The sequence below is a fragment of the Mustela erminea genome, chromosome 10 (assembly GCF_009829155.1).
Source record: "Mustela erminea isolate mMusErm1 chromosome 10, mMusErm1.Pri, whole genome shotgun sequence".
Taxonomy (NCBI): Eukaryota; Metazoa; Chordata; class Mammalia; order Carnivora; family Mustelidae; genus Mustela; species Mustela erminea.
The window spans coordinates 2,810,803-2,882,891 of NC_045623.1; the positions used below are offsets into that span (position 1 = coordinate 2,810,803).

Here is a 72,089-nt window from a genome sequence, read left to right on the forward strand (position 1 = left end):
TTCTCAGCTATAATTTGTTCAAATAAATCTTGTTCTCCTCTTTCTCATTCCTCATTTTCTGGGACCTCTATTATCTAGGTGTTATTTTGCTTTATGGAATTGTAAAGTTCTCTAAATCTCCATTGATGATCCCAAATTTTTCTTTCTTCTTCTCAGCTTCCTTGTTTTCCATCTTTTTATCATCTATATCATGGACTCACTCTTCTGCCTTGTTTATCCTTGTTTTTATAGCCTCCATTTGGGACTACATCTTAGTAAGAGTATTTTTAATTTTAAACTGACTAGATCTTGATACTTTTATTTCTATGGTGAGGGATTTTCTAGTGTTTTCCATGCTTTTTCAAAGCAAGCTAGTATCTTTACAATAGTTGTTTTGAATTCTAGTTCAGACATCTTTCTTATGTCTGTATTGATTTAATCTGTGATAGTTATTACCACCTCCTGTTCTTTCCTTTGGGGTGAATTTCTCCATCTCACCAGTTTGTCCAGAATAGAATAGAAGAAAGAAAGAGAAAAAAACAATAACAACAATGACAAAAGAAAAAAAATCAGAAATAAAAATAGAACAAAACAAGAAAAAAATAGACAAGTAACAAAATAGAACAAAACAAAAACCTAGATTCTGTGTGTTTTGGACTGTTTGTTGAAAGAAACTGGATCCAAAAATAAGAAAGAATGGATCAGGGGGTTCTCACCAGACTTCTTTTGTTCTATCCCTGCCAGGAATATGGTTGCATGACTATGTAGTGGTTCGCAGTGGTTCTGGCAAAACAGAACAGAAAGCCAACATCTAGACTCTCTGTTTTCAGCCTGCTTCTCCACTCTTGTGTCTGGGAACTCTGCTGCACTCAGGCACCTCCATTCTTCCTGTGACCCTGGGTATCCTGAGACTATCCTGTCTTACCTGGGATTCTGCCACACTTTGCTACCTGAGCACCTTTCAGCCAGGGATGTGCCCCACTGTAGCAAAATATCATAAAAGTTCTGATTCTGTGTTCTGCTTCTTATATGCTGCTCTGTGGTAGCTTCCTTAAACAGACTCCATCTCCTCCACCATATCCTCAGATATATCACCCCAGATTCAAATCTCCTACCTTCCAAAAAATGGTTGCTTTTCTATTTGTAGAATGCAGCCTTTCTTTTCTCATATCTCCAATTGATTTCACAGGTGTTCAGAATTATTTGATAACTATCTAGCTGCATTCGAGGGGCTAGACAAACTTAGGGTGCCCTACTCCTCTGCCATTTTACATAAATCAATTAATTTCAGTTTAGTCTGATTTGTTCAAATAAAATGAAAGAGAGATATCTTTTTAAAGTGCTTTTTATAAAAATCAGAGTTAGAAGACTTTGATTCTAATTGCTATTTGGTATGGATCATTTTGGTGACAGACTCATCTGCAGAATTTGAACACTGACCTAGATATTCTCTAGTGTGCATTCTGGTCTGATATTATGGAGAAGGAAAACTTGGATATGAATCTCCTACAGTGATATTCTTTCTAAAGGTAAAATCCTGTAGATGTTTCTACTACTCTTCATTCATTTCTTCATTCACCTGCCAACATCATGAACTGTATGCATTTTCTTTCCAGGGTGGGGATTTTCTTTATTGTTTTTCCTTTGTCAAGATATTTCAGCATAAATACTTGCTTTCCGACTTTCATTGGAAAACAACTCCTAGTGTCTTTGGAAGAGGGACCTGTGGTTAGTAATTTCTGTTTACTAATCTTGGTTTGATTAGCTTAATAGCCCCTTGGGTTTGGGTAATACTTATGTTGCTATTAATGATTGAGCTAAGCCTTCCTTCATCCTGAATGTGACTGGATGGGACAACGATTATGTTGTTTAAATTCTTACTTCATTGGACTCATTATTCCTTTTGCATGGTGTATAACTGCCTTTTGGTCATATAGTTTTCCAATGATATAAGAAAAACATGTAATTTTGGCCATGGGGAAGTAAGTCTTCTGGGGTCTTTGAAAAACAAGCATAAAAAAGACAAACTATGACATGCTCAACTGTTTATTTTGAATATTTATGTATTTCAGTTTTTTGATTTTAATAAATCCAGATTAACTTAGAACTCCATTAGAAGGATAGTAGAAGAAGATGCACTGAGCTCTGATATTAACATATTTGGTTTGGCTTCCAGAACCGTGATTTTTGGCAAAGAAAAATGTGAAAATCTACAAAGATCCTAAATTTAACATCTAAAAAGACAGTCCTTATTTGAACTACAACTACCCAAAATATTGAGTATTCTAAATTTAGTTCTAAGTGACATTGATTTTGCCCACTGACAATTTCCTAACCAAAGGTTTAAACATACTCAAAGAAGAAATGAAACTATCACCAGAGGAAAGAAATACTGTAACCCATTTAAAGTAAAATGGTAAGAAAACTCTTTGCAGGTATAATGTGAAGTTTCTTGATCCAAAATTATGTCTTAGCTCAGGTTCCTACCCTTTTAATAATTTTTCTATTGGTTTCTCACTCAAAATAATAATAATTTTGTGACTGAATAAATCCCAACTTCTTTGAATTACCCATTGAATGAACTGATATTTCTGGGTTAATATTACTAACTGTTATATTGGATGACATAAATTCATCTCCAAACTCAACTATGTCTCTGGATTCCATACGGCTGGAAACAAGAATTCCACTATCACGCTGAGACTCTCCAGATCCTGATGCAGCTTGCCCATGATTTTCACTCTGTCCCTGAAGAGACACTGATTGTCTGGAGTTATTGACAGAGTGTCCATGACTAGATCCTTGTCTCCTTCTACTACCAGTGTCTGAGTGTCCATGGCCAGACTCAGACTGCCCATGATTGTTTCTCTGCCCTTCATGAGACTCAGAGCGTCTAGAGCTGTCTTGTACATGGCCATGTCCGGTTCCTGAGCCAGATCCAAACTGACTCTGTGAATCTTCAGTGTGCCCTTCACTGTCACTGTCCTGACTGACGCTGGACTCTCGGTGTCTCAGTGACCTGAATTCAGATGACGATTGTCCATGCCCAGACTGTGATTGCCTAGAGCCATGTGTCCAAGTGGGTGGTTGCTGGTGGTGGGATCCTGACTGAGAGTGCCCACCATCAGCTGCCTGACCCTCATGGGATCCTGCATGTCTAGAGCTGTCACGTGCCTGCTCATGGCGGGATCCTTGTCTCCCCCTGGTACTGGGTTGAGGCTGTCCGTGGGCAGAGTCAAACTGTTCTTGGGAGGGCATCGGGTAGAAGTAAGACCCTGAGTGGTCAGGACTGCCATGCACACTGCTGTATTTTCCCACTTGACTGGACCTGGACCATTCCTGGACTGACCCTGACTGAATATCTGAGTCTTCTGATAGTCCTTCACTGTCACTGGCCTGACTGATACTGGATCCCTGGTGTCTGGTATTACCAGATCTGGAAGAGATTTGTCCATGTCCAGTTTCCCAGTGTCTGGAGCTCTCCCATGACTGCTCCTGGGGGTGCCCTTGTCTTTCCCTGGTGATGGATCCTGAGTCTCTGTGGGCAGAGTCAGGCTGCCCTTGGATGGCTGTCGGCCCTCGATGGGACCCTGAGTGTCTGGATATGTCTCCTGACTGCTCATGGTGGTGCCCTTGTCTTTCCCTCGTGATGGATCCTGAGTCTCTGTGGGCAGAGTCAGACTGCCCTTGGATGGCTGTCTGTCCTTGATGGGTCCCTGAGTGTCTGACTATGTCTCCTGACTGCTCACGGGGGCGCCCTTGTCTTTCCCTCGTGATGGATCCTGAGTCTCTGTGGGCAGAGTCAGAGTGCCTGTGGATGGCTGTCGGCCCTTGATGGGACCCTGAGTGTCTGGCTATGTCCCCTGACTGCTCATGGTGGCGTCCTTGTCTTTCCCTGGTGATGGATCCTGAGTCTCTGTGGGCAGAGTCAGACTGCCTGTGGATGGCTGTCTGTCCTGAATGTGACCCTGTGTGTCTGGATATGTCTCCTGACTGCTCATGGTGGTGCCCTTGTCTTTTGCTGGTGATGGATCCTGAGTCTCTGTGGGCAGAGTCAGACTGCCTATGGATGGCTGTCTGTCCTCGATAGGTCCCTGGGTGTCTGGATATGTCTCCTGACTGCTCATGGTGATGTCCTTGTCTTTCCCTCGTGATGGATCCTGAGTCTCTGTGGGCAGAGTCAGACTGCCCTTGGATGGCTGTCTGTCCTTGATGGGTCCCTGAGTGTCTGGTTATGTCCCCTGACTGCTCATGGGGGCGCCCTTGTCTTTCCCTGGTAATGGATCCTGAGTCTCTGTGGACAGAGTCAGACTGCCTGTGGATGGCTGTCTGTCCTTGATGGGTCCCTGAGTGTCTGGCTATGTCTCCTGAGTGCTCATGGAGGCGCCCTTGTCTTTCCCTGGTAATGGATCCTGAGTCTCTGTGGGCAGATTCAGAATGCCTGTGGATGGCTGTCTGTCCTTGATGGGTCCCTGAGTGTCTGGCTATGTCCCCTGACTGCTCATGGTGGCGTCCTTGTCTTTCCCTGGTGATGGATCCTGAGTCTCTGTGGACAGAGTCAGACTGCCTGTGGATGGCTGTCTGTCCTTGATGGGTCCCTGAGTGTCTGGCTATGTCCCCTGACTGCTCATGGGGGCGTCCTTGTCTTTCCCTGGTAATGGATCCTGAGTCTCTGTGGGCAGAGTCAGACTGCCTGTGGATGGCTGTCTGTCCTTGATGGGTCCCTGAGTGTCTGGCTATGTTCCCTGAGTGCTCATGGGGGCGCCCTTGTCTTTCCCTGGTAATGGATTCTGAGTCTCTGTGGACAGAGTCAGACTGCCTGTGGATGGCTGTCTGTCCTTGATGGGTCCCTGATTGTCTGGCTATGTCCCCTGACTGCTCATGGTGGTGTCCTTGTCTTTCCCTGGTGATGGATCCTGAGTCTCTGTGGGCAGAGTCAGACTGCCTGTGGATGGCTGTCTGTCCTGAATGGGACCCTGGGTATCTGGCTATGTCCCCTGAGTGCTCACGGGGGCGCCCTTGTCTTTCCCTGGTAATGGATCCTGAGTCTCTGTGGGCAGAGTCAGACTGCCTGTGGATGGCTGTCTGTCCTTGATGGGTCTCTGAGTGTCTGGCTATGTCTCCTGACTGCTCATGGTGGCGTCCTTGTCTTTCCCTGGTGATGGATCCTGAGTCTCTGTGGACAGAGTCAGACTGCCTTTGGATGGCTGTCTGCCCTTGATGGGTCCCTGAGTGTCTGGCTATGTCCCCTGACTGCTCATGGTGGTGTCCTTGTCTTTCCCTGGTGATGGATCCTGAGTCTCTGTGGACAGAGTCAGACTGCCTTTGGATGGCTGTCTGTCCTTGATGGGTCCCTGAGTGTCTGGCTATGTCCCCTGACTGCTCATGGTGGCGTCCTTGTCTTTCCCTGGTGATGGATCCTGAGTCTCTGTGGACAGAGTCAGACTGCCTGTGGATGGCTGTCTGTCCTTGATGGGTCCCTGAGTGTCTGGCTATGTCCCCTGACTGCTCATGGGGGCGTCCTTGTCTTTCCCTGGTAATGGATCCTGAGTCTCTGTGGGCAGAGTCAGACTGCCTGTGGATGGCTGTCTGTCCTTGATGGGTCCCTGAGTGTCTGGCTATGTCTCCTGACTGCTCATGGTGGTGTCCTTGTCTTTCCCTTGTGATGGATCCTGAGTCTCTGTGGGCAGAGTCAGACTGCCTGTGGATGGGTGTCTGTCCTTGATGGGTTCCTGAGTGTCTGGCTATGTCCCCTGACTGCTCATGGTGGTGTCCTTGTCTTTCCCTTGTGATGGATCCTGAGTCTCTGTGGGCAGAATCAGACTGCCTGTGGATGGCTGTCTGCCCTTGATGGGTCCCTGAGTGTCTGGCTATGTCCCCTGACTGCTCATGGTGGCGTCCTTGTCTTTCCCTTGTGATGGATCCTGAGTCTCTGTGGGCAGAGTCAGACTGCCTGTGGATGGCTGTCTGTCCTTGATGGGTTCCTGAGTGTCTGGCTATGTCCCCTGACTGCTCATGGTGGTGTCCTTGTCTTTCCCTTGTGATGGATCCTGAGTCTCTGTGGGCAGAGTCAGACTGCCTGTGGATGGCTGTCTGCCCTTGATGGGTCCCTGAGTGTCTGGCTATGTCCCCTGACTGCTCATGGTGGTGTCCTTGTCTTTCCCTTGTGATGGATCCTGAGTCTCGGTGGGTTGAGTCAGAGTGCCTGTGGATGGCTGTCTGTCCTGAATGGGACCCTGGGTGTCTGGCTATGTCTCCTGACTGCTCATGGTGGCGTCCTTGTCTTTCCCTGGTGATGGATCCTGAGTCTCTGTGGGCAGTGTCAGACTGCCTGTGGATGGCTGTCTGTCCTGAATGGGACCCTGGGTGTCTGGCTATGTCCCCTGAGTGCTCACGGGGGCGCCCTTGTCTTTCCCTGGTAATGGATCCTGAGTCTCTGTGGACAGAGTCAGACTGCCTGTGGATGGCTGTCTGTCCTTGATGGGTCCCTGAGTGTCTGGCTATGTCGCCAGACTGCTCACGGGGGCGCCCTTGTCTTTCCCTGGTAATGGATCTTGAGTCTCTGTGGGCAGAGTCAGACTGCCTGTGGATGGCTGTTTGTCCCTGATGGGACCCTGGGTGTCTGGATGTGTCCTCTGAGTGCTCACGGGGGCGCCCCTGTCTTTCCCTGGTGGTGGACTCTGAGTCTCGATGAGCAAAGTCTGACTGCCCATGGATGGCTGTCTTCTCTTGATGGCTCCCTGAGTGTCTTGGTATGTGTTCTGATTGGTCTTGGGGGTGCCCTTGCCTTTCCCTGGTGGTGGATCCTGAGTCTCGGTGGGTTGAGTCAGACTGCCTATGGGTGCCTGTCTGCCCTTGATACGAATCTGACTGTCTGGATCTGTTAGCTGACTGCCCATGGGTAGACCCACGTTGGTTTCTGGAGCTGGACCCAGAATTTTCATAGGTCATTGCGAATTCTGTACCTGAATCTTCTGAATGTCCTTCGCTGCTGCTGGCCAGACTCATGCTGGGTCCCTGATGTCTGCTGCCGCTGGATCCAGAGTATAGCTGTCCATGTTCAGTGCCTGAATGTCTGGACCTGTCTACAGACTGCTCATGCTGTGATTCTGGTCTTCCTCTTTTGCGTGATGTTGACTGTCCATGGTAGGAGTCACTGTGTCCCCGAGAGGATGGCTCTCCACCATGAGACCCTGACTGTCTAGAGGTATCTATAGAGTGTCCATAACTAGATCCTTGTCTCCTACTACCAGTGTCTGAGTGTCCATGGCCAGACTCAGACTGCCCATGATTGTTTCTCTGCCCTTGATGAGACTCAGAACGTCTAGAGCTGTCTTGTACATGGCCATGTCGGGTTTCTGAGCCATATCCAAACTGACTCTGCGAATCTTCAGTGTGCTCTTCGCTGTCACTGTCCTGACTGACGCTGGACTCTCGGTGTCTCAGTGACCTGAATTCAGATGACGATTGTCCATGCCCAGACTGTGATTGCCTAGAGCCATGTGTCCAAGTGGGTGGTTGCTGGTGGTGGGATCCTGACTGAGAGTGCCCACCATCAGCTGCCTGACCCTCATGGGATCCTGCATGTCTAGAGCTGTCACGTGCCTGCTCATGGCGGGATCCTTGTCTCCCCCTGGTACTGGGTTGAGGCTGTCCGTGGGCAGAGTCAAACTGTTCTTGGGAGGGCATCGGGTAGAAGTAAGACCCTGAGTGGTCAGGACTGCCATGCACACTGCCATATTTTCCCCCTTGACTGGACCTGGACCATTCCTGGACTGACCCTGACTGAATATCTGAGTCTTCTGATTGTCCTTCACTGTCACTGGCCTGACTGATACTGGATCCCTGGTGTCTGGTATTACCAGATCCGGAAGAGATTTGTCCATGTCTAGTTTCCCAGTGTCTGGAGCTCTCCCATGACTGCTCCTGGGGGTGCCCTTGTCTTTCCCTGGTGATGGATCCTGAGTCTCTGTGGGCAGAGTCAGGCTGTCCTTGGATGGCTGTCTGTCCTTGATGGGTCCCTGAGTGTCTGGCTATGTCCCCTGACTGCTCTTGGTGGTGTCCTTGTCTTTCCCTTGTGATGGATCCTGAGTCTCTGTGGGCAGAGTCAGACTGCCCTTGGATGGCTGTCTGTCCTCGATGGGTCCCTGAGTGTCTGGCTATGTCCCCTGACTGCTCTTGGTGGTGTCCTTGTCTTTCCCTTGTGATGGATCCTGAGTCTCTGTGGGCAGAGTCAGAGTGCCTGTGGATGGCTGTCTGTCCTGAATGGGACCCTGGGTGTCTGGCTATGTCTCCTGACTGCTCATGGTGGCGTCCTTGTCTTTCCCTGGTGATGGATCCTGAGTCTCTGTGGGCAGAGTCAGACTGCCTGTGGATGGCTGTCTGTCCTTGATGGGTTCCTGAGTGTCTGGCTATGTCCCCTGACTGCTCATGGTGGTGTCCTTGTCTTTCCATTGTGATGGATCCTGAGTCTCTGTGGACAGAGTCAGACTGCCTGTGGATGGCTGTCTGCCCTTGATGGGTCCCTGAGTGTCTGGCTATGTCCCCTGACTGCTCATGGTGGTGTCCTTGTCTTTCCCTTGTGATGGATCCTGAGTCTCTGTGGGCAGAGTCAGACTGCCTGTGGATGGCTGTCTGTCCTGAATGGGACCCTGGGTGTCTGGCTATGTCCCCTGAGTGCTCACGGGGGTGCTCTTTTCTTTCCCTGGTAATGGATCCTGAATCTCTGTGGGCAGAGTCAGACTGCCTGTGGATGGCTGTCTGTCCTTGATGGGTCCCTGAGTGTCTGGATATGTCTCCTGACTGCTCTTGGTGGTGTCCTTGTCTTTCCCTTGTGATGGATCCTGAGTCTCTGTGGGCAGAGTCAGACTGCCTGTGGATGGCTGTCTGTCCTTGATGGGTCCCTGAGTGTCTGGCTATGTCCCCTGACTGCTCATGGTGGTGTCCTTGTCTTTCCCTTGTGATGGATCCTGAGTCTCTGTGGGCAGAGTCAGACTGCCTGTGGATGGCTGTCTGCCCTTGATGGGTCCCTGAGTGTCTGGCTATGTCCCCTGACTGCTCATGGTGGTGTCCTTGTCTTTCCCTTGTGATGGATCCTGAGTCTCGGTGGGCAGTGTCAGACTGCCTGTGGATGGCTGTCTGTCCTGAATGGGACCCTGGGTGTCTGGCTATGTCCCCTGAGTGCTCACGGGGGCGCCCTTGTCTTTCCCTGGTAATGGATCCTGAATCTCCGTGGGCAGAGTCAGACTGCCTGTGGATGGCTGTCTGTCCTTGATGGGTCCCTGAGTGTCTGGCTATGTCTCCTGACTGCTCATGGTGGCGTCCTTGTCTTTCCCTGGTGATGGATCCTGAGTCTCTGTGGACAGAGTCAGACTGCCTGTGGATGGCTGTCTGTCCTTGATGGGTCCCTGAGTGTCTGGCTATGTCGCCAGACTGCTCACGGGGGCGCCCTTGTCTTTCCCTGGTAATGGATCTTGAGTCTCTGTGGGCAGAGTCAGACTGCCTGTGGATGGCTGTTTGTCCCTGATGGGACCCTGGGTGTCTGGATGTGTCCTCTGAGTGCTCACGGGGGCGCCCCTGTCTTTCCCTGGTGGTGGACTCTGAGTCTCGATGAGCAAAGTCTGACTGCCCATGGATGGCTGTCTTCTCTTGATGGCTCCCTGAGTGTCTTGGTATGTGTTCTGATTGGTCTTGGGGGTGCCCTTGCCTTTCCCTGGTGGTGGATCCTGAGTCTCGGTGGGTTGAGTCAGACTGCCTATGGGTGCCTGTCTGCCCTTGATACGAATCTGACTGTCTGGATCTGTTAGCTGACTGCCCATGGGTAGACCCACGTTGGTTTCTGGAGCTGGACCCAGAATTTTCATAGGTCATTGCGAATTCTGTACCTGAATCTTCTGAATGTCCTTCGCTGCTGCTGGCCAGACTCATGCTGGGTCCCTGATGTCTGCTGCCGCTGGATCCAGAGTATAGCTGTCCATGTTCAGTGCCTGAATGTCTGGACCTGTCTACAGACTGCTCATGCTGTGATTCTGGTCTTCCTCTTTTGCGTGATGTTGACTGTCCATGGTAGGAGTCACTGTGTCCCCGAGAGGATGGCTCTCCACCATGAGACCCTGACTGTCTAGAGGTATCTATAGAGTGTCCATAACTAGATCCTTGTCTCCTACTACCAGTGTCTGAGTGTCCATGGCCAGACTCAGACTGCCCATGATTGTTTCTCTGCCCTTGATGAGACTCAGAGCGTCTAGAGCTGTCTTGTACATGGCCATGTCGGGTTTCTGAGCCATATCCAAACTGACTCTGCGAATCTTCAGTGTGCCCTTCGCTGTCACTGTCCTGACTGATGCTGGACTCTCGGTGTCTCAGTGACCTGAATTCAGATGACGATTGTCCATGCCCAGACTGTGATTGCCTAGAGCCATGTGTCCAAGTGGATGGTTGCTGGTGGTGGGATCCTGACTGAGAGTGCCCACCATCAGCTGCCTGACCCTCATGGGATCCTGCATGTCTAGAGCTGTCACGTGCCTGCTCATGGCGGGATCCTTGTCTCCCCCTGGTACTGGGTTGAGGCTGTCCGTGGGCAGAGTCAAACTGTTCTTGGGAGGGCATCGGGTAGAAGTAAGACCCTGAGTGGTCAGGACTGCCATGCACACTGCCGTATTTTCCCCCTTGACTGGACCTGGACCATTCCTGGACTGACCCTGACTGAATATCTGAGTCTTCTGATTGTCCTTCACTGTCACTGGCCTGACTGATACTGGATTCCTGGTGTCTGGTGTTATCAGATCCGGAAGAGATTTGTCCATGTCCAGTTTCCCAGTGTCTGGAGCTATCCTGTGACTGCTCTGGATGGCACCCTTGTCTTTCTCTGGTGGTCGGTCCTGAATCTTGGTGGATAGAGTTAGGCTCCCTGTGTATATTCCTCTGCCCTTGATGGGAGCCTGTTTGCCTGGACCTGTCAGGTGACCTGCTATGGTTAGACCAATGTTTATTCTTTAATGTGGACTCAGTTCTTTTGTGGGTCATGGAGGATTCTCTACCCGAATCTTCTGAATGTCCTTCAGTGTCACTGTCCTGACTTAAACTGGATTCCTGATACCTGCTTGCCTTAAATCTGGAGGAATATTGTCCATATTCATTACCTGAGTATTTGGATATGTCTGCTGACTGCTCATGCTGGGATTCTTGTCTTCCTGTTGTTCTTGGTTTTGACTGCCTATGGAAGGAGTTACAGTGTCCTTGAGAGGATGTGTCTTCATCAGGAGACCTTGATTTTTTCGAGGTGTGTGTAGAGTGTCCATGAGTAGATCCTTGTCTTCTTCTGGTATGAGAGCCTGACCGTCTATGGGTAGACTTAGGCTGTCTGTGGTTGTCGCTCTGCCACTGATGAGACTCAGAGTTTCTAGATCTATCTCCACCATGGCCATGGGCAGATCCTTGTTGGTTTCCTGAGCCAGATCCAAACTGTCTTTCCAAATCTTCTGAGTGTCCTTCATTATCACTGTCCTGACTAATCCTGGACCCTGGGTTTTTCACTGGCCTGATTTCAGATGATGATTTTCCATGCTCAGAGTGTGATTGTCTAGACCTGTGTGCCTGATTGGATGATTGGTGATGGGGAGACCCCGACTCAGAGTGTCCACTGTCAGCTGTCTCACCCTTATGGGATCGTGCATGTCTTGAGCTGTCTAGTGTCTGTTCATGTCCCTTTCCTTGTCTTCCTTTTGGGTTATTGGCTATTGTTTTCTTCCCCTTTCTATGACTTTTTCCTGATTGACTGGATTTTCTAATTCCTTCTTCTTTCTCTTCTTCTACTTCATCTTCCCTTATGTCATTTTCTTCATCTTGTGTGTGGTATGCATACTTTTTTTGGTTTTGCTCTGATGCTTGGAAGTTCTGTCCTCTGGTCATATCATAGTATGCTTGAGCCAGTTTGAATACCATCAGAAAAAACTCTGAGAAGTCTATTTTCTTGTCATGGTCTAAATCAAGAATATGCATGAAGATGTCAGCAGTGTCTGGGTCATCTGGATTCTGTACAGACAGAAGACAGAGGGAGGTTACATGAGAATGACTTAAATGGTCAGTTAAACAACTCAAAAACAGTTTGGTGAATGTGATTTTTGGTAAGTAAATGTCAGACAGTATGTGGGTTTTTTCATTAATAATGTTCAGCTTATGATGAGTTAGGAGGAAACTAGCTATTGTATTAAAATAATATATCTTTAATGCTGGTTTGTTGACACTAAAATGATGGGTCATGTGCCTCTTTTTTTCTTTATATGTCAATATGCTATGAAATCTATCAGTGAGTTGTCTCTTAAATGTATCTTAATATATTTAAATATATCTTCATAACATTCTAGAGGTTAGGAAACATAATATGATGAACGAATTATTTGGTGTTAATTTTTTTGTCATTAAATATTTACATTTTTTCACAGAATATGTATATGGTGGGTTTGTGTAATGTGCACATCCAAGTGTGTGCATAGGGTATTAAAGGTATAAGAAGAGAAAACAATCTGAGGGTTTTGAAGGGGCAGGGGGTGGGAGGTTGGGGGAACCAGGTGATGGGTATTAGAGAGGGCACGGATTGCATGGAGCACTGGGTGTGGTGCAAAAACAATGATTACTGTTACGCTGAAAAGAAAAAAAAAAGAACCAAGATGCCCTTCAACGGATGAATGGATAAGGAAGATGTGGTCCATATACACTATGAAGTATTATGCCTCCATCAGAAAGGATGAATACCCAACTTTTGTAGCAATATGGACGGGATTGGAAGAGATTATGCTGAGTGAAATAAGTCAAGTAGAGTCAAGTATCATATGGTTTCACTTATTTGTGGAGCATAACAAGTAACATGGAGGACAAGGGGAGATGGAGAGGAGAAGGGAGTTGAGGGAAATTGGAAGGGGAGGTGAACCATGAGAGACTATGGACTCTGAAAAACAATCTGAGGGTTTTGAAGGGGCGGAGTTGGGAGGTTGGGGGAGCCAGGTGGTGGGTATTAGAGAGGGCACGGATTGCATGGGTGTGCACTGGGTGTGGTGCAAAACAATGAATACTGTTATGCTGAAAAGAAATAAAAAAAATTAATGCTAAAAAAAAGAAACATTAAAAAAAAAAGAAGAAGAGAAAAACAGGTATTTGTTTGAAATAAGATTGAGTCTGTTTCTATTCCAAAAGCAATAATTTGCAAAATTTCACGGTTATTATTTGTTATATTGCTGCTGCAGAATAAGCATGATGCACCCTTAGGTTCCAGGAAACATGCCTTACCTTCAGGATTGGCCGAAACTCCATTTCCAGGAGCTCCTTCAGTTCTTTTCTGCTCAGTGTGTCAGTTTCCTTGTCTGTTGTTGAATAGTCATGGAATAGATTGATGATGGCAATGATATTTTCCAGTAGAGTAGACATCTTTTGGAAGTAAAAGTAAACCTGAAAAGAAGCAATAAAATTGTACTTCTTGCATATCTTTTCTTTTTCTAGGTCGTATTGATTATTATAATGAATTTTCACATTAAAAATAAAAGGTTTATTTATTTATTTTAGAGATAGAGAGAGTATGAGTTCATGGTAGGGAGGGGCAGAAGAAGAGGGAGAATCTTACACAGACTCCATGTTGAGCATGGAACCAGATGCTGGGCTCAATCTCATGACCTGAGGTCACTACCTGAGCTGAAACCAGGAGTTGAATACTTAACCTTCTGTGCCACCCAAGTGCCCAATTTCCACATTCAACACAAGAACCTGTATGTTCCTCTATGTAATCCACATTTAAAATAGAAGATTGCCTTGAAAAGTTTCTCTCTACCATCTAAATAGTGAAAATCAACACAGAGTTCATTTGAATTATTAAAATAGAATTTCTTGGCCTTAAACCCATTCACAGCAGTATTTAGGTGCTGCTGGTAAGATTATCATTCTTACTGGTCTGACCATTGTCCATGACAGGATTTTATGTTTCTATTTTTATTTAAAAAACAATTTAAATTTGAGTATGGTTAACACACAATACTAGTTTTAGGTATATAACACAGTGACTCAACCTCTTGATATGTTACATATAGCATAATTCTGAAAAGGCCCACTGGTCAAAACCAGGAAAATTTATTCATATAAATTTGCTGCAAATGAATTCATCAGAAGTTTATTTGCTAAATGATCAGTGTGTTGGGAGACAATTTTCTGAAAGCTAATTTGCTGAATGGCTTAGACATTCAATGAATGTTCATACAATTTTGTTTTTCAACATTTTATGAAGTATGCAGCATTTTTTAAAATTTTGTTATGTTAGCATACATTATGTCATTAGTTTTTGATGTAGTGTTATTTTGATGTAGTGTTCCTAGTTTTTTTTAGTATAAGAAGTATAAGAAGGAGGAGGGAATATAAGGAGGGAATACATGCCCTCCTTAATACCCATCACCGGGCCCACCCCCCACCCCAAAACCCTTAGTTTTTTTTCTCAGAGTCCACAGTTTCTTATGGTTCTGATTTCCCCTCTTCAGTTTTCCCTTCCTTCTCCTAATGCAGTATTTTTAATTGGATGGGATGGGTTTTCAATATTAGCTTCTCAATGTTTAAAAAACTTTTCAAAATTGTAGATAGTATGAATAATTTTCTGACTGGAATTCTTTTTGCCAGTAAAACCATATAAGGAATGTTCAATTTATTTAATTGGTGAAAAAAGAAATTATTAAGTGTGCTAATAAATCTAAATAAGGATTTAGTCTATAAACCTATTATAATCACTGCTTTATGAGTTATAAAACCAGGCAAGAGTAAAATGATATAGGAAACAGTAATGTGAAAGACATGACTGTCACAGAGCTATAGCACATATGGGCCTTGGATTGTTATTTTAAGAGGAAAATAGGGTTTGATTAATTATTGAGATTATTAAATCTATATTGTGAAAAGTTTGGGGTAACCACTAAGAGAATAGACTTTATAACTTCTAAACCATTAGAGAGGAAAAGAGGAATTAAAAAAAAATTCAATTAACACAACAGGATGCAGGAAAGAAGAAAATAAGAAGCAGAGAAAAGGCAGAGTAAACAGAAAGTATAAAATATAACAGTAGGATTAGATATAATTTTATAATGAATTACGCTATATGTATGAATTGAACAGATGGGCTGGCTAAAAGACAGATGATAAAGTTTGAATAAAAAAAATACAGTTGTATGCTTTTGTAAAAAAGACATCTAAGATTTAAGATTTTTTTTTTAAGGCACGGTAGAGGCACTGTCATTTACATTGATATTCCAGACCTTGGACTTAATCTGTAAATGCACTGTCTGCAAAATTTTAGTCTCAAGGATTCCACTTTCTGACCTTCTCTTATATCCTGATTTCAATTATTCTTTGGACTCACTTGTCTATTTACTTCACATGTTCTCATTTTCCTTTTTATTTTGGTTAGACATTTGGTTAATCTCCATTGTTGCTCTTGGCAAGCATCCTCTCTACGTTGGCCCACTTGCTTTCTTTTTTTCTTTTCATTCATTTATTTTCTTTCCTTTTCTTTCTCTCTTTCTTTCTTCTGAAGATGTAATTGGCTTTATTTTATCGCCCATAAAATTTACTTTTTTAAAAATTTAAAATCAACTAGCCAAGATTTAGTACATCATAGGTTTTTAAAATTTTTTTATTTATTTTCAGCATAACAGTATTCATTATTTTTTCACCACACCCAATGCTCCATGCAATCTGTGCCCTCTATAATACCCACCACCTGGTACCCCGATCTCCCACCCCCGCCACTTCAAACCCCTCAGATTGTTTTTCAGAGTCCATAGTCTCTCATGGTTCACCTCCCCTTCCAATTTCCCCCAACTCCCTTCTTCTCCTCTCTAACTCCCCATGTCCTCCATGCTATTTGTTATGCTCCACAAATAACTGAAACCATATGATAATTGACTCTCTCTGCTTGACTTATTTCACTCAGCATAATCTCTTCCAGTCCCGTCCATATTGCTACAAAAGTTGGGTATTCATCTTTTCTGATGGAGGCATAATACTCCATAGTGTATATGGACCACATTTTCCCTATCCATTCGTCCATTGAAGGGCATCTTGGTTCTTTCCACAGTTTGGCAACCGTGGCCATTGCTGCTATAAACATTGGGGTACAGATAGCCCTTCTTTTCACTACATCTGTATCTTTGGGGTAAATACCCAGGAGTGCAATGGCAGGGTCATAGGGAAGTTTTATTTTTAATTTCTTGAGGAATCTCCACACTGTTCTCCAAAGAGGTTGCACCAACTTGCATTCCCACCAACAGTGTAAGAGGGTTCCCCTTTCTCCACATCCCCTCCAACACATGTTGTTTCCTGTCTTGCTAATTTTGGCCATTCTAATTGGTGTAAGGTGATATCTCAATGTGGTTTTAATTTGAATCTCCCTGAAGGCTAGTGATGATGAAAATTTTTTCATGTGTCTGATAGTAATTTGCATGTCTTCATTGGAGAAGTGTCTGTTCATATCTGCTGCCCATTTTTTTTAATTTTTAATTTTTTATAAACATATATATATATTTTAAAATTACAAAGTGGGATTTATTAAATTTTTTTTTAAATTAATTTTTTATTTTTTATAAACATATATTTTTATCCCCAGGGGTACAGGTCTGTGAATCACCAGGTTTACACACTTTACAGCACTCACCAAAGCACATACCCTCCCCAATGTCCATAATCCCACCCCCTTCTCCCAAACCCCCTCCCCCCAGCAACCCTCATTTTTTGATATGATTGTCTTTTTGTGTGTGTTGAGTCTGAGGAGTTCTTTATAGATCCTGGATATCAATCTTTTGTCTGTACTGTCATTTGCAAATATCTTCTCCCATTCTTTGTTTTCTTGACTGTTTCCTTGGCTGTGCAGAAGCTTTTGATTTTGATAAAGTCCCGAAAGTTTATTTTCACTTTTGTTTTCTTTGCCTTTGGAGACATATCTTGAAAGAAGTTGCTGTGGCTGATATCGAAGAGATTCCTGCCTATGTTCTCTAGGATTCTGATGGATTCGTGTCTCACATTGACGTCTTTTATCCATTTGGAGTTTATCTTTGTGTACGGTGTAAGAGAATGGTCGAGTTTCATTCTTCTACATAGAGCTGCCCAGTTTTCCCAGCACCATTTGTTGAAGAGACTGTCTTTTTTCCACTGTATATTTTTTCCCGTTTTGTTGAAGATTAATTGACCATTAATTGACCATTAATTGAGGGTCCATATCTGGGCTCTCTACTCTGTTCCACTGGTCTATGTGTCTGTTTTATGCCAGTACCATGCTGTCTTGGTGATCACAGCTTTATAGTGAAGCTTGAAATCAGGTAACGTGATGCCCCAAGTTTTATTTTTGTTTTTCAACATTTCCTTAGTGATTCAGGGTCTCTTCTGATTCCATACAAATTTTAGGATTATTTGCTCCAGCTCTTTGAAGAATACCGGTGGAATTTTGATTGGAATGGCATTAAAAGTATAGATTGCTCTAGGTAGTATAGACATTTTAACAATGTTTATTCTTCCGATCCAAGGGCATGGAATGGTCTTCTATCTTTTTGTGTCTTCTTCAATTTCTTTCATGAGTGTTCTGTAGTTCCTCGAGTACAGATCCTTTACCTCTTTGGTTAGGTTTATTCCTAGGTATCTTATGGTTCTTGGTACTATAGTAAATGGAATCGATTCTCTAATTTCCCTTTCTGTATTTTCATTGTTAGTGTATAAGAAAGCCACTGATTTCTGTACATTGACTTTGTATCCTGCCACATTGCCGAATTGCTGTATGAGTTCTAGTAGTTTGGGGGTGGAGTCTTTTGGGTTTTCCATATAAAGAATCATGTCATCTGTGAGTAGAGAGAGTTTGACTTCTTCATTGCCAATTTGGATACCTTTTATTTCTCTTTGTTTTCTGATTGCTGTTGCTAGGACTTTTAATACTATGTGAACAAGAGTGGTGAGAGTGGGCATCCTTGTCTTGTTCCTGATCTCAATGGGAAGGCTGCAAGCTTATTCCCATTGAGGATGATATTTGCTGTGGGTCTTTCATAGATAGATTTGATGAAGTTCAGGAATGTTCCCTCTATCCCTATACTTTGAAGCGTTTTAATCAGGAATGGATGCTGGATTTTGTCAAATGCTTTTTCTGCATCAATTGAGAGGACCATGTGGTTCTTCTCTCTTCTCATATTAATTTGTTCTATCACATTGATTGATTTGAGAATGTTGAACCATCCTTGTAGCCCCGGGATGAATCCCACCTGGTCATGGTGGATAATCTTTTGAATTTGCTGTTGAATCCTGTTGGCTAGGATCTTGTTGAGAATCTTAGCATCTATATTCATCAGTGATATTGGTCTGAAATTCTCCTTTTTGGTACGGTCTTTGCCTGGTTAGGGGGATCAGGGTAATGCTGGCTTCATAAAAAGAGTCTGGAAGTTTTCCTTCTGCTTCAGTTTTTTGAAACAGCTTCAGGAGAATAGGTGTTATTTCTTCTTTGAAAGTTGGGTAGAATTCCCCAGGGAATCTGTCAGGTCCTGGGCTCTTGTTTTTTGGGAGGATTTTGATCACTGCTTCAATCTCGTTTCTAGATATCGGTCTATTCAGGTTTTCAATTTCTTCCTGGTTCAATTTTGGGAGTTTACAGGTTTCCAGGAATGCATCCATTTCATCTAGGTTTCTAATTCTATTGGCATATAACTCTTGATAATATATAATGTTCAATGATTCATTAGTTCAGTGTAACACCCAGCTCTTTCTTATAGTCACTGGCAGGACCACTAACAGCTATTTCTTTTCTCTTATCTCAGAAGATCTTGATTTTTATTTTGCTGAGAACTTGGAAACCAATGAAAAGGATTTCTTCATTTTTCTCAGTTATCTGCTCTCCCAGACTAGTGCATTTGTGTGTGTGTGTGTGTGTGTGTGTGTGTATAATCACTGCTGTCATGTGGATATACAGTCTGTGCTCCTACCTCTGTTTCAGCAATGGAAACACTCTTTCTTGCTTATTCAAACACTGCTTTTACAGTTGTCCTTCTCTACTGGTTATATCCATATATTCACACTGATGTGTCTCTTTTTAAACTTCTTCCCTCTCTCCCCATCCCACATCTCCCTTTAGGTACAATATGATTTATCTTTTCTCTTTTATAGAAATACCCCTTCAAAAGCTATGATTATAGTTTTTTTCTTCACTTCCTATTTTCTTTTACTCAGATTGTCTTTCTCTCTTAAAAAATCCATGAAAACTCTCATGAAGATAAAAATTGTCCTTTAGCTTGGCAAATTCAAATATCTGTTTTCATGTAACACATTGCTTATCATATCAGCAGCATTTGATGCAGTTGGCTACATAGTCCTTCAGAGGACTTATACTGTCTTGTTTCTTTCCCAAGCTTACTTCCTGCTTTCTCCTAGTTTCCTTTTCCAGTCCCCAGTGTTGATTCACTCCTTAGCTTCCCCTCTGTTTATACTCCTTTGGGGGAATCTCATCTAGCTCTATAACTTTAAATCGTAAATATAGGTTGACAGTGAACAATACACAAGTTTATATGTCAAACCACAGACTCTTCCCTAGGCTTCAGATATGTATGTCTAAAGGCCTATACAATATTTCTTCTTGGCTAATAGAGATCTCAAACCTATTATGTTCAAAACAGAAGTCTTAATTTCCAACTACTTTAAAATGTGGAGGGCCAAGACTAGCCAAGACAATATTGAAGAAGACAAAGTTTGAGTGTATACTAGATGTAAAAGTGTATTATAAAGGCAGACAGGATGGCATTGGCACATGGCTAAATAGATGGATCAGGGAAAGGTTCAAAATCACACCTATCACATTATGCATATTTGATATATGATGAGGATATTATGCAAGGCAGTAGGAAAAGAATAGTCTGTGAAGAAATGGTGTTAGGTTAATTGAGGTGTCATTTAGTAAAACAAATCAGTTCCTAGGTAGATATTACACAGAAAAGATAAAAGAAAATAACATAAGAGAATATCTTCAAGACCTTGAGAATAGAGAAATACTTTTTTTTTATTGTGTTATGTTATTCACCATAAAATACATCATTAGTTTCTGATGCAGTGTTCCAAAATTCATTGTTTATGTACAACACCCAGTGCTCCATGCAATATGTGCCCTCCTTAATATTCACCACCAGGGTCACCCATTCCCCCACCACCTCCCCTCGAAAACCCTCAGATTGTTTCTCAGAGTCCATCTCCCCCCTCAATTGGAAAGAGAGTGGGGCAGGTAAGCAAGATGGTAGAGAGAAATACTTTTTAAATATAATTCAAAAAGTGTTAATCATAAAGCAGAAGATTGATAAATTTGACTTCATTGAAAGTAAGGATGGCTATCTATTCAAAGACCCTATTAAAAGAGAGAAAGGAATACCACTAAGTAGGAGGATATGTGCAAAACATTTGACTAATAAAGGGTTCTACCTGATTATAAAATTAACTCTTGTAAATTAATACAAAATATACAGACAATCCAATAGATAAATGGGTAGAAACCACAGGAACTTTATAGAAAAGGGTATCCAAGTGGCTAATAAACATATCAAAAGTTCTCAAGTTTATTAATCATCAAGGAAATGTAAATTAAAATTACAGTGTGAGACCACATTACACCCACCAAAATGACTAAAAAGACAAAAGGAAAAAAGAAACTTTATAATATCAAATATTGGTGAGGATGTGGAGAAACTGGATCTTTCATATACCACTAGAAGGAGCATAAACTGGCAGAAGTACTTTCAAAATTTGTTTGGCAGTGTCTAAGACCAAGAAATTTACTTCTTGGGAATATTTTCAATAGAAATACATGTAATCAAGTATATGCACCCCAAAATCATATACAAAAATGTTCATAGCCCCAAGAAATTTACTTCTTGGGAATATTTTCAATAGAAATACATGTAATCAAGTATATGCACCCCAAAATCATATACAAAAATGTTCATACCTCCCTAAATGGAAACAACTCAAGTATATACTGATAGAAAAACAAATAATTAAAAAATTTTTTTTCCTATAATAGTGAGTGGTAGAATGAAGGATAGCCTGGACTAGGGTGGTAGTGGTGGACAGGGAGACAGATGGATCAGGCATCTTGCCCAGAGTTGAGTGGGCAAGATGATGGATCAGTGTGGCTTAGGGAAAACAGGGATCATGGATAACCTCTAGATTTTGGCTTGAGCAAAGAGTTACTTCTCACTACTCTTACTCCCATCATTTCTCACCTAAACTTCAGTCTATCTCCCTGCTTCCACTCTTGCCTTCCTATTATCTTATTTTTCCATAAAGCAGCCAGGAATGATTTTTTTTTTTTTTTACAGTGAGGACTCAAAAAGATTTATTAGTTGAGGGGCACCTGGTGGCTCAGTTGATTAACCCACTGCCTTCAGCTCAGGCCATGATCCCAGGTCCTGGGATGAAGCCCTGAAATTGGGCTCCCAGCTCCATGGGGAGTCTGCTTCTTCCTCTGACCTTCTCCCCTCTCATGCTCTCTCTCACTGTCAATCTCTCAAATAAATAAATAAATAAATAAATAAATAAAATCTTTAAAAAGATTTATTAGTTGAATGAAAAAAAATGAACACATTGGTCTACTTTCGTTGACATAATAGCTCTTTGAATATAGGGACTCACATTCTCCATACTTTAAGGTGGAATCCTCTAGATTCTTCACAAGCTTGTCACTTAACATAGGCATCTGGTGCCGGATGATCTTTTAAAAACATACATTATATTGTTTCATTCTTCCTGCTGAATACTCTCCAGTGATTCCTCATGTACTTAAAATAATGTACAAACTCTGCTATACCTTTTACATGGTCTACCCCGTCTAGCTCTCTGATGTCACCATATACCACTGTTCCTCTTGTTAAATATGCTCTAGGCACACTAGCTTCTTCTTCCTTTTTTAAAATTCTTTTTATTTTTATTATTTTTAAAAATTTTTTATAAACATATAATATATTTTTATTCCCAGGGGTACAGGTATGTGAATTGCCAGGTTTACACACTTCACAGCACTCACCATAGTACATACCTTCTTTTTATTCTTTCAAACAAGTTGACGCATATTTAGAATCTTGCCATTTGCCTAGACTTGTTCCTTTTGTCATTAAGATCTCAGCTCAAAAGAAAATTCTCTGGAGAGATTTTTCCCTGTCCATCCAATCTAAAGCTCTCTCCTCCCATTACTTTACTACATTGTTCTCTTTTTTCTTCATTGTTTTTAGCGCTATTTGAAAATTTTGTTCATTTATTATTTACTGGATGTCTCCCCCTACTAAATGCAAGCTCCTATGAGTAGGGGTTTTATGTTTTCACTGTTATATAATCAGTCAAATACAGTGCTTGCAAATAGAAGGCAGTTAGTTTATATTTGTTCAATGAATGAATACTTGGAAAATCCAGCAATATAAAGAGTATTGAGTAGCTTTATAGAAAACACATTTATGCTCTCATTTTCTTTGTATATCAAAATAAGTTTTAGTAACAGTTCCACTAAAAATGAAGAACCCAAACATCTAGAACATTTTGCCTTAGAGCATACATACATACATTCCAGATTTTCACCTTGCTTAACACCAAGTAGATAAAGTTAGACATAGTCCCTTTTACTTACTTCCTTCACCAGAAGAGCAAGTAGAATTAGTCTGAAGGAGCTTGTTGGGTGCTAGAGTCTGGGATAATAGCCTTTTTATAGCAAGTCTATCCAGGGAGGAGCCATCCTCTGTAGGATGGTCTGATTCATTCCTAATCGAACCCAGATCCACCCGTATCTCCACCTCTGTTTCTCTAGCAATGTGTTTACTTCCCAACTTCCTCACGTACTCATCTGTACTTGTTTTACCAAGTTCCAAATTTAGGTTTACACAAACCTCATATACTGGAGATTTTATGGAAGGTTTTCTTTGATTATTATAGGTGTGCAAGGGTCCACACCTTCTACCTTTTTTTTTTTTTTATAATCCCCACTTTGACTTGTTAGGTGCTTGATAAATATCCATTGATAAGTATACATTCTTATCTCTGTCTTAGAGAGGTGGAATATTGATTTATGGGAATCCCAAATTTAGTTTGTGGTTGGAAAACATCGTAAGGGCCTACCTGCATGTCCCTTTTTATCTATGTATTCTATCTCTGGATACTGGGAGAACTTGCCATGAAATGAATGCTGGTATTCCAGAAATTATGATGAACTGAAAGAAGATAGGTAAATTTAATTTTGATTTTTCAAAAGAAAACAAGAAAATGAGCTTTTGAGTTAGAAGTGGTGATCACCAGAAGCTAGCATGACTTTATCAGGCAAGAATCATTAAATCAATTTTACATTGCTTTCAAGGCTACTACCTTGGGGTATCAAGGATATGTTCTACCTACTCTTCCTGTAGATTAAACTGTGGGTTTTCTAAATTATTCTCATAAATATTCAGGAGACCTCCTGAATATTTGGTTTCCAGACTTTTATGTGGAACAGACTACATCTCCATTTGGATGTCCCCTAGTTACCTCTGCCCATACTGTTCAAAACTGAGGTGGGTTGGGAGATGGGGTAACTGGGTGATGGGCATTAAGGAGGGCCCTTGATGTAATGAGCATTCAGTGTTATATGCAACTGAGGAATCACTAAACTCTACCTCTGAAACTAAACAAACAACCCCTTCCCCTGCAAAAAACCCTGAGCTCATTATGGCCTACAACAAAGTGTACTATCCTCCAGAAGTCCACATATTTGTTAATGACATCCCCATCCACTATGTCTCAAGCTATACCATGTCACTTTTTTCTTCTCACTCTCCTTTATCCCTCATGTGCGTGCCACATCCTTCCAGTTCTCTCTAGACTTCATTCTGCACTGTAGGTATGTTCTCTGTTTCTAGAGCTGCAATTTTAGTTCTGGACTTCATCATCTTTCAGTTAGGTATTTGTAAAAAGTGTTGTACCTAGCCTGTCTGCTATAAGCTGCCTGATTCATCATCTAATCTTATCATGTCATTCCTTCCTGCTTGCATGTAGAATTCCAAATTTTTTCTACTTAATCTAGAGGTCCCTTCACAGTAGGCATGAATCTGTATCTTTCCAGCTTACTGTTTGTCTTACTGTCTTACTGTTTGTATTCTATGGGAAAGTCACTCTGGACTGATCAGCATTTCTTGGATGACCCTTTAATGGTCTTCCATGATAAAATAAAAAATGCAAGGGCGTAGCTAATCTTGTTTAGAGTCGATGAGACAGAAATGTGTCTGAGTTTTTAAAAATTTATTTAATGTTTTTATTTCTAACCTTATTAGTCCATCAGTTCTTTCTTTTGTGGAGCATTAGTTATTGTCTACAGAACACAGATCTTCATTTTATCCCCCTTTTTTCTTGGGTTTAGTTGTCTTTTGTGTCAGTAGTTATTGTGTCGTCTCTCTCACCATGCTGTAATAATAAAAGTAATATATTGCATGCCCATTTTGCTGAAGACGTGCTGAGATTTTGCACGTATCACTTCTAATCTTCAGAACAACCCCATGAGGTCATTATTATTATCCATATTTTTGAGATGAGGAAACTGATAGTGGTAGCATGCCTGAGGTTACCCAGTGAGTAAGTTACAAAACCAGGATTCAATCCCAGGTCATTCTGACTCCACCTCCCACATTATTTCCACTGCCTCATGGAGCTCTGGGTGTGAACTTTTCTCCTTTTTATTAGGTTTATTTATCTTTTCAGTGTTTTTTTATTATATTTTTTTAATATTTTGTTTTGTTTTACTTAATTCTTTTTTTCAAATTTAATTTCTTTTCAGTGTAACAGAATTCATTGTTTATGCACACACCCAGTGCTCCATGCAATATGTGCCCTCCATAAACCCACCACCAGGCTCCCCCAACCTCCCACCCCCTGCCCCTTCAAAACCCTCAGATTGTTTTTCAGAATCCATAGTCTCTCATGGTTCATCTCCCCCTCCAATTACCCTCAACTCCAACAGCAGTCTCTCTGAAAGTGCCAAAGTTCTGGGGAAACTTACTTATGGGGCAGCAGAAAGGCTTTGCTGTGGCATGTGTGTGAGCTCAGAAAGGTGAAGTTCAGAGAGTGGCAAGGATGGGGCAAGCTGGGATCTGAGGTTTTAATGGCAGAGATGCAAATCTTGCAGATTCATATCAATATGGAGGGCAGTTTTTTGGTCTGCTCCAGGACTGTTTTCTTTCTTTCTTTCTTTTTTTTTTTTTTTTAAAGATTTTATTTATTTATTTGTGTGTGTGTGTGTGTGTGAGAGAGAGAGAGAGAGAGAGAGAATGAATGTGGGGCAGGGGAGGAGTAGAGGGAGAAGCGGACTCCCTGCTGACCTGGGAGCCTGATGTGGGATTTTATTCCAGGACCCTGAGATCGTGACCTGAGCTATATTTTCGTCAATTGGTTGGCTGAAAATTTGGGCAGCTGGCAAACAATTTTAGGGTAGACTGTGGCTCCAAGAAAATTTTAGCATGTCACACCACAGCTCAGATCTAATAGAAGTGAATCCAACTGAAATAAAAATAAAATTCTGACTTTGGGTCTAAATTAAACTTTGCAAGGATAGGGTAGAAGATATAAGTAAAAATAGGAGGGTAGTGTGACACAGGCAGTGTGATGTTGTAACCAGCTATTTTAGGCTGCAGTAAAAGAAGCACATTAGCTGGAATAGAATAAGTGGTGGTGGTCTTCACTTGGGATTTGCCAGATTGTTTCTGTAGCTTTTTGTTCAGTTCTGATGACCACATTTCAGTAGGGATGTGGACAACTTGTTATATGTTCTGAGTAGAGTAAATAGGATGACTGGCCAGGTGGGTGGTAAAGGGAACTGAGTGAGAAGCAGATGGTAGGGAGATGATGCCTGTCTTCAATTATATGAGTGGTTCTTAAATAGAATTAGGATTGTATGTGGGTTATATAAAAAATTCAGATGAATGGATAGAAACAGTAGAGAAGCATATTTTGACTCTGTAAAGGGAAGATCTGTTTAATAGAATTCTACAAACATGGGGAGAATTTTCTTTGGAGATAGTGAGTTCCCTATCACTGCCTGGGGAATTTTGAATTGCCTGAGAAGTCAAATCATTTATCCTCCTTATACTGTAGTTGATGACCAGAAAGTCCAATGTTGCATGGCTGATAAATCAGAAATTCAGGACCCAGGCCTCCAACTCAGGACTTTTCACTGTATATCCTCTTCGCATTGGATCAGGTTACTTCATTTACAGGAGTTGAGTATGAGACCAGGGATATTTTGGAGGAGGGTTAAATAGAGGAACATTGGGTGAATATCTGATAAATTCCTCTTTCAACCTGAGAGCTATGATTCTATTATTCAAGTAAGTTTCTTTGCCTGACTTGATTCAGATGACTATTTGGTCAGCACAGTTTAATAACTACAGGGATAATAAGATTATCAATTCCACTTTATAGTGTAAACAGGAAGATAGTATTTGGCTTTCTACATCCTGCTTTCTTCCAACATAACTGATTGCTCTTGCATATTAACTTTTTACCTTTGGAATCCCAAAGAATTTAAAATCCCTAAGCATTTAAAATTATTAACCATGGAACAGTGAACTCTATGATATGGGGCATCTTTATCTTCTCAGAGAATTTATTATTTGTTTCATTGTTACCAGATGATGAAATGGTTTCAGAGGCATTTTATGTGTCCACAGTTACATCTTTTGGCTGTCAGAATGTGTTAAGGGGTGCAGAAAACTTCCCCAAAGTAATGGGTTATTGACAAATCACAAATTACAGGATTTCAATGATAGTCATTCAATATATTGTCCCTCCCTTTTCCTTTCCAGTGGGCTAGAAAGGCATTATGTTGTCATATGGCCTCTAGGCTGCTGATGTGGGTCAGATTGTCACGATTGAAGGGAACAGCCCTTTGAGATGGGTGACAGGCTGTGGGAGTGAAGGGGAGTTGGAATTTGTGGTTAAATGATTTCCTATAGGAGCTATAGTCATCTCCTGGGAGGTGCTGTTTTGGAGTTGGAAATTTTCCATGTTGAATATCCCCTTGGACTCCTTGGCATGGTTGGTTGCTGTGTTCCTGCTTAGCCATAGTGTGGAGCAGAATCTGGCAAGAACACCTCTACTTGCAGCTTATATTTGCTAGGACAATGGTGAAGGAAAGAAAGGTTGATTCCAAGGAAAAATTTCAAGTTATCTTCAGTGACCTCAGAGTCTGCTTTCTTTAGCCTCTTCTGTGTGGGGGCTGTGTGTGTGTGTGTGTGTGCATGTGTGTGTGTGTGTGAGACAGTGAGAGAGAGAGAGAGAGAGAGAGAGAGAAACAGAGACAGAAAAACAGAGTCAGAGACAGAGAGATGGAGAGACAGGTGGAGTGATGGAGAGGAGGAAGGAATGGATACTGGAGTTGGGAAAATGAAAATGAGAAAGATCTTTTTCCAGATATAAGCAAACCATTTTTATAACTTTAATCCCAGTATAGTTAATATATAGTGTTACTTTTATTTGAGGTATACAATATAGTGATTAAGCAGTTCTATACATTACTCAGTACTTATCAAGATAAGTGTTCTCTAAATATAAACAAGCCATTTTATGCCAGTGTGAATTGCCTTGTGGTTTTTTACATGCCTGACATAGTTATTCCCAGGAACTCACTGACAACTTCTCTGAGGTATGGAGAAGACCTATTTTGTGTGTGTGTGTGTGTGTGTGTGTGTGTGTGTGTGTGATTTCTGCATCTGTGGTAGCTGGAATACCATGTGTTACACCCACGCACACACACACGAGTATATGTGAGAAATAGTCACGGGCAAAGAATGATCTAGGACAGGTCTTTTTTTATCATATGGTTTCATTTATTTGTGGGACATAAGGAATAGCCTGGAGGATATTTGGAGAAGGAAAGGAAAAGTGAACTGGGGGAAATTGGAGAGGAAGACAAACCATAAGAGACTGTGGACTCCGAGAAACAAACTGAGGTTTTTAGAGGGGAGGGATGTGAGGGGATGGGTGAGTCTGGTAGTGGGTATTAAGGAGGGCATGTATTGCATGGAGCACTGGGTGTGATACATAAACAATGAATCTTGGAACACTGAAAAAGTAAAAAGGATTACAACGTGAAGCAGTCTCAGAATCCAAGGTTCATAATGTCAAGAGGCAGATTGGGTTTTCAGGTGAAAGCTCAACTAGCATTGCTTCATTTTCCCAGGTGCTGTCATAGATTTGGTTCTTTGGGAAGCAAACATCAAGCTATGAAAGAAGATACTGAAGATGAGAGGATTAGGTAGGAGGACCCTCAGATACAGTGCTGTTCTGAGGTCTTGGGAACCCAAGTACAAAGATTGTCCATCAGAGAAATCCTGCATGAGGCAGGAATAGTTTAATTGTAGTCTCTTTGCCATTCTCAATAATTGGCTGGGAGAATCCCTGGGGAGCATGTGATTCAATTTTAACATGGCAGAAGATAGGATATGTCTTTTGAGTAGTGGGGGAAATACTGTTTCCCATAGTGGCTGTACCAATTTACATTTCATACCAACAGTATGTAAAGGTTCCCTTTTTTCCCCACATCCTCACTAACATTTGTTATCGCTTGTCTTTTTGATAATAGCTATTTTAAAAAGTTTGTGATGTGATAGCTTTTGGTTTTGATTTGCACTTTTCTGATAGTTAGAGATATTGAATTTGTATGGACACTTTATATAGTTTTGATATTAACCCCTTATTAGATAGGGGTTGCCATTCTATAGATTGCCTATTTCAGTCTATTGCTTGTTTCTTTTGCAGTGCAGAAGCTCTTTAGTTTGATATAGTCCCACATGTTTATTTTAGCTCATTCCTTTTTATTTATTATTTTATTTATTTTATTATGTTCAGTTAGGCACTGTACATCATTAGTTTTTTTCTAAAAATTATTCTTTATTTATTTTCAGCATAACAGTATTCATTATTTTTGAACCACACCCAGTGCTCCATGCAATCTGTGCCCCCTATAATACCCACTTGGTACCCCGACCTCTCACCCCCGGCCCCTTCAAAACCCTCAGACTGTTTTTCAGAGTCCATAGTCTCTCATGGTTCACCTCCCCTTCCAATTTCCCCCAACTCCCTTCTCATTAGTTTTTGTTGTAGTGTTCAATGATTCATTAGTTGTATATAACACCCAGTGCTCATCACAGCACATGCCCTCATTAATACTCATCACCCTGTTATCCCATCTCCCCACCTCCCTCCCTGACAGGTGGACAGAACTGAATGATGAAGAAGCCAGGAATAGAAGATTTAGTTGGGCAGGTGGTGGGGAGTTAGTACCATCAACAGGACCCTAGGGTTTAACTTTCAGGCCAGGATTTTAATTTTGGAAGTAGAGAAGACAGAAAAATAGAGTCTCTAACACGAGACACTCAAGGACAAAGAACTGGGCTGAGACCTTGTTATCATAACTGAGAGGCATCAAAGACAAATTATCAGCACAGGTGATCTAATGCTGATTCCTGAGCTCTGGAAAACTCCCATCCTTAAATGCCTTCTGCTGAAGGTCAGTACTTGAGTGGACAGTGGGGAATCTGAACTTCTAGTACCTGAAGAACTCTCCTTCTGCTCTGCACCCACTTTTTATCAACTTGGACTTTAGTCACCCCTCCCCCCCCACAAGACTCCTGGTTATTTATCCATCAGAATTTCCTACCTACACTCTGTAGATAAGGCAGATGCTTGATTGATAATTCCTACAAATATTGGTATAACTAGCTCCAGACTTCGAGTATATCACAGCTCTCACCAAGGCTTATCCAGGGGAGGCCCCAGAGTAGTGCATGTGGCTTAGTTGAAAGGCCAACAGGGCTGCATAATCTAATCACTAGGAACTGATAGGTTTAGAAGTGAATATCAGAACAACTCTGGAATTATACTGACATATTACTTACTATTTCTGCTTATAGAAAAAGTTAAAAAGAACTAGGGTGCCTGGGTGGCTCAGTTGGTTAAGCCACTGCCTTCAGCTCAGGTCATGATCCCAGAGTCCTGGGATCGAGTCCTGCATTGGGCTCCCTGCTCTACAGGGAGTCTGCTTCTCCCTCTGACCTTCTCCCTTCTCATGCTCTCTCTCTCTCCCAAATCAGTAAATAAATGGATAAATACATAAAATCTTTAAAAAAATAATAAAAAAAGGTCTCTAAAATAACTTATGCCCCTAAGAGTCACTGAGACCCAAGCCTCCAGAGTCTTTAAAGTATGACCATGAGACTAATGATACTCTTGTTAACTTCCTAGATTTTCACATCAATGCTGATCTTGTTGAAGTAGATGTAGACTCTTGCCCCATCAACATTTCTCCTTTTTTATCAGCATTGCCTGAGTATGACCAGATTTTTTGTTTCTTAGAGCATTCATTTCAGGGGATTTGTCTTTTTTTTTTTTTTTTTTTTTTTAGGATCTACAGATAACTTGGGACAAAGTCCCCTGGGCTAGATCAGACAACTTTTTGTGGCATCCTTTATTATCTATTATTAAATCAGTGTGTCAGTCTGGAGCCCATATATTTTGTCTGCAGTTTTTTTTTCCCCCCCTCAGGATGACTTCTCTGCTCTGCTGTGGAAGTTCTTGAGAAATTGAAGGTTTTTGTACTCAATTTTTGTTTAATAATTTTAATCCATATTTCCTGGATTCTACCTCTTATTTATTTATTTATTTATTTAATTTTTATTTAAATTCTAGTTGGTTTACATATCATGTCATATTGGTTTAAAGGGTAGAAGTTAGTGATTTATCAGTTACACATGACACCTAGTGCTCATCCCAACTGCCATCCTTAATACCCATCATCCATCTAGCCCATTCCCCACCCATTTCCCTCCATGAGCTCTCAGTTTTTCTCTATCATTAAAAGTCTCTTGGTGGGTAGGAGAAGAATCAATGAAACAAAATGGGATTGGGAGGGAGACAAACCATAAGTGACTCTTAATCTTACAAAACAAACTGAGGGTTGCTGGGGGGAGGGGGGTTGGGAGAAGGGGGGGTGGGGTTATGGACATTGGGGAGGGTATGTGCTTTGGTGAGTGCTGATTCACAGACCTGTACCCCTGGGGATAAAAATACATGTTTATAAAAAATAAAAAATTAAAAAAATTAAAAAAAAAGTCTCTTGTGGTTTGTTTCCCACTGATTCTACCTCTGTAACTAATTCTATCATTTTTCTTTTCTTTTTTTTTTTTATTTTTTTTTTATTTATTTTTATTTCCAGCATAACAGTATTCATTATTTTTGCACCACACCCCGTGCTCCATGCAATATTTTATTTATTTATTTGAGAGATAGAGAGAGAAAGGAAGAGTGAAAGAGAGAGAGAGGAGAGGAAGAGGGACAGCAGACTCTGTGTTGATTGTCAAATTTGACATGGGGCTCAATCTCAGATCCTGATATCATGACCTGAGCTGAAATCAAGAGTCAGATGTTCAACCAACTGAGCTACCCAGGTGCCTCCTTTCTATCATTTTTCTAATCACAACATCAGTTACTCTCACAAATTTACTCTGGCAGCAATTAATATATATTTATGTGGTCACAGTATCAGAGCCCTAATTAATGTCAAGATTACAAAATCCATGGTATAGTGTTAAAGCAGTGTTGGCAACTGCACAGTCTTACCTCTGATTGTTGGCTCCTCCAGTTACTGGGTCTGAGATTGAACAAATTTCCTAACTTCCCTGAGCATGTTTCCTCATCTTTAAAATAAGGATGATAGTGTATAGTTTGCATAGTTGTCAAGGTTATTAAATGATTTATATACAATGGTTTGGGACTCTGCCTGACATTATAGGAGGTGTTCAATAAATGGTAATTATTAATATTATGTAATTATGAAATATTATGGAATTAGAACTCAATATAAGTCATTCTTTTTTTAAGGCATTCTTATTTTGATTTAATTTTTACATGTATATGGTTTCCATCAAGACAGAAGAGCAGAAAATATATATCTTGTTTGTTTTCTTTTTCAAGGACTTTCTGTTCAAGAGTTGACCCCCTCTCCCTGAAATTATGGAAGTTATTGAAGGTCCTTTAGAGAGCAGTGTGATATGTTGGATTCCTTTGTTAACTCTAGGAGATCAAAGGGAAGGTTTTCTTCTATTTTAGGGAGAGAGTAGCTTTAGATGAATAGTGAATGATAAATCTAAATACTAAAAACTTGCTGAAAATTCCTCGAGATACTTTTATTTTTTCCCTCCATCACTCTACCCTCTACAACCATCCCTGATTTTCATGTGGGTGTTTACCCACTGTCCACTCTTACTCCATGTGGTTGTGGTGGGGTAGAGGGTCTGCTTTTGACTTGGAGGGTGAAGAATGCTATTTGGTTATTACTATGCAGTGGTGAGTGGGCATGTAACCTGGGTTAACTAAGGCAAAGAAGATCTCAGGACACCTGTGGGAACTGCAATCAGGGAGACATCATTCCATGCTCCCCCACCCCCTACACCATGAGATTTGAGCCTGGAAGTGTGTAGTCTGAGCTGCTGCAGTCATCAGTCTGCCTGAAAATGGTGTCAGCAAAGAAAAAAGCAAAGCTGAGAGATGGAGAGATTCACTCAACCCTGATGATACCCTTTGAGCCTCCAATTGCGTACTGCCTACAAATTCTATCAGGACTTTTGAATTATGTGAACCAATATATTCTGCTTTTCATTTATCAAAATTTGAGTTGAGTTTTTCTGTTACTTTAAATGGAAGTGTAACTAACTGACATAATTGCTAATTGCCTTTTATTATGTTCTGCATTTATAGTAAATTAAAAAAAAAAAACTCACCAAGATAACAAGGGTATGTTAAGGAAAGAGTGGATATAGAGAGATGGGAGAAGAAGGAATGAACAAATCCTCCCCTCTCTTCTTTCATAGCTCTCCTTTTCCTCCAAAGCAAAGATTGAGCTAATATCCACCACATTCTGCCTTATTTTTTGATACATTCCATTGAGAGCAAGAGCAAGGGCCTGACAGGGGATGTTGGAGGCCTGCTTCTAGGAACGTCTGCAGAAATAGGACTGTGAATCTGTGTTAAACTATGGGAACTACGCGGCTGTCTAAGCATGGTACTTGCTTTAGAAAATGATTTAACTGCCTTCTTGTCTAACTTTCCTTTTATTTTCTCAAGTCAGAGATTCAGAACCCTTTTGATCTTAGGTCTTCTATTCTCTCCCAGCATCCAGGACACCAACAAACAAATTTATATATATTTTTAAAAGATTTCAGTGTAGTAAATTTTTCATCCATTTTGAGTTTATTTTTGTGTATGGTGTAAGAAAGTGGTCCAATTTCATGTTTCTGCATGTTGTTGTCCACTTTTCTCAACATCTTTATTTTATGCTTAATTTTTCTCTTTTTTTTATTAATTTTTTTTCAGTGTAACGGAATTCATTATTTATGCACCACACCCAGTGCTCCATGCCATATGTGCCCTCCATAATACCCACCACCTGAAGAGACTGTCTTTTCTCCATTGATAATCTTTTCTGCTTTATTGAAGATTAGGTGACATCAGTTGTAGATCCATTTCTGGGTTCTCTGTTCTGTTCCATTGATCTATGTGTCTATTTTTATGCCAGTACCACACTGTCTTACTGACTACAGCTTTGTAATATAGATTGAAATCTGGAATTGTGATGCCTCCAGTTTTGTTTTTCTTTTCCAGAATTACTTTGGCTAGTCAGGGTCTTTTTGTCTCCATACATATTTTAGGATTGTTTGTTCTAGGTTTGTAAAAAATGCTGCTAGCATTTTGGTATGGATTGCATTAAATGTATAGGTTCTTTGGGGTAGTATAAGCATTTTTTTAAAATTTATTTTTTATTTTCAGCATAAAAGTATTCATTATTTTTGCACCACACCCAGTGCTCCATGCAATCTGTGCCCTCTATAATAGCCACCACCTGGTACCCCGATCTCCCACCCCCTGCCCCTTCAAAACCCTCAGATTGTTTTTCAGAGTCCATAGTCTCTCAGGGTTCACCTCCCCTTCCAATTTCCCTCAACTCCCTCTCCTCTCTAACTCCCCATGTCCTCCATGCTATTTGTTATGCTCCACAAATAACTGAAACCATATGATAATTGACTCTCTCTGCTTGACTTATTTCACTCAGCATAATCTCTTCCAGTCCCATCCATGTTGCTACAAAAGTTGGGTATTCATCCTTTCTGATGGAGGCATAATACTCCACATCTTCCTTATCCATTTGTCCGTTGAAGGGCATCTTGGTTCTTTCCACAGTCTGGCGACCGTGGCCACTGCTGCTATAAACATTGGGGTACAGATGGTCATTCTTTTCACTACATCTGTATCTTTGGGGTAAATACCCAGGAGTGCAATGGCAGGGTCATAGGGAAGTTCTATTTTTAATTTCTTGAGGAATCTCCACACTGTTCTCCAAAGAGGCTGCACCAACTTGCATTCCCACCAACAGTGGAAGTGGGTTCCCCTTTCTCCACACCCTCTCCAACACATGTTGTTTCCTGTCTTGCTAATTTTGGCCATTCTAACTGGTATAAGGTGATGTCTCAATGTGGTTTTAATTTGAATCTCCCTGAGGGCTAGTGATGATGAACATTTTTTCATTTGTCTGACAGCCATTTGTATGTCTTGATTGGAGAAGTGTCTGTCCATATCTTCTGCCCACTTTTTGATATGATTGTCTGTTTTGTGTGTGTTGAGTTTGAGGAGTTCATTATAGATCCTGGATATCAACCTTTTGTCTGTACTGTCATTTGCAAATATCTTCTCCCATTCCGTGGGTCACCTCTTTGTTTTCTTGACTGTTTCCTTTGCTGTGCAGAAGCTTTCGGTTTTGATGAAGTCCCAAAAGTTCATCTTCGCTTTTGTTTCCTTTGCCTTTGGAGACATAACTTGAAAGAAGTTGCTGTGGCTGATATTGAAGAGATTACTGCCTATGTTCTCCTCTAGGATTCTGATGGATTCCTGTCTCACGTTGAGGTCTTTTATCCATTTTGAGTTTATCTTTGTGTATGGTGTAAGAGAATGATCCAGTTTCAATCTTCTACATATAGCTGCCCAGTTTTCCCAGCACCATTTATTGAAGAGACTGTCTTTTTTCCACTGTATATTTTTTCTTGCTTTGTCGAAGATTATTTGAGCATAGAGTTGAGCGTCCATATCTGGGCTCTCTGTTCCACTGGTCTATGTGTCTGTTTTTATGCCAGTACCATGCTGTCTTGGTGATCACAGCTTTGTAGTAAAGCTTGAAATCAGGTAACGTGATGCCCCAAGTTTTATTTTTGTTTTTCAACATTTCCTTAGCTATTCGGGGTCTCTTCTGATTCCATACAAATTTTAGGATTATTTGCTCCAGCTCTTTGAAGAATACCGTGGAATTTTGATCAGAATAGCATTAAAAGTATAGATTGCTCTAGGTAGTATAGACGTTTTAACAATGTTTATTCTTCCAGTCCAAGAGCATTGAATGGTCTTCCATCTTTTTGTGTCTTCTTCAATTTATTTCATGAGTGTTCTGTAGTTCCTCGAGTACAGATCCTTTACCTCTTTGGTTATGTTTATTCCCAGGTATCTTATGGTTCTTGGTACTATAGTAAATGGAATCGATTCTCTAATTTCCCTTTCTGTATTTTCATGGTTAGTGTATAAGAAAGCCACTGATTTCTGTACATTGAATTTGTATCCTGCCACATTGCTGAATTGCTGTATGAGTTCTAGTAGTTTGGGGGTGGAGTCTTTTGGGTTTTCCATATAAAGAATCATGTCATCTGCGAGTAGAGAGAGTTTGACTTCTTCATTGCTAATTTGGATACCTTTTATTTCTCTTTGTTGTCTGATTGCTGTTGCTAGGACTTCTAATACTATGTTGAACAAGAGTGGTGAGAGTGGGCATTATTGTCTTGTTCCTGAATTCAACGGGAAGGTTGCAAGCTTTTTCCCATTGAGGATGATATTTGCTGTGGGTCTTTCATAGATAGATTTGATGAAATTCAGGAATGTTCCCTCTATCCCTATACTTTGAAGCGTTTTAATCAGGAATGGATGCTGGATTTTGTCAAATGCTTTTTCTGCATCAATTGAGAGGACCATGTGGTTCTTCTCTCTTCTCTTATTAATTTGTTCTATCACATTTTTGATTTACGAATGTTAAACCATCCTTGTAGCCCCGGGATGAATCCCATCTGGTTATGGTAGATAATCTTTTGAATGTGCTGTTGGATCCTGTTGGCTAGGATCTTGTTGAGAATCTTAGCATCCATATTCATCAGTGATATTGGTCTGAAATTCTCCTTTTTGGTAGGGTCTTTGCCTGGTTTGGGGATCAGGGTAATGCTGGCTTCATAGAAAGAGTCAGGAAGTTTTCCTTCTGCTTCAATTTTTTGAAACAGCTTCAGGAGGATAGGTGGTATTTCTTCTTTGAAAGTTGGGTAGAATTCCCCAGGAAATCTCTCAGGTCCTTGGCTCTTGTTTTTTGGGAGGTTTTTGGTCACTGCTTCAATCTCGTTACTAGATATCGGTCTATTCAGGTTGACAATTTCTTCCTGGTTCAATTTTGGGAGTTTACAGTTTTCCAGGAATGCATCCATTTCATCTAGTTTGCTTAGCTTATTGGCATATAACTGTTGATTTTAACTTCTGATGATTGTTTCTACTTCCTTGGTATTCATTGTGATCTCTTCCTTTTCATTCATAATTTTATGTATTTGAGCTTTTTCTCGTTTTTTTTTGGATTAGTGTCACCTATGGTTTATCGATCTTATTGATTCTTTCAAAAAACCAGCTTCTAGTTTCATTGATACGTTGTACTCTATCTCTGGTTTCTACCTCATTGATCTCAGCTCTAATCTTCATTTTTTCCCTTCTTAAGTGTGGAGTTGGTTTGATTTGTTGTTGATTCCCAGTTCTTTAAGGTATAGAGACAGCTGCTGTGTTCTGGATTTTTCCATTTTCTTGAGTGAGGCTTGGATGACTATGTATTTCCCCCTTAGGACCGCCTTTGCTGTATCCCATAGGTTTTGGATCAAAGTGTCTTCATTCTCATTGGCTTCCATGAATTGTTTCAGTTCTTTCTTGATCTCCTGGTTGATCCAAGCATTCTTAAGCAAGGGGGTCTTTAGCTTCCAGGTGTTTGAGTTCCTTTGGGACTTTTCCTTGTGATTGAGCTCCAGTTCAAAGCATTGTGATCTGAGAATGTGCAGGGAATAATCTCAGTCTTCTGGTATCAGTTGAGTCCTGATTTGTGACCCAGTATGTGGTCTATTCTGGAGAAAGTTCTATGTGCACTTGAGAAGTATGAGTATTCTGTTGTTTTAGGGTGAAATGTTCTGTATATACCTATGAGGTCCATCTGGTCCAGTGTGTCATTCAATGCTCTTGTTTCTTTATTGATTTTCTGCTTCGATGATCTGTCTGTTTCTGAGAGAGGCATGCTATGATCTCCTACTATTAATGTATTCATATCAACATGATTCTTTATCTTGATTAACAGTTTTCTTATGTAATTGGCTGCTCCCATACTGGGGGCATAGATATTTACAATTGTTAGATCATCTTGGTGGTTAGTCCCTTTAAGAATGATGTAGTGTCCTTCTGGATCTCTGACTACAGTCTTTGGTTTAAAATCTAATTTGTCTGATATGAGAATCGCTACCCCAGCCTTCTTTTGAGGCCCATTGTCATGAAAGATGCTTCTCCATCCTTTCACTTTCAGTCTGGGTGTATCTTTAGGTTCAAAATGGGTCTCTTATAGACAACATATGGATGGGTCCTGTCGTTTTATCCAATCTGCAACCCTGTGCCATTTTATGGGCGCATTTAGGCCATTCACATTGAGAGTGATTATTGATAGATAAATTTTTATTGACATCATGTTACCTTTGAAGTCTTTCTTTCTGTGGTTTGTCTCTATATTTCTGTTCAGTGCTATTCTTGGGCTTTTTCCTCCTTTAAAGAAGCCCTTTTAATATTTCCTGCAGTGTCAGCTTGGTGGTTGCATAGTCTTTTATGCCTTGCCGGTCCTGGAAACTCTTTATCTCTCCCTCCATTTTGAATGTCAGTTTGCTGGATAAAGTATTCTTGGCTGCATGTTCTTCTCATTCAGTGCCCTGAATATATCTTGCCAGCCCTTTCTGGCTTGCCAGGTCTCTGTGGACAGCTCTGACGTTATTCTGATGGGCTTTCCTCTGTACGTAAGGATCTTCTTTGTCCTAGCTGCTTTCAAGAGGTTCTGCCTACAATTATAATTCTTCATTCTTACTTTTAGGTCTCTCGGGGACTTTGGAGTATCTGTAATCTTGGGGGGAAACCTTTCGGCCTCTAGTACATGAACGCTGGTTCCATTCACAAGATTTGGAAAATTTTCATGAAGAACTTGTTCCACTATATCTTCTAGACTTCTTTCTTTCTCCTCCCCTTCAGGGATTCCAACAATTCTGACGTTGGAACGTTTCATGGCATCATTTATTTCCCTGATTCTGTTTTTGTGGCTTCTAAGCTGTTTGTTCCAGGCTTCCTCCTGATCCTTTCTCTCTATCTGTTTGTCCTCCAGATCACTAATTCTATCTTCTGTCTCAGTTACTCTAGCGTTGAGCGAATTTAGATTAGATTGGAACTCATTGAGATCATTGTGAAGCTCATCGCTGGTAGCTTTCAGCTCTTCCCTAACATTGAAAACATGATCTCTGGTCGTTTTAAGTTTGGCCCTAATCAATTCCGTTTGTTCACCCATGGCTTTCTCCAACCTAGCTATTGCTTAGATAATTGTTAGCCTGAATTCTCTTTCCGACATATTGTCTATGTTGATAGCCGTTAGCTCTGTTGCAGAAGGTCCATCCTCTGTATTTTTCTTCTGTTGGGCATTCCTCCTCCTAGTCATTTTGGTGAGAGATGGCTGAACGGGTGTAGCTGGGTGTATGGACTGTGGTGCAGTCCAGGTGCACCCTGGAATGCTTCTGAGCAATCACGGTTCCCCACCCAAATGAGAGGAAAAAGAAATGGAAAAGAAAAAAAGAGAGAGGGAGAGAGACAGGAAAGAAAGGTGAGATAAAAGAGAAGGTTCAGTCCAAATGGGACCCAAGGTAAGATTTATGAAGCATACAAACAGACACAGACAAACAAAAAGACTGATAAAAGTACATGACAAGCGAAAAAAAATATTTGCGCATATATATATGCAAATAAAGGAAGAACCTCATCAAAAAGAACCCCGACTGTAAGATTTATATACTATCAGGACAAACACAAAAACAGAGAAATACTGGTGAAAGAAAAAGATGGGTTGTAAATTCTCAGTGTGGGTGAGGAAGGTTGTTTTGATTCTTCCTGGATGTATCTTGATATCTTTGTTAAAGGACTCAACTTTCCTAAGATAAGGGGGGACTAGGAATTGGTTTACCTATAGGGGTGGCATTGTTTGGGGAAAGGGGATTACCTTGAAGTTTAACTCTATATGAATATTAGAAAATAAAAATTTAAAAAGGACTAAACTAGACTAAACTAAACTAAAATTTAAAAAAAAGAAATTTAAAAAATAGAAATGCAAAAGGAAATCACAGATGTATGTATCAAAAAGTTCAGGTTAGAAGGTTATTATGGAATTTGATGTACTGGACATCTCACTGTGACAGTAAATAGGTTAAAAAATTATCTATAGAATAATAAACAATTAACTATATAAAAAAATGAGCCAGAATAGTAGGATCGAATTAATAATAAAAATTGTCCTATAAAGTAGTGGTGGTTGTTCTCTTGTCGTCTTTTTTTTTTTTTTTCCTCCTTTCCTGGTTGGTTTTCTGGGGGAGGGGCCTGCCTCGTGGGATTTCAGTCAATTTTGTTCTCTCAGTTAAGTCCCCCTGCCCCCCTCTAGGGGGTGGGCTCTGAGGAAACTGGTTTTTTCAGGCTTTTGTTCTCTGGAGGTCTTTATATTTGTTCACTTTTGTTTTTCTCTCTCGCCTTGACCGCTTTTGATGGTTTTTGTAGGTTTAGAGGAAAGCAAACTGCACCCTGACCTCCCTCTCAGAGAGAAGCCTCAGTCTGGCTGCAGAGCCCAAATAAATTCCCCCTTGGCCGCTGGCAGAGCAGGTTCCCAGTCGCGGTCTTTGGGGACTCAGGATTTTTTGCTGCCGAACCACAGCAGTGGCGGCTGTCTGGGCAGCTCCAGACTGCCAGAGAAGTTCCAAGCAGCGATTGCACACTGAGATTTTCCCACTGGCCTGGGCTGGGAGTGCCTGGTCTTTCCCGTCCAAGAGCACCCGGCTGGCGCCTGTGTGCACCTCTCTCAGGGGAGGGCACAAGGCACGACTCGCACTCTGATGGCATGGCAGGGCACTCGCGTGGGGACTGCAAAAAGGCTGTGCTTCTGTTGGCTGGCGAGGCTCCCTGCCCCTCAGGGGAGCCGGGCGCCACGCACTCTCAGGCGTGCTGGTTCAGGGACTGAGACCTGGTTTCTCTGCCGCACTCTCTCTGGCTCTGCACCAGGGGTGGCTGTCCCGGGTTGGGGACTTAAGCCCGGACCCTAACACCCCAATTCCTGCAATCCCCCCCCCCCCCCCCGGTGATCCTTTGCTCCTTTTGGGTGCTTTCTACCAGACTCCTGAGTTAATGCTGGTCCCCAGGCGCAGGGCACTCTTGTATTGGGACATTACTTTCCCACGGGTCGCCTCTGGTGGCTTCCTCCCCCTTTTGTTTATCTTCCGATATCAGTCTGACTTTCTCACTCCGCTTTTCCTACCCACTGGTGTCTTCTGCTCCAGTAGAGATCCAGACGTGTATAATTCTGATCTCAGGCTGATTTCGTGGGTGATTGCGGAGTTCTTTGGAAGGTAATCAGCTCACTTAGGGTACAGGTTGAAAGGGTGCCTCCTCCTACTTCCCTGCCATCTTGTCTCTCTCTTGTATAGGCATTTTAACAGTGTTTGTTCTTCCAACACATGAGCATGGAATCCTTTTCCATTTCTCTTGTCCTCTTCAATTTTTTTCATAAGTTTTCTATTGTTTTCAGAGTATAGATCCTTTAACTCTTTAGTAAGTTTTATACCCAAGTATCTTAATAATGCATATTCTTTTTTAAAAGATTTTATTTATTTATTTAACAGACAGAGATCACAAGTAGGCAGAGAGGCAGGCAGAGAAAGATAGAGAGGAGATTGTTTTTCAGAGTCCATAGTCTCTCATGATTCACCTTCCCTTCCAATTTCCCTCAACTCCCTCCTCCTCTCTAACTCTCCATGTCCTCCATGCTATTTGTTATGCTCCACAAATAACTGAAGCCATATGATAATTGACTCTCTCTGCTTGACTTATTTCACTCAGCATAATCTCTTCTAGTCCCATCCATGTTGCTACAAAAATTGCGTATTCATCCTTTCTGATGGAGGCATAATACTCCATAGTGTATATGGACCACATCTTCCTTATCCATTCGTTCATTGAAGGGCATCTTGGTTCTTTCCACAGTTTGGCAACTGTGGCCATTGCTACTATGAACATTGGGTACAGATGGCCCTTCTTTCCACTGCATCTGCATCTTTGGGGGAAATACCCAGTAGTGCAATTTCAGGGTCATAGGGAAGTTCTATTTTTAATTTCTTGAGGAATGGAGACATATCTTGAAAGAAGTTGCTGTGGCCAATGTGAAGAGGTTACTGCCTATGTTCTCCTCTAGAATTCTGATGGATTCTTGCCTCACATTGAGGTCCTATATCCATTTTGAGTTTATCTTTGTGTATGGTGTAACAGAATGGTTGAGTTTCATTCTTCTACTCATGGCAGTCCAATTTCCCCAGCACCAGTTATTGAAGAGACTGTCTTTTTTCTACTGTATATTTTTTCCTGCTTTGTGAAAGATTATTGACCATAAAGTTGAGGGTCCATGTCTGAGCTCTTTACTCTGTTCCACTGGTCTATGAGTCTGTTTTTATGCCAGTACCATGCTGTCTTGGTGATCACAGCTTTGTAGTAAAGCTTGAAATCAGGCCACGTGATGCCCCCAGGTTTTTTTTTTTTTTTCAACATTTCCTTAGCAATTCGGGTCTCTTCTTGTTCCATACAAATTTTAGGATTGTTTATTTCAGCTCTTTAAAAAATGCCAGTGGAATTTCTATCAGAATGGCATTGAAAGTATAGGTTGCTCTAGGCAGTATAGACATTTTAACAATGTTTATTCTTCTGATCCATGAGCATGGAATGCTCTTCCATCTTTCTGCGTCTTCTTCAATTGCTTTCTTTAGTGTTCTATAGTTCCTCAAGTACAGATCCTTTACCACTTTGGTTAGGTTTATTCCGAGGTTCTTATGGTTCTTGGTGCTATAGTAAATAGAATCTATTCTCTAATTTTCCTTTCTGTAATTCATCGTTAGTGTATAAGAAAGCAATTGATTTCTGTACATGGATTTTGTATCCTGCCACATTACTGAATTGCTGTATGAGTTCTAGTAGTTTGGGGTGGAGTATTTTGAGTTTTCCATATAAAGTATTATGTCTTCTGTGAAGAGAGAGAGTTTGACTTTTTCATTGCCAATTTGAAAACCTTTTATTTCTATTTGTTGTCTGATTCCTGTTGCTAGGAATTCTAACACAATGTGAACAAGAGTGGTGAGAGTGGGCATCCTTGTTGTGTTTCCAATCTCAACGGTAAGTCTGTGAGCTTTTTCCCATTGAGGAAGATATTCACTGTGGGTTTTTTATACATAGATTTTATGAAGTTGAGGAATGTTCCCTCTATCCCTATACTTTGAAGCGTTTTAATCAGGAACGGATGCTGGATTTTGTCAAATGCTTTTTCTGCATCAATTGAGAGGACCATGTGGTTCTTCTCTCTTCTCTTATTGAATTGTTCTGTCCCACTGGTTGATTTGTAAATGTTGAAGCACCCTTGCATCCCATGGATGAATCCCACCTGCTCATGGTGGATAATCTTTTGAATGTGCTGTTGGATCCTGTTGGCTAGGATCTTGTTGAGAATCTTAGCATCCATATTCATCATGGATATTGGTCTGAAATTCTCCTTGTTGGTGGGATCTTTGCCTGGTTTGGGGGTCAGGGTAATGCTAACTTCATAGAAATAGTCTTGAAATTTTCCTTCTGCTTCAATTTTTTGAAACAGCTTCAGGAGAAGAGGTGTTATTTCTTCTTTGAAAGTTTGGTAGAATTCCCCGGGGAATCTATCAGGTCCTGGGCTCTTGTTTTTTGGGAGGTTTTTGATCACTGCTTCAATCTCGTTACTAGATATCAGTCTATTAAGGTTGCCAACATCTTCCTGATTTAGTTTTGGAAGTTTATAGATTCCCAGGAATGCATCCATTTCATCTAGGTTGCTTAACTTATTGGCATATAACTGTTGATAATAATTTCTGATGATTGTATTTCCTTGGTGTCAGTCGTGATCTTTCCTTTATCATTCTTACTTTTATTAATTTGGGTCTTCTGTCTTTTCTTTTGGATTAGTTTAGCCAATGGTTTATTGATCTTATTGATTCTAAGAGCCAGCTTCTAGTTTGTTGATGTGTTCTACTGTATCTCTAGTTTCTATCTTCTTGATCTCTGCTCTCATCTTGATTATTTCCCTTCTTGTGTGTGGTTGGCTTAATTTGTTGTTGATTATCCAGTTCCTTAAGGTGTAAAGACAGCTGGTTTATTCAGGATTTTTCAATTTTTTTGAGGGAGTCTTGGATGGCTATGTATTTCCCCCTTAGGACTGCCTTTGCTGTATCCCATAGGTTTTGGACCGAGGTGTCATCATTCTCATTGATTTCCATGAATTGTTTAAGTTCTTCTTTGATTTCCTGGTTGATCCAAGCATTCTTAAGTAAGGTAGTCTTTAGCTTCCAGGTGTTTGAATTCTTTCCAAACTTTTTCTTTTGGTTGAATTCCAGTTTCAAAGCATTGTGATCTGAGAATATGCAGGGAGTAATCTCAATCTTTTGGTATCAGTTGACTTCTGATTTGTGACCCAGTATGTGGTCTATTCTGGAGAATGTTCCAGGCACTTGAGAAGAATGAGTATTCTGTTTTTTTAGGGTGGAATGTTCTGTACAGAACCATGAGGTCCATCTGTTCCAATGTGTCATTCAACGCTCTTGTTTCTTCATTGATTTTCTGCTTGAATGATCTATTACTGAGAGTGGCATATTAAGATCCCTACTATTAATGCATTCATTAAAATATGACTCTTTATTTTGATTAACAGTTGTCCTAAGTAGTTGACTGCACACGTATTGGGGGCATAAATATTTAGAATTGCTAGATCTTCTTGGTGGATAGATCCTTTAAGAATGATGTAGTGTTGGGGGAGGAGTCAAGATGGCGGAGAAGTAGCAGGCTGAGACTGCTTCAGCTAGCCGGAGATCAGCTAGATAGCTTATCTAAAGATTGCAAACACCTGAAAATCCATCGGCAGATCGAAGAGAAGAAGAACAGCAATTCTGGAAACAGAAAAACAACCACTTTCTGAAAGGTAGGACCGGCGGAGAAGTGAATCCAAAGCGACGGGAAGATAGACCCCGGGGGGAGGGGCCGGCTCCCGGCAAGCGGCGGAGCAACGGCGCACAAAATCAGGACTTTTAAAAGTCTGTTCCGCTGAGGGACATCGCTCCAGAGGCTAAACGGGGGCGAAGCCCACGCGGGTTCAGCGTGGCCTCAGGTCCTGCAGGGTCACAGAAGGATCAGGGGTGTCTGAGTGTCGCAGACCTTGCGGGTATTGAAACGGGAAAGCCGGCTACAGAGACAGAGCCGACAGTAAGCTCACAGCTCGGTGTTACCTTGAACCGGTCGCAGGCTCGGAGAGCTCGGAGCGCGGCCGGAGGTCAGGCAGACGGGAGTAACTGGGCGCTGTTCTCTGAGGGCGCACTGAGGAGTGCGGCCCTGGGCTCTCGGCTCCTCCGGGCCGGAGACCAGGAGGCCGCCATTTGTATTCCCGTCCTCCGGAACTCTACGGAAAGCGCTCAGGGAACAAAAGCTCCTGAAAGCAAACCCGAGCGGATTACTCACCCCAGCCCCGGGTAAGGGCGGTGTAATTCCGCCTGGGGCAAAGACACTTGAGAATCACTACAACAGGCCCCTCCCCCAGAAGATCAACAAGAAATCCAGCCGAGACCAAGTTCACCTACCAAGGAGTGCGGTTTCAATACCAAGGAGAGCAGCAGAATTCCAGAGGAGGAGAAAGCCAAGCACGGAACTCATGGCTTTTTCCCTGTGATTTTTTTTTAGTCTTGCAGTTAATTTAATTTTTTTTCTTTTTCATTTTTTGTTGTTTTTTTTTTTTCTCGCCTTCGGGTAAAATTTTTTTTTTTTAACTGTTACCTTTTTCTTTTTTAACGATTTTTTACTAGTTTAATATATATATTTTTTCTTTTTTACATTTTTCTTAGGTGTTTTCCTTTTTTTTTTTAATTCTTTTCTTTTCTTTTTTCTTTTTTCTTTTTTTTTTTTTCTTTTTTCTTTTTTTTTCTTTCTTCCTTTTTGAACCTCTTTTTATCCCCTTTCTCCCCCCTCACGATTTGGGATCTCTTCTAATTTGGTTAAAGCATTTTTTCCTGGGGTTGTTGCCACCCTTTTAGTATTTTACTTGCCCCTTCATATACTCTTATCTGGACAAAATGACAAGACGGAAAAATTCAACACAAAAAAAAGAACAAGAGGCAGTACTGAAGGCTAGGGACCTAATCAATACAGACATTGGTAATATGTCAGATCTAGAGTTCAGAATGACAATTCTCAAGGTTCTAGCCGGGCTCGAAAAAGGCATGGAAGATATTAGAGAAACCCTCTCGAGAGATATAAAAGCCCTTTCTGGAGAAATAAAAGAACTAAAATCTAACCAAGTTGAAATAAAAAAAGCTATTAATGAAGTGCAATCAAAAATGGAGGCTCTCACTGCTAGGATAAATGAGGCAGAAGAAAGAATTAGTGATATAGAAGACCAAATGACAGAGAATAAAGAAGCTGAGCAAAAGAGGGACAAACAGCTACTGGACCATGAGGGGAGAATTCAAGAGATAAGTGACACCATAAGACGAAACAACATTAGAATAATTGGGATTCCAGAAGAAGAAGAAAGAGAGAGGGGAGCAGAAGGTATACTGGAGAGAATTATTGGGGAGAATTTCCCCAATATGGCAAAGGGAACGAACATCAAAATTCAGGAGGTTCAGAGAACGCCCCTCAAAATCAATAGGAATAGGCCCACACCCCGTCACCTAATAGTAAAATTTACAAGTCTCAGTGACAAAGAGAAAATCCTGAAAGCAGCCCGGGAAAAGAAGTCTGTAACATACAATGGTAAAAATATTAGATTGGCAGCTGACTTATCCACAGAGACCTGGCAGGCCAGAAAGAGCTGGCATGATATTTTCAGAGCACTAAACGAGAAAAACATGCAGCCAAGAATACTCTATCCAGCTAGGCTATCACTGAAAATAGAAGGAGAGATTAAAAGCTTCCAGGACAAACAAAAACTGAAAGAATTTGCAAATACCAAACCAGCTCTACAGGAAATATTGAAAGGGGTCCTCTAAGCAAAGAGAGAGCCTACAAGTGGTAGGTAGATCAGAAAGGAACAGAGACCATATACAGTAACAGTCAACTAACAGGCAATACAATGGCACTAAATTCATATCTCTCAATAGTTACCCTGAATGTTAATGGGCTAAATGCCCCTGTCAAAAGACACAGGGTATCAGAATGGATCAAAAAACAAAACCCATCTATATGTTGCCTCCAAGAAACTCATTTTAAGCCCGAAGACACCTCCAGATTTAAAGTGAGGGGGTGGAAAAGAATTTACCATGCTAATGGACATCAGAAGAAAGCAGGAGTGGCAATCCTTATATCAGATCAATTAGATTTTAAGCCAAAGACTATAATAAGAGATGAGGAAGGACACTATATCATACTCAAAGGGTCTGTCCAACAAGAAGATTTAACAATTTTAAATATCTATGCTCCCAACGTGGGAGCAGCCAACTATATAAACCAATTAATAACAAAATCAAAGAAACACATCAACAATAATACAATAATAGTAGGGGACTTTAACACTCCCCTCACTGAAATGGACAGATCATCCAAGCAAAAGATCAGCAAGGAAATAAAGGCCTTAAACGACACACTGGACCAGATGGACATCACAGATATATTCAGATATTTCATCCCAAAGCAACAGAATACACATTCTTCTCTAGTGCACATGGAACATTCTCCAGAATAGATCACATCCTCGGTCCTAAATCAGGACTCAACCGGTATCAAAAGATTGGGATCATTCCCTGCATATTTTCAGACCACAATGCTCTAAAGCTAGAACTCAACCACAAAAGGAAGTTTGGAAAGAACCCAAATACATGGAGACTAAACAGCATCCTTCTAAAGAATGAATGGGTCAACCGGGAAATTAAAGAAGAATTGAAAAAAATCATGGAAACAAATGATAATGAAAATACAACGGTTCAAAATCTGTGGGACACAACAAAGGCAGTCCTGAGAGGAAAATATATAGCGGTACAAGCCTTTCTCAAGAAACAAGAAAGGTCTCAGGTACACAACCTAACCCTACACCTAAAGGAGCTGGAGAAAGAACAAGAAAGAAACCCTAAGCCCAGCAGGAGAAGAGAAATCCTAAAGATCAGAGCAGAAATCAATGAAATAGAAACCAAAAAAACAATAGAACAAATCAACGAAACTAGGAGCTGGTTCTTTGAAAGAATTAATAAAATTGATAAACCCCTAGCCCGACTTATCAAAAAGAAAAGAGAAAGGACCCAAATAAATAAAATCATGAATGAAAGAGGAGAGATCACAACTAACACCAAAGAAATACAAACTATTATAAGAACATACTATGAGCAACTCTACGCCAATAAATTTGACAATCTGGAAGAAATGGATGCATTCCTAGAAACATATAAACTACCACAACTGAACCAGGAAGAAATAGAAAGCCTGAACAGACCCATAACCAGTAAGGAGATTGAAACAGTCATTAAAAATCTCCAAACAAACAAAAGCCCAGGGCCAGACGGCTTCCCGGGGGAATTCTACCAAACATTTAAAGAAGAACTAATTCCTATTCTCCTGAAACTGTTCCAAAAAATAGAAATGGAAGGAAAACTTCCAAACTCATTTTATGAGGCCAGCATCACCTTGATCCCAAAACCAGACAAGGATCCCACCAAAAAAGAGAGCTATAGACCGATATCCTTGATGAACACAGATGCGAAAATACTCAACAAAATACTAGCCAATAGGATTCAACAGTACATTAAAAAGATTATTCACCACGACCAAGTGGGATTTATTCCAGGGCTGCAAGGTTGGTTCAACATCCACAAATCAGTCAATGTGATACAACACATCAATAAAAGAAAGAACAAGAACCATATGATACTCTCAATAGATGCTGAAAAAGCATTTGACAAAGTACAGCATCCCTTCCTGATCAAAACTCTTCAAAGTGTAGGGATAGAGGGCACATACCTCAATATCATCAAAGCCATCTATGAAAAACCCACCGCAAATATCATTCTCAATGGAGAAAACTGAAAGCTTTTCCGCTAAGGTCAGGAACACGGCAGGGATGTCCATTATCACCACTGCTATTCAACATAGTACTAGAGGTCCTAGCCTCAGCAATCAGACAACAAAAGGAAATTAAAGGCATCCAAATCGGCAAAGAAGAAGTCAAATTATCACTCTTCGCAGATGATATGATACTATATGTGGAAAACCCAAAAGACTCCACTCCAAAACTGCTAGAACTTATACAGGAATTCAGTAAAGTGTCAGGATATAAAATCAATGCACAGAAATCAGTTGCATTTCTCTACACCAACAGCAAGACAGAAGAAAGAGAAATTAAGGAGTCAATCCCATTTACAATTGCACCCAAAACCATAAGATACCTAGGAATAAACCTAACCAAAGAGACACAGAATCTATACTCAGAAAACTATAAAGTACTCATGAAAGAAATTGAGGAAGACACAAAGAAATGGAAAAATGTTCCATGCTCCTGGATTGGAAGAATAAATATTGTGAAAATGTCTATGCTACCTAAAGCAATCTACACATTTAATGCAATTCCTATCAAAGTACCATCTATCTTTTTCAAAGAAATGGAACAAATAATGCTAAAATTTATATGGAACCAGAAAAGACCTCGAATAGCCAAAGGGATATTGAAAAAGAAAGCCAACGTTGGTGGCATCACAATTCCGGACTTCAAGCTCTATTACAAAGCTGTCGTCATCAAGACAGCATGGTACTGGCACAAAAACAGACACATAGATCAATGGAACAGAATAGAGAGCCCAGAAATAGACCCTCAACTCTATGGTCAACTAATCTTCGACAAAGCAGGAAAGAATGTCCAATGGCAAAAAGACAGCCTCTTCAATAAATGGTGCTGGGAAAATTGGACAGCCACATGCAGAAAAATGAAATTGGACCATTTCCTTACACCACACACAAAAATAGACTCAAAATGGATGAAGGACCTCAATGTGCGAAAGGAATCCATCAAAATCCTTGAGGAGAACACAGGCAGCAACCTCTTTGACCTCAACCGCAGCAACATCTTCCTAGGAACAACGCAAAAGGCAAGGGAAGCAAGGGCAAAAATGAACTATTGGGATTTCATCAAGATCAAAAGCTTTTGCACAGCAAAGGAAACAGTTAACAAAATCAAAAGACAACTGACAGAATGGGAGAAGATATTTGCAAATGACATATCAGATAAAGGACTAGTGTCCAGAATCTATAAAGAACTTAGCAAACTCAACACCCAAAGAACAAATAATCCAATCAAGAAATGGGCAGAGGACATGAACAGACATTTCTGCAAAGAAGACATCCAGATGGCCAACAGACACATGAAAAAGTGCTCCATATCACTCGGCATCAGGGAAATACAAATCAAAACCACAATGAGATATCACCTCACACCAGTCAGAATGGTTAAAATCAACAAGTCAGGAAATGACAGATGCTGGCGAGGATGCGGAGAAAGGGGAACCCTCCTACACTGTTGGTGGGAATGCAAGCTGGTGCAGCCACTCTGGAAAACAGCATGGAGGTTCCTCAAAATGTTGAAAATAGAACTGCCCTATGACCCAGCAATTGCACTATTGGGTATTTACCCTAAGGATACAAACGTAGTGATCCAAAGGGGCACATGCACCCGAATGTTTATAGCAGCAATGTCCACAATAGCCAAACTATGGAAAGAACCTAGATGTCCATCAACAGATGAATGGATCAAGAAGATGTGGTATATATACACAATGGAATACTATGCAGCCATCAAAAGAAATGAAATCTTGCCATTTGTGACAACATGGATGGAACTAGAGCGTATCATGCTTAGCGAAATAAGTCAAGCAGAGAAAGACAACTATCATATGATCTCCCTGATATGAGGAAGTGGTGATGCAACATGGGGGCTTAAGTGGGTAGGAGAAGAATAAATGAAACAAGATGGGATTGGGAGGGAGACAAACCATAAGTGACTTTTAATCTCACAAAACAAACTGAGGGTTGCTGGGGGGAGGGGGTTTGGGAGAAGGGGGTGGGATTATGGACATTGGGGAGGGTATGTGCTTTGGTGAGTGCTGTGAAGTGTGTAAACCTGGTGATTCACAGACCTGTACCCCTGGGGATAGAGTATTATGCCTCCATCAGAAAGGATGAATACCCAACTTTTGTAGCAACATGGACGGGACTGGAAGAGATTATGCTGAGTGAAATAAGTCAAGCAGAGAGAGTCAATTATCATATGGTTTCACTTATTTGTGGAGCATAACAAATAGCATGGAGGACATGGGGACTTAGAGTGGAGAAGGGAGTTGGGGGAAATTGGAAGGGGAGGTGAACCATGAGAGACTATGGACTCTGAAAAACAATCTGAGGGTTTTGAAGGGACGGGGGGTGGGAGGTTGGGGTACCAGGTGGTGGGTATTATAGAGGGCACGGATTGCATGGAGCACGGGGTGTGGTGCAAAAATAATGAATACTGTTATGCTGGAAATAAAAAAAAAAAAAAAAAAAAAGAATGATGTAGTGTTCTTTGTCTCTCACTACAGTCCTTAGTTTAAAATCTAAGTTAATCTGTATGTAAGGCATTTCTTCTCCCTAACTGCTTTCCAGAGCTCCTGTCTAAAATTATGATTCATCATTTTCACAATCAGGTGTCTCAAGGTCTTTCTAGATTCTATGATCTTAGGGAGAGACTTTTCTGCCTCTTGGACATGACTGCTTGTTCCATTCCTCACTGGGAAACTTTTCATGGAGAATTTGTTCAACTATATTCTCTAGTCTTCTTCTTTCTCCTCCCCCTCAGGGATTTCAATAATTTTGATGTTGAAACATTTCATGGTGTCATTATTTTCCCTAATTCTGTTTTCATGGTTTCTAAGTTGTTTTTTCCAGGCCTCCTCCTTACCTTTTTTCTCTATCAGTTTGTCCTGTAGATCACTAATTCTATCTTCTGCCTCAGTTACCCTAGCTGCTAGAGAAATTAGATTAGATTGGAACTCATTGATAGCATTGTTAACTTTTTCCCTGGTGGCTTTCACTTCTGCCCTAATCAATTACATGTTGTCATTAATGGTTTCTCCAACCTAGCCATTGCCTGGATAATTGTTAGCCATTGCCTGGATAATTGTTAGCCATTGCCTGGATAATTGAAATTCCCTTTCCAACATACTGTTTATGTCCATATGCAACAGCTGTGATAGATAGGGCATAGTCTCTGAATTTTTCTTCTGTTGGGCAATCCTCCTTCTAGTCATTTTGGTGATAAATGACTGAAGGGATGTGTAATTGAATGTCTCAACTGTTATCCAGGCAAGGTGCACCCTGGAATGCTTCTGAGAAATCAGGTGTCTGTACCAAAAAGAAAGAAGAAAGAAAAAGAGAGACAAAGAGAGATAGGGGAAAAAGAAGAAGAAGAAGAAGAAGAAGAAGAAGAAGAAGAAGAAGAAGAAGAAGAAGAAGGAGAAGAAGAAGAAAAGAAGACCAGCCAGAATGGGCCCAAAGGTAAGATTTATAAGGTATACCAACAAAAATGGAAAAACAAAAAGACCAACAAAAGTAAATGACAAGAAAATAAAAAAGAACCCAGCCAATATGAAGCCCAAGCATAAGATTATGTAATGCCGGAACAAAAACAAATACACAGAAACACTGAGAGAAGAAAAAGATGGGATGTTGGTTATAAATTCTCAGTGTGGGGAAGGAAGGTTGGGTGTATCTTGCTATCTTTGCTAAAGGACTCAACTTTGCTGAATAAAGGGGGATTAAAATTGGTTTATATTTTACCGTGAAGCTTATATCTATATGAATTTTAAAAGAAAATAGGAAAGCAAAAGAAAAAACATATGTGATGAGGTTTTAGAATATTAGTGAGGTTCAGTGGGGTGAGGTCCAGAGCTGATGACCAAGGAAGAGTTCTTGAGACATTTTTGGTGCAAAATGGTGGTTTTATTAAAGTATGGGGACAGGACCCATGGGGAGAAAGAGTTGCTGCTATGGGGTTATGAGGGGGTGGCAGGTTATGTAAGATGGGGTTCGGGAGGGGGAGGTAAGGGGTTGGGGAGGGCCAGGTCCCACTGGCAAAGGGGAGGTTTCAATAATACTTTTATATGCTAAAGAGGACCTACAAGATACTGGAGTCCTTGAGGCCTTGCCAATATCAATGTCCTTTTTCCCTCTAGCAAGGTATTAACATTAAGCTAGGTGGGAGATTCCTAAAGAATGTCACAAATGTCCCACCCAGGAGTGGGGGTGGGGGTGGGGGAAGTTTTCAGGGTGGCAGCTTTTGCTTTGTTCTCAGCCATCCTTCTGTTCCCTCATAATATGTATCAAAAAAGTTCAAGTTTAAAGGTTATTATGGAATTTGTTGTATTGGACCTATTGTTGTGATGATAAATAGATTAAAAAATTTTAAAAAGTTAAAAAGAATGAGAATAGTGGGAAAGAATTAAGGATAAAAGTTGTATTTATGAAGAATACAGGTTTTAGGGCAATACTGTCCTAGCTTAATATCTTCTTTTCCCCCTATATTGGGGTTTTACAGTTTTATGGAGACCCTGTGGTGGTTGTACTCTCCCTCTTTTTTTTGGCTGGCTTTCTGGGGGAGGTGCCTGCTGCCTTGTTTTTCAGGCAGTCTTGCTTGGGTGGAGTCCTCTTGCCTCCTATCAAGGGGTCTGGGCTCTGAGGAAACAGGTTTTTCAGGCTTTTGTGGAAATGCCCCCCACCGCCAGCCTTGATGGCTTTTGGTGGTTTGAAGCAAACTGCACCCAGACCTCTGTCACAGAGAGAATCCTCAGTCTGTTCCCCTTTGGGTGGTCCAGAGCACATAGATTCCCCCTTTGCTGTCTCCCACTGGCAAAGCATGTCCCCAGCCACCATTTCAGGGGTTGCAGGAGCTCACACTTGTCTCTGCATCCCAGTACCACTAAAATTGTGAGCAATATTGGCCCAGGGAGCCTGCTTCAAGTGACTGCCTTTCCTGGGCTGCTGTCTGAGCAGGTCCAGACAGCTGGAGAGATCCCAACCAGAGACAGTGCACTGAGATTTTCAAGTTGGCCCTGGCTAGGAGTGTGCAGGTTTGGCTGGTCCTAGAGACCACTGGTTAGCACCTGCACGGACCTCTTTCAGGGGAAGGCGTGGAGCGCAACTCAGGCCTCAAATGTGCAGCACATGTGCAGAGTGCAAAAAGCTGTGGTTCTGGAGAGCACCGGTTGGCATCCACCAAGGCTCTCTCATGCATTGGCGGTTCAGGGATCACAACCTGGAGGCTTTGCCACTCTCTCTGGCATGGTGCCTGCGGTGGCTGTTCTGGTTCTGTGGGCTTAACACTGTGCCTGTGACCGCCCGATTCCACCAGTTGCCCCATAAGATCTTTTGCTCTTTTAGAGTGCTTTTAACTGGACTCCAAGTTAATGTTGGTCCCCAATCACAGGACACTCTCATATTGGGGTATTACTTTCCAATGGGTCACTTCTGGTGACTCCCTCCCCCTTCTGTTTATCCTGGGATATCAGTCTGATCTCATTCAATCTCTACTGCTTTAAGTCACTTCTGGCATCATCTGCCCCCTTAGATATCCAGAAGTGTATAATCCTACATCCCAGGCTGCTTTCCTGGGTGTTCAGAGTGTTCTGGTAGATAATCAGCTCACTTTAGGGGACCGGTTGAAACAGCATCTCCTTCTTCTCTGCCATCTTGTCCCCAACGCCAATACCTATTCCTTTTTTTTTTTTAAATTTTTAAAGATTTTTATTTATTTATTTGACAGAGATCACAAGTAGGCAGAGAGGCAGGCAGAAAGAGAAGGGGAAGTAGGCTCCCCACTGAGCAGGGAGCCCAATGCAGGGCTTGATCCCAGGACCCTGGGATCATGACCTGAGCTGAAGGCAAAGGTTTTAACCCACTGAGCCACCCAGGCACTCCACCAATACTTTAAAAAAAATTATGTTCAATTAGCCAACATACACTTATTTTTCTGAAGCTGTCTCAAAATATAGAAATGGAAGGAAAACTTCCAAACTCATTCTATGAGGCCAGCATTACTTTGATCCCAAAACCAGACAAAGACCCCACCAAAATGGAGAATTATAGGCTAATATCCCTGATGAACATGGATGCAAATTTTCACCAAGATACTAGCTAATAGGCTCCAGTAGTACATTAAAAGCACTATTCACCACAACCAAGTGGGATTTATTCCTGGGCTGCAAGGGTGGTTCAACACCTGCAAATTGATCAACATCATACATTGCATTAATAAGAAAAAGAGAAAGAATCATATGATCTTTTCAATTGATGTAGAAAAAGAATTTGACAAAATCCTTTCTTGTTAAAAGTTCTCCATATGTAGCGATGGAGAAAACATATGTCAATATCATAAAAACCGTATATGAAAAACCCACAGTGAGTGTCATCCTCAACAGGTAAAACCTGAGATCTTTCCCCATGAGGTCAGGAACATGACAGGGATGTCCATTCTTACCACTGTGGTTCAACATTATACTGGTCTTAGTCTCAGCAATTACATAAGAAAAAGAAATAAAGGTAGCAAAATCAGCAAAGAAGAAGTCAAAATTTCATTCTTCACAGACAACATGAAATTGTATGTAAAGAACCCAAAACACTCCACCCAAGAATTGCTAGAATTGATACAGTAATTCAGGAAAGTGGCAGGATATAAAATCATCAGAAGTCTGTTTCATTTCTATACACTAACAATGAGACATAAGAAAGAGAAATCAAGGAATTAATCCAGTTTACCATTGCATTGAAAACCATAAGATACCTAGGAATGAACCTAACCAAAGTAGTAAACTATCTGTACTCTGAAAACTATAGAAAACATAAGAAAGAAACTGAGGAAGACACGAAGATATAGAAAAATATTCCATGCTCATGGATTGGAAGAAAAAAATATTGTTAAAATGCTTATGCTACTCAAACCAATCTACACATTCAATGCAATACCTATCAAAATACCACCAGCATTTTTTCACAGAGCTAAGCCAAACTATCTAAAATTATATGGAACCAGAAAAGACCCTGAATAGCCAGAAGCATGTTCAAAAAGAAAGCCAAAGTGGAGGCATCACAATTCTGGACTTTAAGCTGTATTACAAAGCCACAAACTCAAGACAGTATGGGACTGGCACAAAAACAGACACGTTGATCAATGGAACAGAATGGAGAACCCAGAAGTGGACCATCAACCTATGGTCAGCTAATCTTTGATAAAGCAGGAAAGAATATTCAATGGAAAAATGACAGTTTCTTCAACAAATGATGTGGGAAATTGGACAGCTGCATGTGGAATAATGAAACAGGACCACTTTCTTACAACATACATAAAAATAAGCTCAAAATGGTTGAAAGACTTCAATGTGAGACAGGAATCCATCAAAATCCTAGAGGAGAACACAGGTGGCAAGCTCTTTGACATCAGCCCCAGAAACCTCTTACTAAACAGGTCTCCAAAGACACAAGAAAGCAAAATGAACTATTGGGTCTTCCTCAAGGTAAAAATTTTGCACAGCAAAGGAAACAGTCAACAAAATTAAAAGACAACCTATGGACTCTGACAAACAATCTGAGGGTTTTGAAGGGATAGGGGGTGGGAGGTTGGGGTACCAGGTGGTGGGTATTATAGAGGGCACGGATTGCATGGAGCACTGGGTGTGGTGCAAAAATAATGAATACTGTTATGCTGAAAATAAATAAAAAAATTAAAAAAATTAAAAGAAAAAGACAACCTATGGAATGGGAGAAAATACTTGCAAATGTCTTAACAGATAAAGGGCTAGTATCCAAAATGTATAAGGAACTTATCAAACTCAGAACCCAAAAAACAAATCCAGTCAAGAAATGGGTGAAGACATGAACAGACATTCCTCCAAAGAAGACATACAAATGACCTACAGATACATAAAGAAATGTTCCACATCACTCAGTATCAGCGAAATACAAATCAAAACCACAATGAGACGCTACCTCACACATGTGAGAATTGTTAGGATTAATAACTCAGGAAACAACAGGTGTTGGTAAGGATGTAGAGAAAGGGAAATTATCTTACACTGCTGGTGGGAATGCAAGCTGGTGCAGCCACTCTGAGAACAGTCTGGAGGATCCTCAAAAAGTTAAAACTAGAGATATCCCATGACCCAGCAGTTGCACTCCTAGGTATTTATCCAAAATACGTATGCAATGATCTGAAGGGACACCTGCACCCTAACGTTTATAGCTGGATAGGCTATTTAAATGGATTTTAAATAAAAAATTAAAAAATAGAATTTGATCCATTCATCTGTTGATGGACATTTAGGTTCTTATGTGCTTTGGTGAGTGCTGTGAAGTGTGTAAACCTGGTGATTCACAGACCTGTACCCCTGGGGATAAAAATATATGTTTATAAAAAATAAAAAATTAAAAAAAAATAGAATTTGATGAGCACTGGGTGATATATGCAACTAATGAACCATTGAACACTACATCAGAAACTAATATATGTTGGCTAACTGAACATAATAGTAATAAAAAAAGAAAGATAACTCTTAGGTTATATTGGAGTCTTGAGTCCAGAACAAACTTGAGATCCACCCCCCCACAAAAAAAAAAGGAAAAGAAAAATCTAATCATATAGTATATGTTGGCTAATTGAATGTAATAAAAAAAAGAAATAGAATGAGGAAGATGATAGTGATAAAAGCGGAAATTGATGGAGAAAACTTCTCTTTCTTTCACAAATCCATGAACATTCTTTTAAAAGAATAATAACATTAATAAAAGAAGAAAAAACATAAAAATGACTTTAAAGAATAGTAAAAAAATCTTGCACAAATAAGTATCAGTAAAGTAATGATTTCAAAATAGAGTACTATGAGCAAATAAATACTACTAAAGTTGAATGGATACTTTTTAAAATAAAGTTTGGTTATCTGTATTATATTTGAATTTGATAATTTCAAAAGACATGACAATGTTCAGAGTTGAATGGATACTTTTCTCAGAAAATATAAACCACCAAAATTTGCCCAGGAAATCTATTTGTGATTCTTTTTGACTATTTCAAGCATGAAAGATTGACTATTTCAAACTCTCCAAAGCAGGAAGCCCCGTACGTTTCCCCATAAACTTTTTTTTTTTCATTTTTCATTTTAGTTTTTATTAAAATTCTGGTTTCTTGGCTTGAGTATGCCCAATACTTGAATGAGATCTGCTAAATCTTCAAGAAATCCACATTTTATATGAACAATTTCACTGCACAGGGAAGAATGGAAATTTCCCAAACAACTGTATCAGGCTAGTATAACCTTGATATGAAAATTAGATAATGAAAGCTCAAGAAAAGAAAATGATACTAATCCAAAGGGTACATGCACCCTGATGTTTATAGCAGTATTATCTACAACAGCCAAATTATGGAAACAGCCCATGTCCATCAATTGATTAATAGATAAAGATGTGTATACCTAACCCCCCACTTCCCTCCCATGGTTTGTCTCCCACTCCGATTTCCCCCAATTTACTTTTCCTCTCCTTCTCCTAATGTTCTCTGTGTTATTCTTTATGCTCCACAAACAAGTGAAACCATATGATAATTGACTCTCTCTGCTTGACTTATTTCACTCAGCATAATCTCCACTGGGTGTGGTGCATAAACAATGAATCTTGGAACACTGAAAAAATAAAATAAAATTTGGAGATGGTTCTTCAAAAAAAATATGTGGTGTGTGTATATATATATATATATATATATATATATATATATATATAATGGAATATTATTCAACATAAAAAGGTAGGAAATCATGGGGCACCTGGGTGTTTCAGTTGTTAAGTGGTTGCCTTCAGCTCAGGTCATGATCGTTGGGGTCCTGGGATGGAGCCCCGCATTAAGCCCCACATTGTGCTCCTATTCAGCGGGAAGCCTGCTTCTCCCTCTCCCACTTCCTCTGCTTGTGTTCTCACTGTGTCTCTCTCTATCAAATAAATAAATAAAGTCGTCAAACTGCAGAAAGAACCAAGATGAAGACAACCATTTGTTTTCAACAGACAAATGGATAAGGAAGATGTGGTCCATATACACTATGGAGTATTATGCCTCCATCAGAAAGGAAGAACACCCAACTTTTGTAGCAACATGGATGGGACTGGAAGAGATTATGCTGAGTGAAATAAGTCAAGCAGAGAAAACCAATTATCATATGGTTTCACTTATTTGTGGAGCATAAGAAATAGTATGGAGGACATGGGGAGATGAAGAGAAGAAGGGAGCTGGGGGAAATTAGAGGGGGAGCCAAACCATGAGAGACTATGGACTCTGAAAAACAACCTGAAAGTTTTGAAGGGGCAGGGGTGGGAGGTTGGGGGAGGCTGGTGGTGGGTATTATGGAGGGCACGTATTGCATGGAACACTGGGTGTGGTACATAAACAATGAATTCTGGTACACTGAAAAGAAATTTAAAAAATTAAAAAAAAGAAGGAAATCTTGACATTTGCAATATGGATAGAACTACAGAGTATAATGCTAAGCAAAGTACGTCAGTCAGAAAAAGACAAATACCACATGTGGTATTCACTCACATGTGGTATTTAAGAAAGCAAATGAGCAAAGGGGAAAAAAGAGATGCAATTAAAAAAATCAGACTCTTAACTATAGAGAACAAACTAATGATTACCAGAATGGAAGTGGGTGTGGGTGTGAGGATGGGTTAAATAGGTGATGGGGATTAAGGAAGGCACTTAGTGAACACTAGGTGTTGTATGAAAATGTTGAGTCACTATGTTTTACACCTGAAACTAATATTATACTCTATGTTTACTAAATAGAATTTAAATAAAAACTTTAAAAATAATTAAAAGATTAAAAAAGGAAAGCTATAGATCAATTTCACTATGAATACAGGAATGAAAATATCCTTTATTTTAATTTTTTATTTAAGAAAGCTTTTTTCAGAGGTGCAAATATCCTAATAAAGTACTAGCATATTGAATCTAGAGAGTATCAAAAGTATTTCATAAGGACTAGATAAAGTTTACCAGATTATTGCCAGATCAGTTCAACCTTTGAAAATCAATTAATATAGTTCATAAAATAAATTGAAAAAAATAAAAAAGGAGGCCATCCCTAAAATTATCTCAATAAATTGAAAAAAGCATTTGGTAAAATTCAAAACACATTTTTAAAAAGGTTTTATTTATTTATTTGGGGTGGGGGAGAGAGAGAACACAAGCAGGGAGGAGAGGGAGAAGCACACTCCCTACTGAACTGGCAGCTCGACATGGTGCCCAAACCCCAGGACCCTGGGACCATGATCTGAGCTGAAGGCAGACACTTAATGATCAGACGCTTAACCCAGGCCCCTCAAAATTCATTTGTGATAAAAATTGTCAGTAAACCAGGAATAAAATAAAAACTTCTTTAACCTGATAGTTTATTTAACAGAAACTTATAGCAAATATTGTACTGAATTATAGAAATACAGCATTGATAATACAAGTATGCCTGTTATCACTACTAATATTTCATAGTCCTAACCAGTGAGGAATGAAGTAGCAATTCCATTTCTGGATAGAAACCCCCCAAAATTGAAAGCAGCGTCTTGAAGAGATAATTGCACAACTATAATCATAGTGACATTTTTCACAATAGCCAAAAATATGGAAACAATGCAAATGCCCAAAGACAGATGAACTAATAAACAAGAATAGTATATAATACAATGGAACTTTATTCAACCATAGAAAGGAATGAAATACTCACATATACTATGACATGGATGAACCTTGAAAACATACTGAGTGAAATAAGCCAGACAGAAAATGACAAATATTGTATGATTCCACTTATTTGAGATACCTAGAGCAGTTAAATTTATAGTGACAGAAAATTGAATTAGTTACTAGGGACTGGAAGTAAGGAGAATGGGTAGTTATTGTTTCATGTGTATAGAGTTTCAGTTTAGGAGAATGAAAAAGTTCTGGGGTTGGACGGGAGTGATGGCTACACACAATGTGAATGTACTGATGCCAATGAATAATATGTCTAAAAACAGTTAAAATGGTAAATTTAATATCATGTGTATTTCACTACAAAGAAAAAGATGAGATATAAATATGGAAAAGAAAGATAATTTACCTATCAGTTTTAGAAAAAATGTACCCAAGAAAATTGATATTCAAAGAAAGTAAGGTGGAGCAAGATCTGATGCACAATTAACATAAATTATTAGCTTCCTATGTAGTAGAAATTTTCAATTCAAAAATTCACCATGTACATTAGTAGCAAAAATATAAAGTATCTTCATGAAAAAGTGCAAAATTTCCCTGGGGGAAAAATTTGCAGAAGGACATAAAAGAAGAATAAATTGAGAAATATAGGATAAGGATGACAGTTTTTCTTCATATTAAGTTAAACATTTTAATGCAATTCCTTCTAAAATCCTTGAAGAATTTTCTATAGAATCTGACAAAATGATTCTATAGTTCATATGGAAGCATAAATATATAAGAAAAGTCAACATATCTTTGGAATACAAGAACAAAGTGGGGAGAAATTGGCTCCCAGTGATCTATATATTTACAAAATTTTAATTAATACATGGTATGGTGTGCCTGGGTGGCTGTTAGTTAAGCGTCTGCTTTCGGCTCGGGTCATGATCCCAGAGTCCTGAGATTGAGCCCTGCATGGGAGGGGGGAGATCCCTGCTCAGCAGGGAGTCTACTTATCCCCCTCCTTCCCACTTTTGCTCTCTTTTGCTATCTCTGTCTCTCTCAAATAAATAAATAAAATATTAAGAAAACCAAACCAAACCATGGTATGGAAAACAATGGACTAGAGGAGAAAGCTAGAAATAGATTTAACTATATATGGGATTTTGGAATATGCTGGAGGTAGTATTTCAAATACATAGGGAAAGAATATTATTGAAAATGGCATGGGACAATTTTCTGATATGATAAAACCAAATAGATAACTGTAAAGAAAATCAGATCCCGTCTCACACAAAAATAAATTCCAGTGGATTAAGAGACCTAACCCACAACCACAACCTAAACAAAACAAAAAAATGCTCTCAAATTATTTGAAGATAAAGGAGGATGAAAAAGATATTTTTTATTTCTAGTAGATAAAACTTTCTTGAATATGTCCCTAAAAGCTTAATTCATATAAAAAGATAGATATACTTGATTACATAAAATTTGTTTTTGACAAAAACACTATAAGGTATAAGTGAATTAAAAGAAAATATTAGCAATATATTTAAAGAGCAAAAAATTGGTATTCAAACTACGTAAAAATGTAAGATATCTATGGGCTGCCTGGGTGGCTCAGTTGGTTGTGTCTGACTCTTGGATTCATCTCAGGGCATGGTCTCAGTGTCATGACATGAAGCCCCACCTTGGGCTCCACACTCAGCATGGAGTCTGCTTGAGATTCTTTACCCACTCATGCTCTCTCTCTCTCTCTAAAATAAACAAATAAATAAAATCTTTAAAAAAGAGAGTGAGATAATAAGATACCTAGGCATAATAACAAAATAGTAAAAGGATCAAGGATTAGAATAAACATTTTATAGGAAAGAAAACTCCCTTTACATTTTTATCTTGAGTATCACTTAACTAATTATTATTATTATCAGTTATTTTTACTTCCTTTGTCTTTTTTTTTAATTTTTTATTTCTTTCCACCATAACAGTATTCATTGTTTTTGCACCACACCCATGCAACCTGTGCCCTCTCCAATACCCACAACCTGTTTTCCCCAACCTCCCACCCTCTGCCCCTTCAAAACCCTCAGGTTGTTTTTCAGAGTCCATAGTTTCTCATGGTTCACTTCCCCTTCCAATTTCCCTCAACTCCCTTCTCCTCTCCATCTCCCCTTGTCCGCCATGTTATTTGTTATACCCCACAAATAGTGAAACCATATGATGATTGACTCTCTCTGCTTGACTTATTTCACTCAGCATAATCTCTTCCAGTCCCATCCATGTTGCTACAAAAGTTGGGTATTCATCTTTTCTGATGGAGGCATAATAATCCATAGTGTATATGGACCACACCTTCCTTATCTATTCGTCTGTTGAAGATCATCTTGGTTCTTTCCACAGGTTGGCTACTGTGACCATTGCTGCTATAAACATTGGGGTATAGATGGCCCTTCTTTTCATGACATCTGTATCTTTGGGGTAAATACCCAGGAGTGCAATTGCAGGGTCATAGGGAAGCTCTATTTTTAATTTCTTGAGGAACCTCCACACTGTTCTCCAGGGAGGCTGCACCAACTTGCATTCCCACCAACAGTGTAAGAGGGTTCCCCTTTCTCCACATCCCCCCCAACACATGTTGTTTCCTGTCTTGCTAATTTTGGCCATTCTAACTGGTGTAAGGTGATATCTCACTGTGGTTTTAATTTGAATCTCCCTGATGGCTAGTGGTGATGAACATTTTTTCATGTGTCTGATAGCCATCTGTATGTCTTCATTGGAGAAGTGTCTTTTCATATCTTCTGCACAATTTTTGATATGATTATCTGTTTTGTGATTATCTGTTTATGTGAGTTTGAGGAGTTCTTTATAGATCCTGGATATCAGCCTTTTGTATGTACTGTCATTTGCAAATATCTTCTCCCATTCCGTGGGTTGCCTCTTTGTTTTCTTGACTGTTTCCTTTGCTGTGCAGAAGCTTTTGATCTTGATGAAGTCCCAAAAGTTTATTTTCGCTTTTGTTTCCTTTGCCTTTGGAGACATATCTTGAAAGAGTTGCTGTGGCTGATATCAAAGAGATTACTGCCTATGTTCTCCTCTAGGATTCTGATGGATTCCTGTCTCACGTTGAGGTCTTTTATCCATTTTGAGTTTATCTTTGTGTATGGTGTAAGAGAATGGTCGAGTTTTATTCTTCTATATATAGCTGTCCAATTTTCCCAGCACCATTTATTGAAGAGACTGTCTTTTTTCCACTGTATATTTTTTCCTTTTTTGTTGTAGATTATTTGCCCATAGGGTTGAGGGTCCATATCTGGGCTCTCTACTCTGTTCCACTGGTCTATGTGTCTGTTTTTATGCCAGTACCATGCTGTCTTGCTGATCACAGTTTTGTAGTAAAGCTTGAAATCAGGTAACATGATGCCGCCAGTTTAATTTTTGTTTTTCAACATTTCCTTAGCAATTCAGGGTCTCTTCTGAAGCAGAAGGAAAACTTCCAGACTCTTTCTATGAAGCCAGCATTACCCTCACCCCCAAACCAGGCAAAGACCCTACCAAAAAGGAGAATTTCAGACCAATATCCCTGATAAATATGGATGCTAAGATTCTCAACAAGATCCTAGCAAACAGGATCCAACAGCACATTAAAAAGATTATCCACCATGACCAGGTGGGATTCATCCCTGGGTTACAAGGATGGTTCAACATTCGCAAATCAATCAATGTGATAGAACACATCATTAAGAGATGAGAGAAGAACCACATGGTCCTCTCAATTGATGCAGAAAAAGCATTTGACAAAATCCAGCATCCGTTCCTGATTAAACACTTCAAAGTATAGGGATAGAAGGAACATTCCTGAACTCCATAAAATCTATCTATGGAAGACCCACAGCAAATATCATCCTCAATGGGAAAAAGCTTGTAGCCTTCCCGTTGAGATCAGGAACAAGACAAGGATGCCCACTCTCACGACTCTTGTTCAACATAGTATTAGAAGTCCTAGCAACAGCAATCAGACAACAAAGAGAAATAAAAGGTATCCAAATTGGCCATGAAGAAGTCAAACTCTCTCTCTTCACAGATGACATGATTCTACATATGGAAAACCCATAAGCCTCCACCCCCAAACTACTAGAACTCATACAGCAATTCAGCATCATGACAGGATACAAATTCAATGTACAGAAATCAGTGGCTTTCTTATACACTAACCATGAAAATACAGAAAGGGAAATTAGAGAATCGATTCCATTGACTATGGCACCAAGAACAATAAGATACCTGGGAATAAACCTAACCAAAGAGGTAAAGGATCTGTACTCGAGGAACTACAGAACACTCATGAAAGAAATTGAAGAAGACACAAAAAGATGGAAGTCCATTCCATGCTCTTGGATCAGAAGAATAAACATTGTTAAAATGTCTATACTGCCTAGAGCAATCTATACTTTTAATGCCATTCCAGTCAAAATTCCACCAGTATTTTTCAAAGAGCTGGAGCAAATAATCCAAAAATTTGTATGGAATCAGAAGAGACCTTAAATTGTTAGGGAAGCTCTATTCTTAATATCTTGAGTAACATCCATACTGTTTTCCAGAGTGGCTGTACCAGCTTGCATTTTCACCAAGGGTGTAAGAGAGTTCCCCTTTCTCCACATCCTTGTCAACATTTGCTGTTTCCTGTTTTGTTTATTTTTGCCATTCTAACTGGTGTAAGATCTCATTGTGCTTTGATTTGTATCTCCCTGGTGGTTAGTGATGTTAAGCATTTTTTAGGTGTCTGTTAGCATTTTGTATGTCTTCTTTAGAGAAGTGTTTGTTCATGTCTTCTGCCCATTTCTTTGACTGGGTTATTAGTTTTTTGAGTGTTCAGTTTGAGAAGTTCTTTATAGATCTTGGATATTAGCCTTTTATTTGTAATATTATTTGCAAATATCTTCTATTCTGTGCGGGCTCTCTCTTAGTTTTGTTGACTTTTTCTTTTGCTGTGCAGAAGCATTTTATCTTGATGAAGTACCAAAAGTTCATTTTTCACTTTTGTTTTCTCTTGCCTTTGGAAATGTGTTTTGAAGGAAGTTGCTGTGGCTGATGTTGAAGAGGTTACTGCCTGTGTTCTCCTCTAGAATTTTGATGGATTTGTGTCTCATATTGAGGCAAAAGACTCACTTTAGTTGTAAGGACACATGCAGACTGAAAATGAAAGAATGGAAAAAGATATTCCATGTAAATGGAAACTAAAGGAAAGCTGGAGTAGCTATGCTTGCATCAGACAAAATAGATTGTAGTAAGAGATGAAAAAACATTACTTTGTAATGACAAAGGGGTCAATCCAGCAGGAGAATACAATATTTGTAAGTGTTTACATACCCAACATAAAAGTACTCAAATGTGTAAAGCAAATATTAATAAGCCTAAAGGGAGAAATAGACAGCAAAGCAATAATGGTAGGAGATTTTAATATTTCATTTACACAAATGGATAGATCATCTAGTCATAAAATCAAGAAGGAAACATCAGTGTTATATGACACATTAGACCAGATGGACCTAATATATTTACAGAATAGTCCATCCAAAAGCAACAGAATATACATTCTTCATAAGTGCACATGGAACATTTTCCAGGATGGATCATATATTAGGCCACAAAACAAACCTTAATAAATTTGAGAGGATTGAAATCATATCAAACATCTTTTCCAACAACAATGGTATGAAATTGGAAATTAATTATATGAAGAAAACTAGAAAATTCACAAATATTTGTAGATTAAATAACATGCTACTGAACAATAAGTAGGTGAAAGAAGAAATCAAAAGAGAAATTAAAAAATAACTTGAGACATGGACGGGACTGGAAGAGATTATGCTGAGTGAAATAAGTCAAGCAGAGAGAGTCAATTATCATATGGTTTCAGTTATTTGTGGAGCATAACAAATAGCATGGAGGACATGGGGAGTTAGAGAGGAGAAGGGAGTTGAGGGAAATTGGAAGGGGAGGTGAACCCTGAGAGACTATGGACTCTGAAAAACAATCTGAGGGTTTTGAAGGGGCGGGGGGTGGGAGGTAGGGGTACCAGGTGGTGGGTATTATAGAGGGCACGGATTGCATGGAGCACGGGGTGTTGTGCAAAAATAATAAATACTGTTATGCTGGAAATTAAAAAAAAATAAAATAAAAAAAAATAAAACAACATCAAAAAAAAAAAAAAAATCAGGACTTTTAAAAGTCTGTTCCGCTGAGGGACATCACTCCAGAGGCTAAACCGGGGCGAAGCCCACGCAGGGTCAGCGTGGCCTCAGGTCCCGCAGGGTCACAGAAGGATCGGGGGTGTCTGAGTGTCGCAGAGCTTGCGGGTATTGGAACGGGAAAGCCGGCTACAGAGACAGAGCCGACAGTAAGCTCGCAGCTCGGGGTTACCTTGAACCGGTCGCAGGCTCGGTGAGCTCGGAGCGTGGCCGGAGGTCAGGCAGACGGGAGTAACTGGGCGCTGTTCTCTGAGGGCGCACTGAGGAGTGGGGCCCCGGGCTCTCGGCTCCTCCGGGCTGGAGACCAGGAGGCCGCCATTTGTATTCCCGTCCTCCGGAACTCTACGGAAAGCGCTCAGGGAACAAAAGCTCCTGAAAGCAAACCCGAGGGGATTACTCACCCTGGCCCCTGATAAGGGCGGTGCAATTCTGCCTGCGGCAAAGACACTTGAGAATCACTACAACAGGCCCCTCCCCCAGAAGATCATCAAGAAATCCAGCCGAGACCAAGTTCACCTACCAAGGAGTGCGGTTTCAATACCAAGGAGAGCAGCAGAATTCCAGAGGAGGAGAAAGCAAAGCACGGAACTCATGGCTTTTTCCCTGTGATTTTTTTTAGTCTTGCAGTTAATTTAATTTTTTTTCTTTTTCATTTTTTGTTTTTTTCCTCACCTTCTGGTAAAATTTTTTTTTAACTTTTACCTTTTTCTTTTTTAACGTTTTTTAACCAGTTTATCTAATATATATATTTTTTCTTTTTTATATTTTTCTTATATTTTTTAATTCTTTTCTTTTTTTTTCTTTTTTCTTTTTTTTTCTTTCTTCCTTTTTGAACCTCTTTTTATCCCCTTTCTCCCCCCTCACAATTAGGGATCTCTTCTAATTTGGTTAAAGCATATTTTTCTGGGGTTGTTGCCACCCTTTTAGTATTTTCCTTGCTCCTTCATATACTCTTATCTGGACAAAATGACAAGAAGGAAAAATTCAACACAAAAAAAAGAACAAGAGGCAGTACCAAAGGCTAGGGACCTAATCAATACAGATATTGGTAATATGTCAGATCTAGAGTTCAGAATGACAATTCTCAAGGTTCTAGCCGGGCTCGAAAATGGCATGGAAGGTATTAGAGAAACCCTCTCGAGAGATATAAAAGCCCTTTCTGGAGAAATAAAAGAACTAAAATCTAACCAAGTTGAAATCAAAAAAGCTATTAATGAGGTGCAATCAAAAATGGAGGCTCTCACTGCTAGGATAAATGAGGCAGAAGAAAGAATTAGTGATATAGAAGACCAAATGACAGAGAATAAAGAAGCTGAGCAAAAGAGGGACAAACAACTACTGGACCACGAGGGGAGAATTCGAGAGATAAGTGACACCATAAGATGAAACAACATTAGAATAATTGGGATTCCAGAAGAAGAAGAAAGAGAGAGGGGAGCAGAAGGTATACTGGAGAGAATTATTGGGGAGAATTTCCCCAATATGGCAAAGGGAACGAGCATCAAAATTCAGGAGGTTCAGAGAACGCCCCTCAAAATCAATAGGAATAGGCCCACACCCCGTCACCTAATAGTAAAATTTACAAGTCTCAGTGACAAAGAGAAAATCCTGAAAGCAGCCCGGGAAAAGAAGTCTGTAACATACAATGGTAAAAATATTAGATTGGCAGCTGACTTATCCACAGAGACCTGGCAGGCCAGAAAGAGCTGGCATGATATTTTCAGAGCACTAAACGAGAAAAACATGCAGCCAAGAATACTATATCCAGCCAGGCTATCATTGAAAATAGAAGGAGAGATTAAAAGCTTCCAGGACAAAGAAAAACTGAAAGAATTTGCAAATACCAAACCAGCTCTACAGGAAATCTTGAAAGGGGTCCTCTAAGCAAAGAGAGAGCCTACAAGTGGTAGATCAGAAAGGAACAGAGACCATATACAGTAACAGTCAACTAACAGGCAATACAATGGCACTAAATTCATATCTCTCAATAGTTACCCTGAATGTTAATGGGCTAAATGCCCCTGTCAAAAGACACAGGGTATCAGAATGGATAAGAAAACAAAACCCATCTATATGTTGCCTCCAAGAAACTCATTTTAAGCCCGAAGACACCTCCAGATTTAAAGTGAGGGGGTGGAAAAGAATTTACCATGCTAATGGACATCAGAAGAATGCAGGAGTGGCAATCCTCATATCAGATCAATTAGATTTTAAGCCAAAGACTATAATAAGAGATGAGGAAGGACACTATATCATACTCAAAGGGTCTGTCCAACAAGAAGATCTAACAATTTTAAATATCTATGCCCCCAACGTGGGAGCAGCCAACTATATAAACCAATTAATAACAAAATCAAAGAAACACATAAACAATAATACAATAATAGTAGGGGACTTTAACACTCCCCTCACTGAAATGGACAGGTCATCCAAGCAAAAGATCAGCAAGGAAATAAAGGCCTTAAATGACACACTGGACCAGATGGACATCACAGATATATTCAGAACATTTCATCCCAAAGCAACAGAATACACATTCTTCTCTAGTGCACATGGAACATTCTCCAGAATAGATCACATCCTCGGTCCTAAAGCAGGACTCAACCGGTATCAAAAGATTGGGATCATTCCCTGCATATTTTCAGACCACAATGCTCTAAAGCTAGAACTCAACCACAAAAGGAAGTTTGAAAAGAACCCAAATACATGGAGACTAAACAGCATCCTTCTAAAGAATGAATGGGTCAACCGGGAAATTAAAGAAGAATTGAAAAAAATCATGGAAACAAATGATAATGAAAATACAACGGTTCAAAATCTGTGGGACACAACAAAGGCAGTCCTGAGAGGAAAATATATAGTGGTTCAAGCCTTTCTCAAGAAACAAGAAAGGTCTCAGGTACACAGCCTAACCCACCACCGAAAGGAGCTGGAGAAAGAACAAGAAAGAAACCCTAAGCCCAGCAGGAGAAGAGAAATCATAAAGATCAGAGCAGAAATCAGTGAAATAGAAACCAAAAAAACAATAGAACAAATCAATGAAACTAGGAGCTGGTTCTTTGAAAGAATTAATAAAATTGATAAACCCCTGGCCCGACTTATCAAAAAGAAAAGAGAAAGGACCCAAATAAATAAAATCATGAATGAAAGAGGAGAGATCACAACTAACACCAAAGAAATACAAACTATTATAAGAACATACTATGAGCAACTCTACGCCAATAAATTTGATAATCTGGAAGAAATGGATGCATTCCTAGAAACATATAAACTACCACAACTGAACCAGGAAGAAATAGAAAGCCTGAACAGACCCATAACCAGTAAGGAGCTTGAAACAGTCATTAAAAATCTCCAAACAAACAAAAGCCCAGGGCCAGAGGGCTTCCTGGGGGAATTCTACCAAACATTTAAAGAAGAACTAATTCCTATTCTCCTGAAACTGTTCCAAAAAATAGAAATGGAAGGAAAACTTCCAAACTCATTTTATGAGGCCAGCATCACCTTGATCCCAAAACCAGACAAGGATCCCATCAAAAAAGAGAGCTATAGACCAATATCCTTGATGAACACAGATGCGAAAATACTCAACAAAATACTAGCCAATAGGATTCAACAGTACATTAGAAGGATTATTCACCACGACCAAGTGGGATTTATTCCAGGGCTGCAAGGTTGGTTCAACATCCGCAAATCAGTCAATGTGATACAACACATCAATAAAAGAAAGAACAAGAACCATATGATACTCTCAATAGATGCTGAAAAAGCATTTGACAAAGTACAGCATCCCTTCCTGATCAAAACTCTTCAAAGTGTAGGGATAGAGGGCACATACCTCAATATCATCAAAGCCATCTATTAAAAACCCACCGCAAATATCATTCTCAATGGAGAAAAACTGAAAGCTTTTCCGCTAAGGTCAGGAACACGGCAGGGATGTCCATTATCACCACTGCTATTCAACATAGTACTAGAGGTCCTAGCCTCAGCAATCAGACAACAAAAGGAAATTAAAGGCATCCAAATCGGCAAAGAAGAAGTCAAATTATCACTCTTCGCAGATGATATGATACTCTATGTGGAAAACCCAAAAGACTCCACTCCAAAACTGCTAGAACTTATACAGGAATTCAGTAAAGTGTCAGGATATAAAATCAATGCTCAGAAATTAGTTGCATTTCTCTACACCAACAGCAAGACAGAAGAAAGAGAAATTAAGTAGTCAATCCCATTTACAATTGCATCCAAAACCATAAGATACCTAGGAATAAACCTAACCAAAGAGACACAGAATATAACTCAGAAAACTAGAAAGTACTCATGAAAGAAATTGAGGAAGACACAAAGAAATGGAAAAATGTTCCATGCTCCTGGATTGGAAGAATAAATATTGTGAAAATGTCTATGCTACCTAAAGCAATCTACACATTTAATGCAATTCCTATCAAAGTACCATCCATCTTTTTCAAAGAAATGGAACAAATAATGCTAAAATTTATATGGAACCAGAAAAGACCTCGAATAGCCAAAGGGATATTGAAAAAGAAAGGCAACGTTGGTGGCATCACAATTCCGGACTTCCAGCTCTATTTCAAAGCTATCATCATCAAGACAGCATGGTACTGGCACAAAAACAGACACATAGATCAATGGAACAGAATAGAGAGCCCAGAAATAGACCCTCAACTCTACAGTCAACTAATCTTCAACAAAGTAGGAAAGAATGTCCAATGGAAAAAAGACAGCCTCTTCAATAAATGGTGCTGGGAAAATTGGACAGCCACATGCAGAAAAATGAAATTGGACCGTTTCCTTACACCACACACAAAAATAGACTCAAAATGGATGAAGGACCTCAATGTGCGAAAGGAATCCATCAAAATCCTTGAGGAGAACACAGGGAGCAACCTCTTCGACCTCAGCCGCAGCAATATCTTCCTAGGAACAACGCCAAAGGCAAGGGAAGCAAGGGCAAAAATGAACTATTGGGATTTCATCAAGATCAAAAGCTTTTGCACAGCAAAGGAAATAGTTAACAAAATCAAAAGACAACTGACAGAATGGGAGAAGATATTTGCAAATGACATATCAGATAAAGGACTAGTGTCCAGAATCTATAAAGAACTTAGCAAACTCAACACCCAAAGAACAAATAATCCAATCAAGAAATGGGCAGAGGACATGAACAGACATTTCTGCAAAGAAGACATCCAGATGGCCAACAGACACATGAAAAAGTGCTCCATATCACTCGGCATCAGGGAAATACAAATCAAAACCACAATGAGATATCACCTCACACCAGTCAGAATGGTTAAAATCAACAAGTCAGGAAATGACAGATTTTGGCGAGGATGTGGAGAATGGGGAACTCTCCTACACTGTTGGTGGGAATGCAAGCTGGTGCAGCCACTCTGGAAAACAGCATGGAGGTTCCTCAAAATGTTGAAAATAGAACTGCCCTATGACCCAGCAATTGCACTATTGGGTATTTACCCTAAAGATACAAACGTAGTGATCCAAAGGGGCACGTGCACCCGAATGTTTATAGCAGCAATGTCCACAATAGCCAAACTATGGAAAGAACCTAGATGTCCATCAACAGATGAATG

The 72,089-nt window shown here is 40.3% G+C and overlaps 1 protein-coding gene across 1 annotated transcript; it reads right to left on the reverse strand.

Moving 5' to 3' along the window:
• Positions 1–2,011: 2,011 nt before the first annotated feature.
• On the reverse strand, positions 2,012–22,669 carry LOC116567540 (filaggrin-like). Its single transcript, XM_032302635.1, is given in 8 exon segments — positions 2,012–2,504; positions 2,506–3,916; positions 4,295–4,719; positions 4,846–6,058; positions 8,222–8,744; positions 9,123–12,012; positions 13,264–13,422; positions 22,634–22,669. Coding segments are annotated over 7 exon segments (6,642 nt in total). The 5' UTR covers positions 13,402–13,422; positions 22,634–22,669; the 3' UTR covers positions 2,012–2,462.
• Positions 22,670–72,089: the final 49,420 nt, after the last annotated feature.